This window comes from Aythya marila, assembly GCF_965140915.1.
Source record: "Aythya marila genome assembly, chromosome: 2".
NCBI classification, from domain to species: domain Eukaryota; kingdom Metazoa; phylum Chordata; class Aves; order Anseriformes; family Anatidae; genus Aythya; species Aythya marila.
Window position 1 is genome coordinate 67,749,537 of NC_139043.1, and position 72,089 is coordinate 67,821,625.

The 72,089-nt window shown below is 40.4% G+C and overlaps 1 protein-coding gene across 2 annotated transcripts; it reads right to left on the reverse strand.

Moving 5' to 3' along the window:
• Positions 1–20,471: 20,471 nt before the first annotated feature.
• LOC309874216 (programmed cell death 6-interacting protein-like) lies at positions 20,472–53,343 on the reverse strand. Of its 2 annotated transcripts, none has more exons than XM_082752209.1 (18): positions 53,043–53,343; positions 43,459–43,513; positions 41,631–41,700; positions 40,017–40,144; positions 39,319–39,472; positions 36,476–36,576; positions 33,916–34,047; positions 31,765–31,987; positions 30,881–31,004; positions 30,005–30,182; positions 29,424–29,535; positions 28,488–28,657; positions 27,399–27,647; positions 25,989–26,123; positions 24,997–25,091; positions 22,483–22,615; positions 21,894–22,105; positions 20,472–21,120 (listed from the first exon to the last, which is right to left on the reverse strand). In XM_082752209.1, the coding sequence occupies exons 1-18, from the start codon at positions 53,246–53,248 to the stop codon at positions 20,952–20,954; spliced, it is 2,646 nt and encodes an 881-aa protein (XP_082608335.1). In that variant the 5' UTR covers positions 53,249–53,343; the 3' UTR covers positions 20,472–20,951. The 2 variants fall into 2 exon arrangements, with proteins under 2 accessions (XP_082608335.1, XP_082608336.1); XM_082752210.1 differs by having other exon boundaries at positions 33,916–34,032; positions 53,043–53,342.
• Positions 53,344–72,089: the final 18,746 nt, after the last annotated feature.

Sequence of the window (72,089 nt, forward strand, 5' to 3'; positions counted from 1 at the left end):
CAAGGCTGCACACCACAGGCTGGCATCCATTGTGGTCTTTGTCCTGTGGAGACACAAGCGTACCCTCGTCCCCAAGTTACTAGCTGGCATGGTCCTTCCCACCCCCCGCTATCCAAGTTTCGCATCATAACCATCACCTTTCCTGTTTTAACTGATGTTAGTTCTGATTCCATTGTTTTGAAATGCTTGATAAGGGGTGGTACATCTTCATGTTGAAAAGGTAGCGTTAAATGATTAATAACATAGATTACTTTAGCTAACTTATTCTGTGGTGTCTCTCGAGTCTCCCTGTTTTTGTTTTGCTAGCAGGTCCTTTATTGTGTGGTGGATTCGTTCTACTATGGCTTGTCCTGTGGGTGACCGTGGGATGCCTGTCTTGTGCATGATACCCCAAGTGTCCAAACGCTGTTGCAGAGTGGCAGGTCCATTATCTGTTTTTATTTCTTTTGGGATGCCAAGGGCAGCAAAGGCTGCATGAAAATGTGCTTGGACATGACACCTAGTCTCGCCTGCCATTGTCGTGGCCCAGACTGCGTGTGAAAAGGTGTCTATGGATATGTGAACATATTTTAACCTTCTGAATTCAGGAATGTAACATCAGTTTGCCAAATCTGGAGGGAGGAGAGGCCCCTAGGTTTGATGGTAATCAGTGGACCTGTCTGCTGTTGACAACCTGGGCAGGTTTGGACTATGAGTTTTGCCTCTCCTATAGGGATGGCAAATTGTCTGGACAATACTTTCACTGCCTGGTGAAATAATCGGTGTGACAAACGAGCCTGAGATAGTGCATTTGGTACTAGGACTTGCAATGCTACGTTAGCTAGCTGGTCGGCTCAGGCATTCCCCTTACACCCGGTAAAATGGTGTGACTCCAAATATGAATTATGCAGCATGGATGGGTACATTGCTCAACAAGGAATAGCATTTCCTTGAATGCTGCAAATAATCTTTCATTCTGAATGTTCCTAATTTGAGATTAATTCATTTTAACACTCCCACCACATGTTGTGAATCTGACACAATATTCACTGGGAGCCGATGCCATTGTTTAAATGCCAATATTAGTGCATGTAATTCTACTATTTGTGGGGAGCCTTGAATGTTTTCCATTATGTGATTCCACTGGTTCCCTTGTTCCCATGTACCTACAGCTTTTCTATTCACCCCAACCCATCAGTGAATACAGTTTTTCCATGGACAGAGTGCCATCTATATAGGGGTTTAACCTCAAGTTGTGCATTGTTATAAAAGGTGAACATTTTATGAGATGGGAGGTGTATATCTAATTGGCCATCAAAGCCCGAAAGGGCTGCTTGCAGCTCAATGCTATTCTGGAGGCACCAGTCAAGGTAGTTCTTTAGCTATCAGAATAACAATGCTTTTTGGTTCCTCTCCAGCTACCTCTATGATACGTTCTCTGCCCTTCTTAATTAAGGCTGCAAACATTTCAATGCGAGTTGCAAAGGTCTTAGTAGGTTGATGAGGTAAGAACAGCCATTCTAGTAACAATAGCTTCAAATTTCTAGTAACAATAGGATTCGATGTGGCGGAATCCCATTGCGCGATGATAGCTAAAGGTTGCGGATTCTGGTTGCATATGCAGAACTGAATGGGTAAATTTTCCATGTGTCGTTGGCATTGTTGGGCTGAAATTTTTTCCTCAACGTTGCTTAAAGCTACTCTGGCCGCATTAATCATCTTTTGGGGTGCATTAATGTCCATGTGCCCCTTCAAAAGTTCAAACAATGGTGCTAAGATTTTATTATCAATGCCACAGAGTGTTCATATCCAATTTATATTTCCTCTAAGCTTCTGGACATCATTTGGCATGTGGATTTCTGCTGTGATGGCTACATTTTGGGGTTGAATACTCTCCTGTAATTATCTTCCAGCCTAAGTATTTCCAAGGTGCCTCCATCTGAATTTTTTCTGGCACAATTTGTAACCCTCTTTTTTGCAACTTCTGCTGTAGAACAGGCAGCACTTCTCGCGCTAAGCTCTTGGATGAGCTGGAGAACAATATATCATCCATATAGTGATAAATGTACACATGAGGGAATTGCCTTCACACAGGGTGCAAAGCATATAGTTGGGGAATTTTTCATCCGTTGGGGTAGGACAGTCCAATGACATCTGTCCATGGGTTCACTCCTTTTGATTTTCGGGACTGAAAAGGCAAATCAGGGAGCGTCTTCAGAGTGAAGTGGTATAGTGAAAAAACAATCCTTCAAGTCAGTAATTAGTATATTCCAATTTTGAGGGAGCATAGTAGGTGAAGGCAATCTGGGCTGGAGAGCTCCCATGTTTTCCATGACGTTGTTTATCTGGTGCAGGTCATGGAATAGTCGCCATTTCCCACTTTTCTTTTTGATCACAAATATTGGTGAGTTCCAAGGACTAGTTGTGTGGGTGATATGTCCTAATTCCAATTGCTCTCTAATAGGTTCTTGGAGTGCAGTGACCTCTTCTGCTGAAAGCGGCCATTGATCCACCCACACTGGCTTCTCAGTTTTCCAGGTGAGTTTCATGAGTGGTCACTCGTCAACGGCCACTATCGAAAATTTTCCAGAAAGCTCAGGGTGAAATTGACCTGCCCCCTCACATCTCTTACCAGGAGGCTGACAGGTATTGGGGCAGCATATGGCCAAACGTGGTATGCTGAGCCTTTGTGAGTCTTAATGGTAAGCATATATTTTCGCTTGCTTGTTGTTTAATACTTGTAAATGATGGTTCAACTTTTCCTACTTCCAGTAATTTCAACATTGCCTGGAGAGCCAGAGACGCAGACTGCCGCAAAATGGCATCACTGAGCCTAGCCTGCAATCTCAGGTCCAGCAACGGCTCAATCCCCATTAGTTGCGGGATCCTGGCTCCCATAAAAGGGTCACCAGGCTGTCTTTCCAAATTTTGTAAGGTGGCTGTTTCTCAGCCTTCTCTCCACTTTTGTTCCCACAGCAACTTTTGTGTTGGGGTTAAAATCATTGCAGCAATCTGGCAACAGTCATAGGGCACTAACAATTGACCAGTAAGGACGTTCTCTAACAGTGTCTGAGTAAATGGTGCATGCAACCTGTATGTACTTACCATCTTTCAGAATTCTTTAATTAAATCCCATTGAAAAGCGTGATACTCATTCCGACCATTGGCACACACTTGTACCAGGAAAGCTATTCCTACTGGGTCCCCGTTCTTGAATGCTTCCTGGCATACCTGCTCCCATTGCTCCTGTGGATCAAAAACTTGAGCTCCCAGGGACGCGTTGTTAAGGGGGGGACAATGTGGGAGCCAAGGGGGCTCGCAGAGTAGGGCTTAGCAGTGTGGGTCCATGACCCTCCTCTTGATTGTCCCCCAAATCTATTACATTGTCCTGCTCTGGTGGCTTATCAGACTCCGATCCCAGAGTTGTCACGATTGCCCGGGCGGCGGCGCTCTGTACCTTCTTCTCTGCCTGCCACGCTTTTAAAATCTCCACTACTAGGCACCACGTGGTCAAAACTTCAGCAGCGGTCATATCACCACTTGATGCTGCCTCCCACACTTTCTCCCCTGCTTGTTCCTAAGTCTTTACATCGAATACAGCTGAGGCCATCAAGGAGACCCTTTGATTTTGCAAAAACGTCAATAGTAGCTTTATCTTAAATGGGTTATATTTTACACCCCTTTTTATTAATAGATGCATTAATTTTAGTATAGCCTCTTCTTCTACTGAAAGATTTGCTCCCATTGTGAATACCCAGCCGCTCACCTGTCCTTCAGGCAATGTCCCAAGGTTGAAGCTGCAGTCTGACTGCGTGCTTGATTCATTCGGCTGGGTTCCCTCCGAACACTCGTGCAGCGTTGCTCTACCCCTTATCACATCAGGGTCACCATTTGAAGAGAATGAGGACACGGACTACAGGATAGTCAAGACCTAGAGACCCTTTATTGTTCCAATCCAGATATTATATAGCTTCTGACCCAGCTACACGTGCTGCACATGGCTAGCACGCATGGTTACGGACTTCTGATTGGTGCATTCCTTTTGGTCAGGCATAGCCCTCTATAGGCCCATCCGAGCCTAGCAACTTCTTATTGGTTCCCACTCCCTCTAATTCCGCTGGTTAGGACTCTATGCCCTTCTTCTTAACCCTTAGTGCACCGCCGTATCAATCAGCTCCAGTTTATTACTGAACAGGTCATCCATAGGTGGGCTTTTGGCATAGCTCCTTTGAGCACAGAGAAGATTAGGCAGCTGTCTACCATGCCTGGCCTTTCAGAAGACCCTTCTGTTGTAGGATTGCTGAAGGCTGAAGAACAACAGGTACCAGTTGCTACCAGAACGGTGCACCAATGGCAATATCGCACCAACCAAGACTCCCTGTTCCCCATCCATGAATTGGTTCATTGGCTGGAGAGTCAAGGAGTGAATGCAAGAGTCGCTCACCCTTTAATAGTCCTATATGGCCAGTGTGAAAGTCTAATGGAGAGTGGAGGCTAACAGTGGACTATTGCAGCCTGAACGAAGTCACGCCACCACTGAGTGCTGCAGTGCTGGACATCTAGAACTTCAGTACAAACTAGAGTCAAAGGCAGCCAAGTGGTACACCACAATTGATATTGCTAATGCATTTTTCTCCATTCCTTTGGCAGCAGCATGCGGGCCGCAGTTTGCTTTCACTTGGAGAGGCATCCAATACACCTGGAATCGACTGCCCCAGGGGTGGAAACAGCCCTACCATTTGCCATGGGCTGATCCAGTCTGCACTGGAACAAGGGGGAGCTCCTGAACACCTGCAATACATTGATGACATCCTCGTGTGGGGCAACACAGTAGAAGTTTTTGAGAAAGGGAAGAAAGTAATCCAAATTCTCCTGAAAGCTGGTTTTGCCATTAAACAGAGTAAGGTCAAAGGACCTGCACAGGAAATCCAGTTCTTGGGGGTAAAATGGCAGGATGGACATCGCCATATTCTGATGGATGTGATCAATAAAACAATGTCAATGTCTCTGCCAACCAGCAAAAAAGAAACACAAGCTTTCCTAGGAAAAGGAAAGGAAAGGAATTTTCCTAGGGAAAATTCCCACTACACACCGTGTGACTGACACTACGTGCAGTAAGTGGATAGCATTAATTACACAGTGGGCTCGAATGGGAAAACCTAATCTCCCAGGAGTCCTGGAAGAGATCATGAACTGGCTGGAAGGCAGAGATTTTGGAGTGCCGACGGAAGAGGTAACCCATGCTGAAGAGGCACCACCATATAATGAGTAGCCAGAAGACAGAAAGAAGTATGTGTTGTTCACTTTAATTAAATTATCCTTATCTCAACCCGTGAGTTGTTCTTTACTTTACTTCTTCCCCCCCTCATCTAAGGAGGGGGAGTGAGACAGCAGTTGTGGTGTTTAGCTGCCTAGCACAGTCAAACCACCACAATCATTGTAGGCGACTCACTTCTCAGAGGAACAGTGGGCCGTGTTTTTCAGCCTGACCATACCTGTAGGGAAGTCTGCTGCCTCCCTGGGGTCAGGGACATTGCCAGAAACCTTCCTGACCTGGTTCACCCCTTTGATTACTATCCTCTATTGATAGTCAAGGCTCGCAGTGATGAAATTGCCGAGAGAAGCCTGAAGGCTATCAAAAAGGACTTTAGGAGACTGGGATGATGGACGAGAAAGTCCAGGTGGTGTTTTCCTCCATCCCTACAGTGTCAGGGAGGGGTGCAGAGAGGACACAGAAAGCCCACCTGATATACACGTGGCTCAGATGTTCGTGCCAACCCAGAAATTTTGCTTTTTTTGACCACGGGGCGCTTTACTTGGCACCCGGATTGATAACTGCAGATGGGTCCCACCTATCTTTAAGGGGAAAATGGATACTAGCCCAGGAGCTGGCAGGGCTTATTGAGAGGGCTCTAAACTAGGTAAGAAGGGGGACAGGGATGAAATAAGGCTCATTAGAGCTGTGCCAGGGATAACAGTGTCAGGGCTGGGGAAGAAGGCAATGGCCCAACTGAAGTGCATCTACACTAATGCACACAGCATGAGCAACAAACAGGAGGAGCTGGAAGCCATCGTGCAGCAGGCAGGCTACGACTTGGTTGCCATCACGGAGACGTGATGGGACCAGTCTCATGACTGGAGTGCTGTAATGACTGGCTATAAGCTCTTCAGAAGGGACAGGCAGCATGGAAGGGGTGGTGGTGTGGCTCTCTATATCAGAGAGAGTTTTGATGTCATGGAACTTGAGGCTGGGAATGATAAGGTTGAGTCCCTGTGGGTTAGGATCAGCAGGAAGGCCAACAAGGCAAGCATCCTGGTGGGGATCTGTTATAGACCGCCGAACCAGGATGAGGAGACTAATGAGGAGTTCTACAGGCAGCTGACAAAAGTTGCGAAATTGTCAGCGCTTGTTCTCACGGGGGACTTCAACTTCCCAGATATATCCTGGAAGCACAACACAGCCCAGAGAAAGCAGTCTAGGAGGTTTCTAGAGAGCGTGGAAGATAGCTTCCTGACTCAGCTGGTTAGTGAGCCTACCAGGGGAGGTGCCCCGCTAGACCTCCTCTTCACAAACAGGGAAGGACTGGTGGGAGATGTGGTGGTTGGGAGCTGTCTTGGGCAGAGTGACCATGAAATGGTAGAGTTCTCCATTCTTGGAGAAGCCAGGAAGGGGATCAGTAAAACCTCTGTCTAGGACTTCCGGAGGGCCGACTTTGAGCTGCTCAGGACACTGGTTGGTAGAGTCCCTTAGGAGGCAGTTCTGAATGGCAGAGAAGTCCAAGAAGGATGGGCGCTCCTCAAGAAGGAAATCTTAAAAGCTCAGGAGCGGTCTGTCCCCACATGCCCAAAGACAAGCAGGCACGGAAGAAGACTGGCCTGGGTGAAGAGGGAGCTGTGGCTAGAGCTTAGGAAAAAAAAAAAGAGGGTTTATGACCTTTCGAAAAGAGGGCGGGCACTCAGGAAGACTATAAAGATGTTGTATAATGTTGTTTTTTGATGTATAAGGATGTGGTAAGGCTGTGCAGGGACAAAATTAGAAAGGCCTAAGCTCATCTGAAGCTCAATCTGGCTACTGCTGTTAAAGACAACAAAAAATGTTTTTATAAATACACTAACATGGAAAGGAGGACTAAGGAGAATCTCCATCCTTTACTGGATGCGGGGGGAAACTTAGTTACAAGAGATGAGGAAAAGGCGGAGGTGCTCAATGCCTTCTTTGCCTCAGTCTTTAGCGGCAATACCAGTTGTTCTCTGGATACTCAGTACCCTGAGCTGGTGGAAGGGGATGGGGAGCAGAACGTGGCCCTCACTATCCACGAGGAAATGGTTGGTGACCTGCTACAGCACTTGGATGTGCACAAGTCGATGGGGCCAGATGGGTTCCACCCGAGGGTACTGAGAGAACTGGCAGAAGAACTGGCCAAGCCTCTTGCCATCATTTATCAGCAGTCCTGGCTATCGGGGGAGGTCCCAGTTGACTGGCGGCTAGCAAACATGACACCCATCTTCAAGAAAGGCTGAAAGGCAGACCCGAGGAACTAAAGGCCTGTCAATTTGACCTCAGTGCCAGGGAAGCTCATGGAGCAGATTATCTTGAGTATCATCACACGGCACTTATAGGGCAACCAGGTGATCAGGCCCAGTCAGCAGGGGTTTATGAAAGGCAGGTCCTGCTTGATAAACCTGATCTCCTTCTATAATAAAGTGACACGCTTGGTGGATGAGGGAAAGGCTGTGGATGTGGTCTACCTTGACTTCAGCAAGGCTTTTGACACCGTTTCCCACAGCAATCTCCTCAAGAAACTGGCTGCCCTTGGCTTGGACTGGTGTACACTTCGTTGGGTTAAAAACCGGCTGGATAGCCGGGCCCAAAGAGTCGTGGTGAATGGAGTCAAATCCAGTTGGAGGCCGGTCACTAGTGGCATCCCCCAGGGCTCAGTAGTAGGGCCAGTTCTCTTTAATATCTTTATTGATGATCTGGATGAGGGGATCGAGTGCACCCTCAGTAAGTTCGCAGATGACACCAAGTTAGGTGCGTGTGTCGATCTGCTCAAGGGTAGGAAGGCTCTGCAGGAGGATCTGGATAGGCTGGACCGATGGGCTGAGGCCAACTGCATGAAGTTCAACAAGGCCAAGTGCCGGGTCCTGCACCTGGGGTGCAATAACCCCAAGCAGAGCTACAGGCTGGGAGAGGAGTGGTTGTAAAGCTGCCAGGCAGAGAAGGACCTGGGAGTATTGGTTGATAGTCGGCTGAATATGAGCCAGCAGTGTGCTCAGGTGGCCAAGAAGGCCAACAGCATCCTGGCTTGTATAAGAAACAGTGTGGCCAGCAGGGCTAGGGAAGTGATTGTCCCCCTATACTCAGCTCTGGTGAAGCCACACCTTAAGTATTGTGTTCAGTTTTGGGCCCCTCGATACATGAAGGACATCAACGTCCTCGAGCAAGTCCAGAGATAGGCAACGAAGCTGGTGAGGGGTCTGGAGAACAAGTCCTACGAGGAGCGGCTGAGGGAGCTGGGGTTGTTCAGCCTGGAGAAGAGGATGCTCAGGGGTGACCTTATTGTGCTCTAGGGGTACCTTAGAGGAGGCTGTAGAGAGGTGGGGGTTGTTTTATTCTCCACCGTGCCCAGTGACAGGATGAGGGGGAATGGGCTAAAGTGGTGCCAGGGGCGTTTTAGGTTGGGTATTAGGAAGAACTTCTTTACCAAAAGGGTTGTTAGGCATTGGAATGGGCTGCCCAAGGAAGTGGTTGAGCCACCATCCCTGGAGGTCTTTAAAAGACGTTTAGATGTAGAGCTTATGGATATGGTTTAGTGGAGGACTTGTTAGTGTTAGGTCAGAGGTTGGACTAGGTGATCTTGGACGTCTCTTCCAACCTGGATGGTTCTGTGATTCTGAAACTCAGGTGGCTATACTGAGGATTTTACTGATTTTTGCATGACTTTGTCCTACTGGAATTAGGGCTTTAGTTACATTTGGAAGGAAGTGAAGAGATTGTTCTGTTTCTATGTTTCACGTAGAAGAGCCTGAAGCATACCCAGTGACAGCACATTTTACTTACTTTTAAACTCTGATTCTACCTTTGGGGACCATAAAGTTCATGCTGAGAAACAAAAACAGCAGAAGAAAAGCTTCTGAGCCAACATCAAAATATTTGAAACACCCGATGGTGAATTAGAGAGCACAGGAGCTTGCAGTGCAGTCCTCTTGTCAGGAGTCTTTCAGAGAGGGCTGGATCTAGGAAATTAACGTTACTGGGATGATAAAATTTATATCACACTGGGAAGGAAAGGGAAATAACCCAGCAGCAAAAACAGAGATGGTAAAAGATGTTAACAGTTCCTCACTGCAGTACAAGAAGCAAAGTAATGTTTTCCCCACATCTCTATGCACTTGTGTCTTTTGATCTGCGTGTCCTCCTTTGTGCCAGTTCCCAGAGGGCTGCCAGGAGACACATAGAGCTGAGCAAACCAGCTGGCTTGTATCGAGACTGGGAGGAGATGGGGATTTGGACTCCAAGGACTACTGCAATAAGAGAAAAAGTTCCCTTGTCCTTTTTCTATTGGCACCTCAATGCTGTCCACAGCACAAAAACTTTGAACCAAAGTGTTTCTACCTGCATTTCAACAATGCCCATGCTGTTGATTTGGCCTGCTTGGAAAGGGCCAAGTAGGCTGACTGGATATTTGTGCCGGTTACTGGAAGACACGCTTGCCAAATGGTAACACAGAACCTAAAATCGGTGAAACTTGAGAAAAGAGAGAGCAGCAACAACTTACCAACACTAAAAGGCCATCTGGAGTGAGGAAGGGGTGCAGTCGTGATGTTTACACTCAGTGACTACACCATGCTCAAAAACCTCTTTTCTTTTCCCTTTTCATTTCACTTTATCTATAATGGTAACAAACCTATTAAATTAAGTATTCAGCACAGCCTAACTTCACCTGTCAAGGAGCTCTGTTGCTTGTGCACTTTAACCACCAAAGTTCTCTTGAACCTGAACTCCTACCTGACAACTTGCTGGCTAAGTATTTAATAGAAGCTAGCCCAGATGGCAGCTATCATCATGTATTTGGGAAGGATGAGGAAAGCCAGAAATTAAGGTTCTTGTTCATTTCTCCCCTGATCCAGGGTGGTAGAGAGCCTCAGTTAAGGAAAGACCTTAGAAATTAAGGAGCTGATGGAAAAATTGCGTTCTCCCCTCACCTGGTGCAGACGAGGGGCTGTGCAGCAAGCACCACAGCAACTCACAGCCTGCCCAAGCCTGCTCTTCTGAGGAGTGAGCTACAGCTGCTTCTCCATGCATCAACTCTGCCTTCAGAGTTCTGCCCAACGGTGCCCTAAATGCTGCTAAAGCTGATATAACAAAGCAAAGGGGAAACTTCACATTATTCATCAGCCCCAGGTTCTCCACAACGGGAGAAGGAAGGAGGGCTGAGTTGCTACTGTTCTCCCAGAGGAGAAAGGCTGCTGCTGCATTCACCACCCCCTCCCCCCCCCCCCCCCCCCCCCCCCCCCGCAGCCCAGCCCTGCAAGCCTCATCCCTTACCTCCATGCTGGAGAAGGAAGAAAAACCTTTTCCAAAATGAACTTTTTAAAAAAATGTTTTTAGGAATAAACTAGCAGCTTCTACCAAGGCATACTGAACTTCTTTGATAGTCAGTAAGAAAAACATTTGAAATTTCATTGCAGCTTCGAGCATTTAACACCCTGAGGGTTAGCTCAGTGCATTCCTCTGAAGGCTTCCTGGCACAGAATTAACCGGAACATACATCATCCCTTTTACAGGCAGCATCATTTCTGATATCTTCAAAGATAACCACATGGATCAGGGGGATTATTGTGGCATTAACTGCTCTGATTACATTCCCTACAGTTTAATAATGAGCACTGAGACTGTAGGTGTATCAACAGAGTTTTAGATTTGCGAGCAAGGAAAGTTGGGGATTATTATCAGAATGTGAGAAAAGAAAAGGTCACGCACTAAAATGTGCCTCTCAGGATGCAGATGACATTCAGTGGGGCAAGAAAAGTGATTTCTCAATATAGCGTCATGAGTTTTCTGATGAGAAGCAATAGGGATTTTGTTAGGAAAGCTGTATATCCATCTTGTCACATCCGGACTGCTTTGACTGTGAACTTAACCCATTAAGAAGTAAGAAAACCACATTTTGCAGCATCTAACATTAGCCTTTAAAAAATATTAGCTATGCTCTGTGCATGGTTTATTATGTTCCTGTTTATCTGTCAGGGTCTGCAGTGAAAGCTGCACCACCTCCTGAATTTTATTTTATTTTTTAATCAGTAAAAAGAAAATTAACTTCATGGAAACAAAAAGCCAGAAAATGGGGTCTCTGCAAAATGGTGGCTGCTAGCTGCACTATTGTTCCTCCTACCTGATGTTTTCCCCAAGGAGATATGCTGCTCTCTCCATTGGAAGTTTTTGGTTGGTACTTTATTGAGTAAAGCACAGAGGTAGCTGAAGAACCTTACAGCTAAAATTACAAGCTACCAACGAGATTAAACATTTTTCTCAGGCACATTTACTGAAGATAATGCAGAATACGTTTACAATTCTATTGTTCTATCTCTCTCTGCTTGTTAAATTGCAGAAGACAATCTGTAGTTGCTTATTTTGTATCTAAGCAACTGTCAGACTCCATATCTACTAATAAGAAAGGGTACAATTATATGCTGCTACTTTAATTAGCTGCAGATGCCTATGTTTATGAAATAAAATGTAAGATTTTCTGTGCAGAGTCTTGCTTTTATGCAAATAGCAAGAACACTTTTGTAGGTTTTTCAAGGTTTTGTTTGGCCCATGCAGCTCGCTTCGGGCAGGGCACAGGGCACATACAGACAGTTGCCAGCATGTGTTAGACCACGGGCTCGGAGCCCAGCTGCCCCAAATGCCCAACTGAGAGAGCTGATGGGCATGGATGGGGCAGTGCCTGATAGGCCTTTCCAACACCCCCAGTGCTGGAGAAAAGCAGGTGCTTACCCCTGATCCAAAGACCAATAGCTATCAGCATGCAGCCTGCTTTGGGCCACTTCTTGCAGTACCCCAGGGATGTGGCTTCAAAGTGACTAAGTTGGGGAAGAATGTTTAATGTGAATTTCTGATCTCATCAAGGTGCTTCCACAGCACATAGTGATGCAATGCAGCATTTTTCTTCAGAAGAAGTCAGAGCAGGGCTAGTGCTGAGGTTCTTTCTCTGTGTGTAAGAGCAGAAGGGAGTGCCAATAAAACAAAATTAAAATCCAGTCTCTTTCAGAAACCCACAAAAACACAGGCATCATAGTATATAGATGAGGATAACCTTGTTCAGGATAGAAAATACTTGTTAGATACTTGTCTCTAATTTCCAGTATTCAGTAGTTTTAGCCTTGTTTCCATGGAAACAGTGCTTTTGTGATGATGCTGTCCTGTAAGGCAGCAAGTAGATTCACACATGTATATGTTCATACACGTATCCTTCTCCTGGCCTCCTTCAATTTTGAACAAATTCACCAGCAAAGTTGAGGTTCCAAGGAGAATGAGATGCATGTGAGAGCATCTACATAAGGGAGAAGTGATCTTGCGGTTTCCCAGGCAAAGAGGTCTAAATAGATGGTAGAGAGCCTGCCTGAGAGGAGAAGGAGAGCCAGACCACCTCTTAACTGTTGCATCTGCAAGAGCTTCAGTGGCAAAGGTCATCCTTGCTTGGACATCAGCCACTCTGTGTCACACAGCATAGGTCCATGGGAAATTGGTTCTTGTATTTGGAAATCAAGGTTCCTGTTCAGAAACTTGTAAAATGCAAGAGTTCAGCTTGAAGGCTTAGGATGCCAACAAAATAACCAAAGTCAGTCTTCCCTGTTTATCCGTATTTTGGGGGTATATTGCCCTGCCACATGAACACTTCAGAGAAAGAAGATGAACCAGTCAACCAACTTCATCTCATTTTGAAGAAATGAGTTACCACACTGCCTCTCATGGTAATGCATGCAAGAAAAAGGACAGGTCGGATTATCAGTCTAAATTAGGAAGAAACACTGAGCATCTGTCACCATGTTTCTCATTTCAGAATGATACAAAATCCTTTAGCATATCTTTATATTTAGAGATTTTATGCCCCTCTGTTACTGTTGTTATCCAACTGCAAAGTTATACAAGACTGCACCCTAGTAGGCTGCAAGGGCTTGCAAGCATATAGCCCCTGCCTTTGTCCTCTTTTACTGCACTTCCCAATCTCTAATCAGCTCTCTGCAAGGACTGGCAGCCATTTCTTTGCTTGCTGCAGCACAAACTGTCAGCAGAAATGCACACCAGATGCTTTTCCACAGAGCCCAATTTTTCTCTTGCTCTTATTGCACAGTTCTCAGTCTGAATTCAAGGTCATCCTCACAGAAAATTCTCTGTATTTGGTCTCTCTCATGCATGATGTTAAAGTACAGGATGCCAAGCAGTGCTCCCATACCAGCTACTGCTGAGTATATACAGAGGCAGAGGAACCTGGCTGAATGAGACACCTGCTGGCTGGAGCACTGGCATTTATTCAAAAGCTTCAGTGGCTAGCTTATCACATAGGATATCTGTCACAAAACCCCATCAGCCTTACCTCAAAGAGGATTGAAAAAAAATAATAATAAAAAATCTGTGCCTAAGGTTAGCCACATAAAACCACTACAACTGTATTAACTGATGTGCTACAGGTTGAAAAAAAAATAAACTTTATTTGCTCCCATGGTGATTTTAGCAGAAATTCAGGATTATCCCCTTTGCAATAGCAGGTTTGTGCCTTATGATAGGTTTCACAACCTGTGCATAAATAACATTCAGTATCAGGTAAAGTCTACTGCCAGCCCATTTTTGCCACACTGATGCATGGTATGGTAGGAATATTGCCCTCTCCTGATACCAAAACACAGCAAGTACAACTCAAGGAAATAGTATGCAAAGGCACAGGTTTCAACTTCTGTTACCCTGAACTTCCAGCTCATCTCGTCATGCTCCTCTCCACAGGGTTTGATAGACCACACGAAGTGAAGCCACAGGAGGTAAAAAGCCCAGAGTGGTACAGTCTAAGTTCACCCTGACCACATGCTCTTCCTTTGCTGTAACTGTGATGTTGAAGCTTCTCCTGGCAGCTCTGCATCACTGCACAAACCAGTACATGGCCAGTAGTATGGGCACTTGCAGCACACTTTGTTTCAGGTACTTTCCAGCATAAGTAGTTATCCAAGTGGTGGCCCTTGTCTAGAGGGGGAAAGGAGAAGATACACGTGTCCTTTATCACTTCCTCCTTAGAGATTTTGGGATTTTTTTTATATTACCCTATGCATCAAGGTTATTAACTGACAATGGAGGCCATTGCCATCAGTACATCAAACACCTTACTGCCCTTCTACCCCTTAATTGAGAATAAGGGGCATGACGTGTCCTTTCAGGGAAAACTGGGTGCCTCCATTGTTATCACCCCTGGCAACTTGAGGGTCAAATACCACGTGCTTAGCATAGCCAAAAATGAGAAGAAAAAAAAAAAAAAAGGAAAAAAACTCTAAATTCGGTAAACTGTCTTCTTACAGGTGCTGTTTAGCTTTCTCTGATATCTTCACAACAATCTTTTTATAGCATAACAAAACTTTTTCTTCCATAAGTCTGTATCATTTCATCTTGAGCCTTAACAATGCTGTTCAAAATTTTCCACACAAAACTGATGATTCCATCGAGAGACAAAGATTTAACAGCAGTGCAGCATGAATTGGATCATCTGATGCCTTTCCATATATTGCCACCTAGTGGTAATTATATTTGGGGATTGGAATTGCACTGCAAAATTTTGTTGACAAGAAAAAAAAATATTTCAGCATGGCTATATAATGACATTGGAAAATAGCTGTGTCTTTCGACATTGGAAGATGCAGTGTCTTTGCTGGATTTACATCTGTGTTGGTGCTAAGTTACATGTTCCTTTTCTGCTTCTGGAAATCACCTTCATACCTTTCCTTGTCACTACTTCTCTCCCTGCTGAAGGAGGATCAGAAAAATTTGTTTCTTTCACGTTTAAAACCCTCACTGGAACCTCTCCCTCCCTGCACAGCTACAGCACCACCCCTTTCATTCTTCCCTGTACCACAATTGCTATGCATTTTCTTCTGTTTCAATTAATTCTGAAATCCTTTCAACCTTAACTGTTTTCCTCGCACCACCCCAAATGATGAGATTTACAACATCTTTCTGCCAAAATGCCAGGCCTTCACCTGGCTCTTGTCTGACCACCTTGACACCTTTCCTCTCCACGTTTTTTTCTCCCCCCTCCCTGATGCAACATCTGCTGTTCCTGTTGTAACCACCCTGCAGTGCCAGAGCTGCTGATGCACCTTTCTCCTGCCATAACACACACTCGTTTTTTTCTGCTCCCAGTCTCAGATGGGTCATGGTAAAACTCTTCAGCTACTTCACTCCAACATTCTTCCTTGCAGCAGTGATATAAGCCTTACCAGATAACACAGCACTGCATCAGGTAGGGAACACACACACCATCTTTTACGCCAGGGAGATTAAAAAAGACACTGTCCAGGTACACAGACTAAAGGTATGAAATAGAAAAAAAGAAAAAAAAAAAAAGAAAAAAATAATAATAAAAAAAAAGCCATGTATCTCTTGCAAAGCAATAAGGAAGGTAAGGGTGACCATGTGATCTTGGCTATCTTTTTGCCTTCCCGGCAGTGGACCCTAAATTCAGCTTAGTGGGGTCAGGGTTCTGGACATGGGCAGTCAACATAGTTGTCTCTGCACTATGCTGGCTCTACAATTCAGGCTCTAGGTCATCAATCAAGGCTTTTTCTTGGTATCTGCATTCACTTAAAATTGGCAGTACTTCATTAAAAGCAACTCGCCTATTCTTCTACCAAAGCAAGCTTAGGAATCTCCTCTTGCCTACAGCCACACCAAGAGGAGCTGTTGGCAACATGGAGGACTTGTGTGGTAAGTGAGGGCTGGCTGCCCTCTGCTGCAGGCCTAGCACACAGCACCAAGCCCACAAACCCACCATTGTGATGTTTTCTGAGATTGCTGACACCGTGGCCTGGCCCTTCCTTACCTGAATGTTTGACCCAGGGAAGGTTTACGATGACAAACATTAAGAGGTCCAACAAGGTGTGACGAGTAGTATGTAAATCCTCAATAGGAAATACAAAACAGAGCAACAAGGGAGACTGAGCCACCTGCAGACATCTTCATGCAGATAATGCTCTTGGTAGTTCTCCAGAGAAAAAGGACCTGACATTTACATAACAGCTTCTGCTGCCAGTGTGCTATACACATCATCACATGCTGAAAAGCAGGCAGGCTGTCAGTAGATCACAATTAAGCACAATAAGCCATAAACACTGTGCTGGCCAAGATACCAGCTTCCAGTGAGCCTGCCATATATAGTCGAGGCCCATAAAACATAGCTCACATGAACAAATGGCCGTCCTCCTTTCCTCCTCCTCTGCCACTTGTTTTAGCTCCACAGGGGAGCTTGCAGCCAAAGTTGAGACCAGGGGATGCGCTCATTGCTAGAAGTGTCTGCGGTGGGACAAGGGAAGTCCCCGTTTGGCCAGGCTCAGGCTGTAACTGCGCAATAACACAGTACAGGCATGCTACATGCTGTCACTCCAAGATGTACTGAGAGGAAAATGTGCGGATTTATGAGTGCAAATTCAGTCAGTACCACCACGATGATGGCGCCATGAGATAGTTGAACTGGTTTAAGGTGAGAGAGCTGAAAGAGCTGATAGCAGTTGTCTTGTGATAATCATGGCCTGGTACTGATTTCACAACAGTAAAGTCTCTTCCCTTTCACACTTGACTGCAGAAACTTTTCCTTACAACCTAGTTTATAAACTGATGGCCAGCTTTCCCCAAGATTTAGAAACACCATTTTATTTTTAAAAAGGTACAACTGAGATAACAGTTGTTACCATCAATGGTTATTACACCCAATATAGGAGAATTAGATGCAAGGCCAAAGCAATCATTAGGAATTAACAGCAAAAACTTGCTAATTAAGGTAATAGTTCCAAATTTGAGTCCAAAACAAAAATTTTGACCATTTTTCATTATTTGTCAGAGAATAAAAGTATAAGATTAAGTATTTTGGTGAAAATAATATTCAAATAAATTCTGTGATCTAGCAGTATTTAAACTATAGTTACAAACAATGAAAACATGGTAAAAATAAAAACCCTGACCACTTTAAATAGAACTTTCAATGGTCATTACTAAATCTAAAAAGCTAGCAGGTGTCTAATGCTATCCAGAAGTGACAATAAAAAAAATATCCCAAATCCTCCCATGCTCCCCCGAATGAATACACAAGTAAGAACTTCTCAGTGTTGCTCTGCCATAACTCATTTTTCAAAAGCTAGAATTTTCAAAAAAATGTAAACAGTAAAGTTCTGAAAATTCAAATAACTTCATTTAAGAGTAATGGAACTAAAACTTAAAATTCAATTTGATGTGTTCCATCACTATTTCAGCGTTCTATTAGGATAAATACATGCCAGAGGAACAAGTGGCGAGTTGCAAGTCACTTCGGAACTATGTACATTTTAATATCCAACAAGTATATGACTCAGCTAATAGAAAAACATTTGCTTCCCAAAGAGGTATTTTTGGTTTTCTCTCCGACTTTCAGCTACCTCACAATTTGTAATGTTATTTCAGAATATCCAGGCCCAAATACCGGCCTCAGGGTACCCTGAAGTAGCAATGGACTACTTTCAATATAATTCAGGCTAAATCCCACGGATCAGCCCTGAAAGCAGTCAGAGTAATTCCTATATCCTATTCAAGACTGTAGCGAAAGAACCAGCACAAGGTGGCAACGTAGAAATCGGAGGTCAGGAATTATTTCATATGTCCTGAAAGCACATTAAAAAAAAAAAAAAAGAGGAAAGACCTACTAAACCTCCAATAATTTGGTATTTCACTGATGATCCATTATTAGTTTGCTTTGTAAGACTTGCTTTTCAGATGAATTGCTTTGAAAGCTTTTATACAAAACAAAATAAATGTTCAATTTCAAAATCTCTGAAGAGCACAAAGTAAACTTCTGTCTCCATACAGCAACTACAATATAGATATTATATAGTCTCTTAACAAATAAAAATGTTCTTGGAGCATTCATTTGCCCGCCCATCTGCCGGAGTAAGTTAAAGGCTTGTAAGAGTGAAGTTAACACCTTTGCCCAGTAAAAACATGCTGCTATGAATCATATCAAACCCAGCCTAATGCAAGACAATGATAACATACTTTAACCTGAAGGCAGAAGGGCATTACGATTTCCTCCTCATATAACCAAAGGGAAATATTTTCAATCAGCCTTGAAAAGTAGTATCACTACAATGATTTAAGTACAGCTGTTATTACAAAACAGCTGCTGTACTGTAAAGCACCTGCTTTACAGGTGCTGGACACAGGACACTGTTTCACACAGTAGCTGATACGCTAAGTGCATTCACCACAGCAGAAACTCACTTGGGAACCCATAATTTATTTCCATCCTTTGCAAAGTAAAGACTTGTCTGAAGCCATAGTACTCAAGAGAGAAGCCATGAAATCAGGTTTTCTAACTGATTTTTTTTTTAATAAACTATAGAAGAACAAGGTAACATTTCAACTGAAGTCATGACAGCTGCATGCTTAAAAGCAGATACATACATGTCTCTGGATTTTTCTGTTCTTTTTAGAAAAAAGAAAAATGGTCATATGAAAGCTGAAAGTACTGCACAGATTTCTATACATATTCAACTAATAGCAAACTAAAACAAACAGTAACAATTGGAAAAATGTTTTAACAGTGATTTTAAATCTAGGAAACCTTAAAATTTCAGTTCTAGGAACCCTTATGCTGAACAAGTTACTTTTTTATACAGCATTGAAATAAGTCCTATAAATTGAGGCACTAGAAACAAAACTTACCCAATAGCTCAAATGCATCTCATGTGCAAACAGAACAATCTACAGGCAATAGTGTACTAGAAATGTAGAACTAAAATAGCTGAGTTAAACTTGCACTTGCTCACATCAACACAGTGATATTAGTGGAAAACTGCTATTTTTTCCAATTAAGAGTAAAATCAGATTCTGATTGTTGATTCAAAACAGTTCCCTTCCTAGCCTTTTCTCATTGTCCTTGCTTGCCTCTTAAGTATTATTATTATGAAAAACATTGGAGATGTCCCTGTGCCACCCCATTCAGCCATGGTTATAAAGAAACGCAAAGCACCTCTCTTTGCACACCGTTGCATCTATGGTGTTCAATTCACCTATTCCATCCTTCTCCCCTACATGACTGAGCTTCTACAGATCTGGTAAATCTGTTTAGAACTAGATACTCATGTTCTGAGAGATGTTTACTTTTCACTTTATGATTTACGTTTTCTGTGGGGGACAGGGAGCATTAACGATGAGTAGCCTTCACGAAGTAATTCGAGTGATCACATAGCAAGAACTTGAGACAAAGAAAGAAGCTCACATGGATACGTATGTCGCTTTCTTTAAGCGGAAGAGTATTCAAGATCCAGTAAGGTTCACACCCAGATGCTACAGTAACTGGCACCCTCTAACCCCCCCTCCATTAAACTATACCTTGCTATTTTAATCAGGCACTTAAATAGAAAAACAAAAGTAGTAACATTTAACATAGGTATTGTGATAACTATTCTGTATGGCCAGAACATCTTGTATGAAGCACTCAAGAAATTAACTGTCCTACAGAACTAAGGGCTACAGGAGGAGTGACTCCCTGACTACACATTATGTTTAAAAAATATGAAAGAAGTTTAGCAAATATTTGGTAGAAGCCATTGGCCATAAGCTTATATTCTTCACTATCTTAATGCAAAACATAATGCAAGGTAGTCCCTTAAGAAAATGGATCCAAAAGTAAATATTCAGTGTGCTTTAATTTACAAGATAATTTTTTCTACCATAAAAAAACTCTCCACAGATAATAAGTTCCCTGAGGGAATGCATAAAGTTTGAGCTCTTTACTGGGGAAAAAATATCATATAAAAACAATTTGAAAATCTCCAACAATCAACAGTTGCCCTTTGTTAATCAATTACACATTTTTGATTAACTTCTGTGAAAAACATGGGTTAAACCAACCAACCATTGGTCCTCTAAAAGGGATCTTGATCTCTCTTCTTTCAAAACATTTTCTTGAGATGACAATAACTGTTCTTTTAAAGTGATAATGAAAATTGTTTAGTCCAAAACACTTCAAAAGGTACAGGATTCTATTCACAAGACTTCAACTACCAGTATCAAAATGGTTAGTTATAGACTTACAAAAAAAATAGAGGTTCAAGGAGAAGAGGTGTAAATTCAGTTGTAAGGCTAAGCATTTGAGATGTTATTTTGGCATTACAGCCAAGTGTAAGTCAAGGGACAAATGAAAGAACCTAAAACCACACAAAATATAATTTAATGGTAATGAAAATGCCAAGTGTTTAAACCATTCTTACGTAATTTATTTTTTTACTGATGATTTACAAGGCCTTGATTATTAGACAAAATAGCTTATTTTAATTAAACTCAAAAAATACAAACCATTAAGAGTATAGAAGGAAATGCTATGTAGTTCCATAGAATATATAACACCCAGTGCAAGCACTGCTCCATTTTTCTCATCTAATCCATTTTTAATAGGATTTTTGCAAAGAAACATTTTGGTCTAGCCAACATGTAGTGTACAATTTCAGACCACTGAATTAGGTTCTAGTTCTGGTTTTACTCTACAGTCTGTACTGCTGCCACAGATCTTTGAGTGTTTCATGTAATCAAAAACTGATCTAGACACTTTTGAGCAGTTAACAATGAACAAGAGTTATAGACTGCCTACAGTTCAGTATGGTACATTAACTGAAGCTGAAGTTTTAGTATCCTTATTGCAATTTTCTCCCAAATTTTTAACAAGCAGAGCTTCTGTGCAGATCTATTGCTGAGGGTAATAAGGCTGTTGAGGAAAAGGGTATCCAGGTTGTTGAGATGCTGGATATGGTGGTTGTCCTGGGTTCTGAAAGACAGGTGATGGCACATATGGCAGATTATACTGGCCATACATGTATGGATTATAGCCTACTGGCATTGGCATCTGACAATACCTGTGTGAAGAAAAAAAAGCATGTTTTAGTTGCAAAACATTGACAACACTAGTTTGCAAGTAATTTAACTCATTGATAGACACAAAAAAAATGCAATCACAGTAAAAGCTTTCTTTTCATACTACTCTGTGCAACAGAAAGTGTGGCAACTTTTAAGGACCAAACAAAGTATAATGCATGGAACATAACTGGAGAGCGAAAGTAGAGCAAAGTAACTTGCTAAAACTAGAAGAACTGATGCAAACTGATTCTCTTATGCTTAACATCATTGTACATATATTAACATTTTCAGAGCCTGCTACTGAAAAAGATGGCAGCTGTTTCCAACTCCTTGTCCTGACTCCAAAAGAAATGAAAAAGCATCAGAATAAAGTACACTACTCAAATGCAATTTGTTCTGCGTACTTCAGCATCTTTAGCAAGATACCAGGATTTAAAAAATGATATGCCAACACTTAGGAGATAAAAACCAACTAATTATGCAAGGGATGGCAACAGTCCACAAACCATGGTTAAGGAACTGCAGTCCTATCTCCTCCTTTTAAAAAGGGGAAATGGAAAAAAAAGGAGAAACCCTGCAACCAAAATGAACCCCCCCATAAATACTGTCAGCAAATGATTCCAACAGGAATTACACAATTAAAACTGAAAAATCACCACATCTCAAGAACACTAAACATATGTTCAGTGATAAAAAAACAATTTAAATATGTCACAAATAAGTGCTTTTAGATTATGGGTTACACAACAGCGTAAGTATTCCAATAGCATACCCTGGGAAACCTGGATAAGTTGGGTAAGGAGGTCCCTGTGCTTGTGATGGTGCAGTGCTGGATGCACCGACTCCCGGAGCAGGAGCAACAGGAGGAGCTGCAGCAGGAGCCGCAGGAGCTGCAGCTGGTCCAGTTGGTGCAGATGAAGTAGAACTGCTTGCTGCGGAAATCACTGGTGGTGGTGGCCGTGCTGGTGGCTGTGGTTTAGCACCCTAACAAAAGAGGGTGAATTAAGTTGGAGCTTCTTTCAGAAAGTCATGGAATTAAAAGCTTTGGTTATGATTTACTTTTTTTTTTTTTAAAAAAAAAAAAAAAAAAAAAAAAAGAAGAAGAAGGAGAGACATTCTATATTCCCTTTATACAGATAATAATGCATTGCATCTGGAAAACAGTGAACTTTCCATTTCAGATATACAATTATGAAAACCACTAACTCTCCATGAAGTTTTGAGACTTCTCCCTCTATTTCACTCCTACCCTTCTCTAAATACACCAATACATTAAGGAGTTATATAAACAAGATATAGATCAGACTTCCAGAGTATGAACCTTCTATTTCCAACCCACCAATTCTGGAGCATTTACTTACCACCATGGTTCTGGGTGCTGGAGTGGGAGTCGATGATGCAGCAGGCTTACCTCCTCCGGCTGGTGTGGTCTGATATGTAGGCAGAGGAATAGAGGGTGCACTAGGCTCCCTAGCAATGCTTTGCTGCAAATCTCTATTAAAAACAGACAAGCAAACATACAGCTTTATTTACAAATTGTTATACACTTCAGCAAACTATATTAAGAAAAAGTGACAAAATAAATTTAATATTTAAAGCCTAATCAGTGAGCTAGCTCAAACAATTTAGAGTGCAAATCACTTTCATTACAGAAAATCCTCCAGCCAATCTTTGATTAAATGTTACATTTATTATTCTAATAACATCTTTATGTTCCAGCTCAATACTAGGTATAGATCACTACTCTTGGATATGACTTTGGTAAGATACAAGGAGGTTTTGGTGTCATGTTTTAGCTTCCATTAAACAGTGAGCAGATTTTACAGTCAGCTTGTCATGAAAATTCTGAGGAAGCAGTTACATATTCAGATGGATAGAGTATATTATTCAATGCAAAAGATTTAATACTTGAGATTCGACAGATTCCTCCAAAACACTTCAGGAAGCAGTTAAAGTTTCAAAAAACTTCACATAAAAATATAGTATACAAGATACATAGCAACATATAACAGCTAGAACTTCATACCTGGTATTCTGAAACAGAAGACAAGGGAGACTGACAAAGGCATACAGTCTAGTTAGCAACAAACTACAGGCTTCTATTATATAGCATGCAAAGGTGAGCTCCAGAGAACAAAACTAGCAACTTTACTGGTTGAAAAAAAAAAAAAAAAAAAAGAGACAAACAAGAGCTCCAAAAAAAATGCCTTTGCAAGAAAACTATCCCTGCTGTATCACTAGGAAAAAAGAATGGTGATAAAGAGCTGGAAATACTGTCTTCGTGCACCATTACATACACTGTTACATACACGTATGTCAAACTACTTGCTGCAGACAGTGGAGTAATAATTCAATGCTGTTATTATCCTGAAACTATCAAAACCAGTATCTACCATCTTAGAAAAATAACTAAGGGAAGGAGTTAGCAATTTTCTCTTAAAACTAAGCTGTAAAGATTGGTGGCTTTCAGAATGAAGTCTATTTTGGCCAACCAGCAACCAAGCACATCAAACGTAGAGCTTAAAACACTATTAAAACTGGTCATCCAGCGGGCAATCATGAAACAAGGTCGCCAGCGCTACATGAGATACCAGTTCCCCAAATTCATTTTTGCTATATCAAGACAGAACCCACAGCCAGTATTTTGATTTTAATGGGGCGGAAGGGCAGGTAGGACACAGTGCACAACACAGACCATTTCAGCCAAAAAACATAGGCTGAGCATACTAAGAAATACATTTGGTAGACATACTACAAATATCCCAAATCCAATCATTTCTGCAAACCTTGAGAGTTTCATGTCAGTGAACAGTTAACACATGAGGAAGTAAAAGAGAGTATCATTGCAAGATTCAGCTGAATGTTATATCAACACTACACCTACCTCTTTAACACTGAATTCTAACATATTAGAGACATGAAATATTCAGACCTAAGCCTTGGTTCAGTAGCTTACAGCTTCCAAACTTCACGTATGAAGGAAGGGAGGGGAAAAAAAAGAGGTGGAAGGGGTTGTATATGGTTGCCAAGTATTTTAAAACACAATAACCAAGTGGTAAAAAGCAATTCCAAAAAGGATGAGGTTAGACAAGGTAAAATTTGAGAGCTAAGCATTCACAACAAGGTACATGCACAGAACAGCTGCAGTTTCACCACTTATAGTTTTACTAAAAACTAGCCCTTTTTATTAAAGGCAATGCGCTTTGCTGAAGAAAGCTGAAAACTGGAAAAGGCGAGCCTTTTCAATTATCCTTTCTTCTTACACCAAGTGCACAAAAATTACATTTGAAGCATACTACACTAACTTGATCACACGCTAGGGACAAAAACAACACAACTGTTCCCTTCACAGGAAGGATAAAAACTACTTCCCTTTCTTCAGTAGCACAGGCAACCCACATAATCTAAATAATAACATAACAGACCAGATCAGACTACAGAGCAGAGACCAGTGTTTTTCCCTCCACCACACTGGGGGACACAGAAGTCAATTATATGCTGAAGCACTTAGATAACTTCTCAAACCAAGTTGACAGCAAGGGCAAGATGCAGAAATCAAAAGCTCCTCAAAAAAAAGAATAAAATACCACCAGACGCACACCAAAAAACGCAGTAGAGTAAAATCATGGTAAGATGACACATGTTCACACTATATGGGAACAGGAAAACAGACTTCTAAGTAGCATTCACTATTTATGTCTATTATTTTTGTAGATTTTCAAGGGAAGGAGAGTAGGGTTAACACACGAGGCAAAGAGGATATAGTCAACACATTCATCCTTTCTTGTGTCATCAAGTACCATAATAAACTTGTCCAAAGATTACCTTCTGATAAATACTTAATTTCTACAATGCTTAAAGTATTTAAATCTTACTTGAGCAGTTCATCTCTTTCAGTCTTGCGAGCAAAGACAATGTCACTGCATTTGTTTTGGAATTTCAGAAGGATTTCCGTCAGCTCATTGTAAAACTAGTAAAGAAAAAATTAACATGCTCAATCAATACTTTCAGACTCTATGCTAGTGTATTTCTACATACTGACCCAGTTATAGGCATTACATTACTACTTTGCCCAGAACCTGCTGTTCCAGTAAAATTTGCTAGTGCATTTGTATTCTTTTCCAAAGCAGACACTAGCCAGCTCTTGTCCTTACCTCTAATATTGTACAATTGTACATACTTATAAGATTAAAAACTACATACATAGTTCAAGACTGGAAAGACTATTTAAAAACAGAACAAAACTTGGTCACTTAGTGAGGAACTATACGGATTTTTTTTTATTTTTTTTTGTAATTATTTTACTGCCTTCAGTCAGTTCCATGCATTCAATTTTCATTGACATTTCAAAGCTTTGTTTTCTTTTTTTTTTTTTTTGCTCTAGCAGACTACCAATTCAATAAATCAGTAAAAGCATTTAGTACTGAAGCAATAAGAGACACATTCCAGAAGCCCAGATCAAAAAAGCAAGTTAAATAAAGCCCTCCTCATCTTTCCTCATGTATGCACCAGCAGTATATAAAACATGGATTTGATAAACTGATTAATTATTATGGGAGAACAAATGAAAATTCTTCATATAAAATGGCTTTTCTGGGTCCTTCAGCATTAGTTACTCAGCTGTAATCAATACCTGTTCCTATTTCAATATAAATCAACACTCAAAAAAGCTTGCTTTTCAGAGAGGAACAAAGCGTTTCACAGCTGTCAAAACAAAATTCAAGCAACTCACTGTCCTCACTTCAGCAGTACAATTTTCAAAAACGTACCTCCTATCTAGCATTGACTATGACGTTTATTATGACTTTAGATTCACATCTCACTGTGTAAATAAAACATTCTTCCTGTTCTTTAAGAATTACTTTACCTTTGTGCCTTCTTTTAAATTGGCTACAAGTTCCACAAATTTGTCATTTGCCACAGCTAAGTTCTTCAAAACTTCTTCTCTTAAATTAGATTCATTGTTTGATTGTTTCATCTTTGAAAAATCTTGATGTGCATTCTTAAAAGGAAGAAGGGAAAAAAATGAGCAATGATAATAATGCAGCCTGGTTCCATGTAAGATTCTGCATCTCCTGTTCCTAATTTTACTCATGGCTTCTACCCCCTTTTCCCAATGCCTACCTTCATCACCTTCCAGCCACACAATGTACTTCTGATACTTGATAACTGCCAAGTGCAGTGGCTATTTCAGAATTAAACGTGTATTAATTGACAGGCAGGAGGTATCAACTAATCATCTGTTCTCTTTGGTTGACCTCCAGGTAATTCTTTAGTTCCTACTATAGAGATTCCTTCAGATAATATACTAATTAGGCTCTCTGCTGTGCTATACTCCACTGATATTTATAAAATCATCTCAAAAGTTACAATTTTTTTTAGAAGCTCTACCTCAAATCTACCTCAAATCAAAACATTGGCAAGCTATTAAAAGGCCAGAGAAGAAGAAAACTGACAAGAGGCTCAGTTGCATCTCATTTTTTTAGGAAAAAAACTTAAAAGACTACTTCAGCTGCCAGAAGCAGCAATCAAACTTGTATTCCAGGACACTCAAATATCAAAGTAATATCCATCAAGATTTTAGAAGTATCTATGTTAAGAAATGTATGAATATAAGATCCCTGATAAAAGCAGTGCCCATATTGTCATCTAGAAGCAATAACTCTTCAGAAAGGGAAAAAATAAGTGCAAGTTGTAGTCAGAAGTCACAAGTAATCTTGCACACAAATAGGCCCCATCATCACTCAAACAATTGTTCTTATTTGTCTAAGCACTAGGACCGACTCTTTTGCCAGATGTTTCAGGTACCTGTCCCTAGTGTTACTGACAAATTAAGACTGAGGTAAGTCACAGTATAAGAAATTTTCAATAATTTTTACTTACAGGTCGCTTGTTATCCCACAAATAACTATCCAGATGGGATGACAGGAGGAGGAAAAAAAGATTAAACCAAACCAAAACTTCTTACGCACAGTTAAGTTTCTTCAAGGGCAAAACCATCTGCAGAATTGGGCCAAGAGAACTGACACTGGAGCTCTGGCAGAGTCTGCTAGAAATCTACATTTCTTTCCAGTGAATACTAAACCAAAACCCTGTATTTTTCCGTGATCAGAGGGATAAAGGAGTATCAATTGTTCTATGACAGTCATAAGCAAAATGGAGTAGAAAGCATATCTACAGAAAAAAAAAAAGCTGTAGATTTCTACTGTACTGGAAATGTTGAGGAATTGCTGCTATAGTTTGAGAGCAAAGACAACATACAGACAGGTGGTGGTACCTGAATGTTTTTGAGAAGTTCTTCCTGCTTTTTCAAGGACTCCTGCACTTTCTGTGTGTAACTTCCATAAATTCTGTCCAACTCAGTCACAGAGATAGCCTCCTCATTTATAGCACCATCTTGTGCAAGTGCAGCCAGGAATTTGCTCGTCATGTCAAAATTTACAGCTTTCATGTCATTTTCCAGTTGTTCTCTCTCCTTTTTAACTTCATCCAAACCAGCCAGCAAAGTTCTTAAGACATTAACGACCTACGTAATAAAATTGTCAAGTTAATGAGTTCTGAAGAATTACTGCAAAAATAAAAAATCTATTATTAGTTTCTATCTTGCACTCCTCACAGGTACCAGCAATAATGCTGCATGCACTTCTGTTTACAAATGTATTTAAGATGACGTTTTAAGGATTCATGACTAAAAACTAAATGCAACGTAACAAAGACCTTCAAGCATTCCTCAAGCTATATTCTCCTCTACAGTATCTGCTTCCACTAATAACATTGAATTACTACAAATACAATGTTTTTTTTGTTTTGTTTTCGAAAAAAGATCAGGCATCTCACAATATTGTAAACATAGGAATTGGTTTGAAGTAAATGTATTTGATTTTCATGAGAAAAGTTACAACATGAGCCAGGACTTCCTCAGAAAGCAAATTGGTGTAATTGCCTTTAAAATACTGGATTTAAAATATACTTTAAAACTTAAAAACATACTTTAAAACACAGGAAAACATTTATTTATTTATTTATTTATTTATTTTAAATCTAATTGCCCAAGAGCCTGAGCATTACTTTCTATCACCCTATACAAAGTATTCATCAAATACTGCTCCTTTTACAGTTGTTTGTCACCCAGTCTTGCTGTACTTAGCAACTGAACTTCCTTACATTAAGCATAACAAAATATACTCTAGCAAACTTTAAACAGAACAAGCAAGCAAGTTTTTTGGAAGTACAAGTTACCACCCTGCATAAATTGGGATAGAAACAATAGCAATTAAGAATCAGCCTCCACATAGGTCAACTTGAGTCTATTCTGTTAGATGAGTAGCCCTTCTATCCAAAACAGAGAATAATTTCCATGCTTTACCTCACTTCCTTGTAATGTTTTTGCTGGGTTAGCAGAAGGAATAGCTGCATTGAGCTCTGCCTCTGGCTTACACAGAAGTGCAATTGTATCCCGGTGAGACTGATAGCATTCTCTAACTTGCCCATCTGCTTGCACAGCTTTATTCAAGATACTATGGAAATTGGCTCCCTCTGGTGGTGGACAGAGAAAACAGGCGTTAACATTTCAAAACCTGTCTCACACCAGACTGGTTTTCAATGTTCTTCAGCAAGTCTTCATACATTTTTATGGACCAGCACATTAAATGTTTGTTTTAAGTCTTAACATCATAAGTTTCCTATACAAGTACGGCTTAAGCAAAGCATCTCTATTATTCAAAGAGGCATATGACAGCGTATTAATACACACTAGTTTGAGCCACTCAGATTTTAAGGCCTGTGCTAAGGCACTTCACTAAGGCACTGGTACTAGCTATCTTCAAAACAATACATACTAAGTATACAGAAAGCCTGATATGGTGATGATTGTAAGTAATTTAACTAACCATTGCAAAAAAAGAAAAATCAATGACAAACGAACACCTTAGGAAATAACAAAAAAAAAAAAAAAAAAAAAGGTACTAACACACAAAGACACACTAAACTAAAAGACCCATGTAAGTGGTAATTGAAACCAAGTTCTTAGGAGGGCAGTTATCTTTTGTTATGTACCATCTCTGAAACTTCAGCATTCACATGCGCGCCATGGTTGCAAAAGCAACAAACTCTCCTCTACAATAACCCTCAACTCTGAGTAATAGCACAGATAACAACAAAGATATTTTACCACACCCTCTCCTAAACTGATTTGTATCTTTAAAGACAGTGTCACAATACTGAACACTACTTATATTTACACAATGAAAATGAACATTTTTAGAACATTCCTAAGATCCAAGCCAAGAAATATTAACTTTACCTGCCCTTAAAGGCTTATAGAGTTCAATGGATGGCGTTCGCTGCCAGCGTTCTTTAAATTTTGTTCGGAGTTCATTGTCTGTAGTTTCTTCTTCATCTAACAACCGTAGGGACTGCAAGAGTTAAAAGTGTTACATGCATTATAACCCCTTGTAAACATGCAATAGCTATAGTATATACCTAGTGTAGAAAACACCACCAACACAAATATCTTGTATAAATTTAATTTGGTAAATAAAAGATACAGAAGACAAATTATTAAAATCTGTACAGAATGTTTCCCTGCCTCCCCCAGCTTAATCTTAAAAAAGAAAATACTCATAAGTGAACATTCATACGTGACAGCCTGGTTTTGGCATGTGTGGACTAAACACTTAAACAGCATGTTTTTTAAGTACTATTACAAGCAGTATTTTTAGTGCTATTACAAGCACTGTGGTTTTAAAATGCTATTAAAGTTGCAAGCATTTTGTATAACCATGCACTTTTTCTATTGTCATTTAAAGAAAACAAGTTGAGCGGTAGGTAGTGTGTTGTTTTTTCCCCAAGAATGTCTTGAGTGTTAGCAGTTGATGAGCTTACTTCATCTAAGATTTCTTTGTTCCTTTGTAGCAGCTCAGGCAAATCTTTGATCAGCTGATCAACAGTCTGAATTCCTCCCTGTTCAATCACAGACTTGGACTTGTTCAAAATGGACTGAGGAACAGTATCACCAGACACATCTTCAATTGCAGCCGGAAGATTGAGGGAAGCCAACACACTGAAAAAGTCAACATGTTATACAGCAACTTGTGTGATGTGTTGGATACCTGTAATATACCCTGTTAATAATATTGCTATCCAAATAAATGATCACACAGTCCATTATCAGAATGGATGCATTGTACAACATATGTTTGGACAGAAAGATCAAACTGAATACTTGAAATTTATTCCTAGACTACACCTCTCTAAAAGCGAGTTTCAAAGCTCTTAAAAGCTAAACAAATCCTAGTCTTCTAGCTCCTACAAAAGTGACAAACATTTTCAGTAACAACTATCTGGTAAATAAATAACCAACTGCCTTGAGTTACATTCCTATCTTTCAGGTTGATAAGATTTATTATTATTAAAGAACAAAATCTTGGGGGAAAAATACCATATAGTGGATCACTGGTTCAATCAAGCTGACCACTGAAACATGAAAATCCCTGTAGATTAATGGTAGTGGAACTCTTTCTGAGCAAGTGTCAGATTCCTAAAGACTGATGAAAGGCTGAAGAAAATGAATGCATCTAAAGAACAAACTGTATTTCAAGTAGTTCCACTTAGACCACTATAGACCTCAAATTTGCCAGCCTACTACACAGGAATAAAAAACTTTACCATAATCTGCATGTTGACAGGCTGCAAGGGAACTAGTATTGAGAGGCTGTTCCATAACTCATCTTGATAAAGTTAACAAGAAGCCATACTTACCCATTTGCCAAATTTGTGGCTTCTCTCATCTGGGCTATTAGCCTGTTTACTAGATCTGCCTTTCTCTGGTTATAGACACTCACAGATTGCTGAACTTGCAATGGAACCATCTTCTCAAACAGGTCTACAAGGGAAGGAGCATAAATTACTGCAATTGCACTGTGAAAGTAAAAGGATACAAACATCTTCATGGCTCTTTAGTACAGGTTGTAATACAGAAGACCGATCTACGCAGTGTAAGATAGTTCTTCTCTGCTCCCCAGGCTGTGTTAAAAATAAATCTATTTCTACAATTCTCTAGCTTAATATAGTGGATATTTCAATAGCTGTAAATATTTAGATTTCCATCTAAGGCAGAAATTGAGTTGAAGTAATTTAAAAGCGTTACATTGAGAACATCTGTATGACTACAAGTCATATCTTCCTTAAGGCTCTTTTTAAAAGGAAGGAAAGGAGAAAGACAAGAGCAGATCATTTTTCAGAACTTCCCTGTTCAGACAACAAACTGATATTTTGGAGCTTTACGAAGGCCAGCAACTAGATTAGTGAAGATTATATGATTTGATACTTATCCCCAATATTAGTGTTCTTTCTGAAGTTAAAAAGATTGGTTTAATATCGAAGAACAGCAGCTGAGAAAAATCTGAGAATATCTTAAAGATAACATTGCAGATAATGACTTTCAACCTGTCATTTAATCTCCTAGTATGTTGCTCATCAAGCAGTAAAACAACAACTTAGAAAAAAATGATACTTTCAAAAACTGTGGTAAACTTCATAGATTCAGAAGTAAACATTTACATTTTCATGGCACAGAGGAGCATTAGTGACCATGTGCGTTTCACAAGATAGTAATTATGACAAGCTTCGCCCACTTTGCTTACCCGTGAATTTCTGACTGAGGGGAACAACAACAGGAGTAGACTTCACAAGGCTGGCTTTTCCAATGGGCTCCAAGTCTTTCAGGTCAGGAACACGGTCATGATAAATGAAGTCATTATCTTTTTTGGCAGCTGTAAGTGCACGGTTGATTTTGTCAACCAAATCTTTAACATTTATGTATTCATCATAACGAGACGCCACTGTTTTAACCAAGTCTGCTGCATGCTAGAAAATAAAAAACACAGTTAAAATTAAAATGTTCTCTCTCTCCCTCCATTATATTTGTTTAGGAAAACAGATGAGTGTCCCAGTTAGCCAAGTGACTATACTTCCAAAGCATATGGTTGATATTCTTCTTTTCTGTAAATGATGGGGCGGATATTTTTTTGGGTATCAAAATTGAAAAAATAATTTACCAATTAGAATAGTTTAGTGGAAAAAAAAAAAAACAGTGGGCAAGTTAATATCCCACAGTAGTTTCACTATGAGTCCCCAAAACCAAAAAGAAGCAAATATGGGTTAGAGGCAGTAACACCACAAAAACCCGTTCTCAAAAAAAGTCACCATGTCATTTTCATGTTCATTTGTGAAATCAAAAGCTCATTTTTGCAGATAAGGTTCAAATCTTGCTCACATGCACAGAAGAGGCTAGAACAGAGTCCTGGTTTTCACACCTGCTACCAACACCTAATCTCAAACTCAGAAGCTGCAGAAAAATATTGCTGAAATCCTACTGCACGTTAAAATAAAATACAAGGTCCAATGTTTCTTCACTTCCATTTGCTGCATCTACATACAACCCTGATATATCTGGCTTTCCTACACCCAATTTATTTTCAGAGTGATAGAGGACAACACCATCCTTTGATTGTATCTGTTTCATCATGTACACATTTGTGTTCCAAATACATAAAAACATGTAAGAAGCAATTTTAGTCAAGATTTATGTAAACTCACACCAGTTCAAGAACTCAAGGTTCTGAGGATTGAGAAGTGGAACCTAAGAGATATTAAAAATATATTTAAAGTTTGCTGACATTTTTTCTATTTTCCATTGTGCCAAAAAGCACTCAATAGCAGTTCTGTTCTTTTCTGTCTCCTTCCCCCCCAATACTATACGTTTAATTAGCATTTGCAAGAAACAGGGTGACAGGAGAAGATACAGGAGTGTGTCATGTATACTTTAATTTGGAAGTCTACAACAACTGTTCTTACGCTACTCCCTGCCTAATCCATCTTTGATCTAGTTTGATCTACCAAAACAAAAAAAAAGTATTACTTTATTTCACCTGAATTTCTCAAAGCAGCTCATCAGGAAGGATACTAGATCTCTCATATATGTTAATTATGGAAGCAGCATTGTAGTAACTATGGAGGACAGGATTTAAGTTTTACTTTACTAAACATATTCAAATAAAAAGAGAGGACTAACTTCTGACTACATCTCGTTCATGACAGTGTTAAAATAGGTAATGTCATATTTCTCTTCAGACTTCACTAAAAAAATCTTAACTACTCAGCATGAAGGGATACTTCGTATAACAGAGCATTATGTGGGCTGAACATAAGAAGGCATTAATAGTCCATTACAGTGATATCCTAGAGAAAGAGCTTTGCTAGACAGATTTCAAAATCAAGAGTGAACAACAGGTATATATCTTCATCCATCACCCAGTAACAGTCATAGTATTTGCTATTAGAAGTTCATAATAGGCACTTAATTGTTATACAAACATGCAAAAAAAGTGAAGCTCCATCCAGAAGCAAGCTATAAATGCGTAACAGTAACTTTTAAAATGTCAACGTGATAATCCTACATCTGAAAACTTCCCTTGTGCTTTTCAAAAATAATTAAGGTTTAAATTGGGGATGCAGGAAAGGATTTAAGTACAGAATAAGAAAATTTTCATTTATTTTAATAAAATTACTTAGGAACATTTAGTTAACATAACAGATGTGCTAATATTCTGAGATAAGCGTATGTAAATACAAAAACACAGACTTAATATGTCAAGCAGTATCAAACTGTCCAAAAATCATTAAAGTCCAGAGATATTTATCTTGGCAGCTGCTAGTAATTTGATTCATTTGATAAACATGATTTAACTTTTTCTTCTGAAAAATGTGAGAAAACAAGTATACATTTTACACACCTGTAACCTCCCAATCTCTTCACCAAATTTCTTCTGCTGTTTCGCCAGGATAGATTGATGATATTCTGCATTGGCCTGCATAATGCAGTGCTTTGCAGCCAGAACAGGAAACACCTCCTGGAAATAAAAATACTGACCAGGGGAAAGTCCAACCACATAAACCACCACAGACAACATGGGATGCAGGAAGAAAAAGGAAGAAGAGGAAATTAGAATCACCCAATTAATGGTTTAGATAGGTTAAAATATTAGAGGTAAATGTCAGAGAACATGCAACTTAGCATGGATTGAATCCAGATTTTTTTTTTTAAAAATAACAACACGTTGCTGCAAAATTCTTAATGGCTATTATATTAGATGAACTACAATTTAAATTCAAGCCATGAAGTCGCAACATTTACTCCAAAGATTAGAAGTGCATGCACATATTAGAAAGGATAGTTACAAGAACATACCCAAACACCCCCAAGACAAAGCCAAGACAGTATTCTTAAAAGAAGGGAGAAAGGGGAGGGATGAAAACAGGTATTTTTTATGTAATGAAGCAATTACACTTATAACAGCAGAAGGCTATCAAGAAAGTAACTCCAGAATCATGAAAACAAAGAACAAATAAAAGGACCACAAATATTGAGATATAAGCCATTAAAAAGTCATTTTTAGACTTCTATATAAATGCACTTATCTTCACAGGAGTACCAACCAAGACATGAAGAAAACATTATACTGCACCCCACAGCATTAGGCATGGTCTTTGATCAAGGATTTGGCCTTACTGTTTTATTTCTTAAATCAAGGAGCACTGGAAAAGCAGAGTGATGTTTTAAAGACCTCAGTACATAAAAACTGCTTCTTCACATTTGTGCAACCTCACTGCCCCCACCAGAAATGAAAAAAAGAGGACTAATTTTAAAGAAAATCAGCCAGGGAGGCTGGTTGCAACTGGAGCCTGACACATCAAATCACCTTCTATTTCACACTCCTAACTAAACATGTAACAGCTCTCAGAGCCAATGTTAACTCATAGAACCAGCAAACCTTATTATGTTATTTCAAATAATCAATTGACAAATTACTGTACAACTGGAACAGGCAGCAAATCTATTGCTTAGAGAGATTCACAAGCACAAAAGACAAAGCAGTAATTTCACTTAATCTCATCACCCCTCCGAATTCAATTACAACCACAGTACCTAAGCAAGAAATTGGCCCAATCTGTAAAATGCCAGTGAACGTACAAGAGGAAATACATGCACACACAAAAGAACCCAAAGTTGCAGCTAGGTAAAATATCTATTTAAAGTTAAATTAGGCTTTATTTTTTCCAAAAATATATGTTAAAAATATCACTAACTAGCCTACAGCAAAGGCATTTCTGTGAGATTTATTGCTTAAAAATAAAAATGCATACTGCTTTTACTTTAGTACAGTAGCACTTACAGTTTGTATAGCTATCAAGATTCTATTCTACAGTACAAGAAAAGAATAAAATGACCTGATTTTTTTCCAGAGAAAATAATTGCCGAAGTATTAAAGAGACTTATCTGGCTAAGAACATATATCAACTTGAAGGACCAGACCTTGACCTTTTTCATTTATCAATGGTCAAAATATTTCCACCAAGTTTTCTAATAGGGAAGGCATTATTTTTTTTGCTTCGTTTTAGTAAATCTAGCATATTTCACTTTTGTAACAAGACCAACCACTGCAAGCTGGAATGGTTATTTTAGGGTTCTGAAACTATCAATGAACAAGAAATAACTGAAAATCAGCAGTGTGGGATGCTTTCCACAGATATTCAACCAAAAAGCACTATGTAAACCGATCTCCTACTTTGCTTGATATAACTGTCAGGAGTCAATACCAAAAAATAAAGTACCTTTTATCCAAGTTTAAAGTAACTCACACTGCACAAAAGAATTTCTACTGTCTTATGATTTGAATATCATGGGTAAAGCCTTCTTCACTTGCTCATTCTTAAAATACCGGTTATTTAGTATATATTCAAAGAATGGAAAAAAATCTTCCTGTATATGCCAAAATCAAAGCCACTCACACAGTCAAGCCTAAACAGAGATAACTTACAAATACCAAAATTGTTTTGGGGTAGAAGAAGAGGAGATGGCAGGGAAGCAGACAGGGGACACACTTTCAGCCATATTTTACATTAACAGATAGGTGATCAACGATACTATATTCATCCTGTCACCAAGACAACAAATTTCAAATGAAAACTTGAACACTAGAAGCCAATTAAACCCCATTAAGAAGTGTTAGTTTGAAAAATAGGTTTAGTGTGTTAAGGCATCCCTAATTGTATCAAATATCCCAGGATCCCTTTAAACAAATGTCACAAGTAAACACTTTTTTTTTTAATTGCTTAAGAAACAGTATATTTTTCTTCCTAGATTCTTCACTGTTTTTTAAGTTACAGGTTCAAATACAACATAAATGTAGCAATCACAGTCAACTTTTCTTGAGGATAACATTTTACGTGTTCTTCATCAAGCATGTTATGAACAACAGCAGATCCCATGTTATTTCTATGAGGGTTACTAACCTTGGGCAGAGTATCTTTATATTGACATTGTTTGTAAGCATCACCGTAATAATCTGCAGCTTGATTAGCTAGTTTAGCTATGATACCGTCTTTCATTTTATCTGGGGTTGGAGAAGAAAAAACAAAGAACAATTATGATTATCATCAATTTTTGAAGATGACATAATTTACCTGTTTATTTTTAAGCAGCAACTGTATTGCAAGGGTATAATTTTACAAGGGTGGAATCCCATTCTGCTTTCGATATCCAGCTGCAGCTTCCAGATTTTTTCACTTCAGTCATGAAACTGCAAGTTCAGTCAGTCCTAAGACAAAGCTTTCAGTAGCCACTAGCATTTATGCAGGATTAAGAGTGATGCCTCACCTCGTACCAAGGGCAAGCTGCCAGTAACAAGCAGAGTTCCACTCTAGCTTTGGCAGCTCCTTCTCAGACCTTTCCTTGTGCCAGCACATGCATTTGTGCAGTCACTCACAAAGAATTTAGGCAAAATATAGTCAGAAAAAATATATTCAATTTTCAGCAGGATCTGTTCCCTAATCAAACTGAATGTCAAGACTCAAAAACTTGAAGTGCAGCAGAAGAGAAGGGACTGGTCCTTTCCATAGAGGCCCACATTGAAGTCAACTTATAGGAGGCATTCTTTAACATCAGTAACTCGAGTTCCTCCAACTGGCATCCACTACTTCACAGCAGAGCCACATCCTCAGCAGCATTCCCCGCCTCTTTTTCTCACCCTGTTCCTAAAGCTAGAACTGTTAAAATGGGAACACACTATCAATTTTCATCTCCTTTCATAATGGCCTCTGGCGTACACTAGCAATTCAGCCTGCACAGACAAGGCAGGCAAACAATGCAAGTGTCAGCCATCTAAATAGCTGCTCTTACAAACAAGCATTTCCTGATTCAGGTGATTTTTGTATACTGCCAGACTGATAAGCATTAGTGGGATGTATGGGAGGTAAGAAGCCTTCAGGGCATACTTACTCACTAAAATCAAATCCCAAGTGAGCTGCTCATTCCAGCCCACACACACATCTACAACACTGCAGACATGAGCTATGATGTATCTATGTTCTATGAAATAAATGTATTTAAGATATGCCAAACAGATCTTTTCACCATGGAAAAGGGTACAGACATATGGAGAGAAAGGAGTTGGCAACTAACTTTTTTGTTAGTGTTTCTTTCCAGTACACTAAATGTTTAATAAAAACAAAACACCTAAATAGAACATCCTTGTAACCCCATCTGGTGTTTGTGTGTGTGTGTGTGTGTGTGTGTGTGTGTGTGTGCTAGTTACATATTCTTTCACAGAGCCTCAGCTTAAACAGAGAAAAAAATATTAGTACTTTAGCCACATTAACAACAGAAACATTAGACATTCATTTGTCCATGTAAACAGTTCGGAACGGATCCGTCACCATTAGAGGCTTTTGTTTTCATTCATGTATCCTTAAAATATCAAAGCTACTATGCAAGCCTAGAGATGGACAAGCAAACATTCAGACTTTGAGACATTTAAAACGTTAAGTTCTTCAGAAACTCTGGAACTAATCTGTAGTTCTGCAATGGAGTTTGACTTTGCAGACCAATTTGTTTTTTGTCAAATAACTTTGCTTTCAATTTGTGGATAAACTCAGTTCCATCAGAACCAACAAGCTCAGCTGGGTAAGGCTGCTAAACAGACCATCTCGTGCTAGACGAAAAACAGAAAAATTGCATGTAATGCTAATCGTCAGTGCACCAAGAAGCTGCATTTGAGTTATGAGACCAAGTCATGGACTTATATAAAAGCAATGTTCAAATATACAGAGACCAAAATACTGCTAAACAGCCTAATAAAGAACATAATCATGGTTTATCATTTAGCTGAAGGACATTAGTTTCTGGTTAAGATTCTTTTAAGATTAGGGCAGTAAGGCTATGAGGCTTTTGAGAAATCTTCCCTGTGAAGCAGCATACAAATAAGATAAACTTCGCCTTCCTCCACTGTACTGCAAACAATACGGTGGAGAGCAGGGATAGGGGGGTGTGAACATCACATCTGACCTTTAGGTCCTTAGTTTTACTTTTGGGTACCTTTAAGTTCTAGATGTACAGTTTGTTCCAAGAGAGAGGAGCAGAAAAGCAAAACAGTCTAGTACTGAAGATGGTAGTGTTCCACAGGTAAGATCCTAGAAGCATATGTTCTTCAATAACTGCATGAAAATATGCTGCTGCTGAATGATTATTTCATAATCAGCCTTTAACAGTTATGGACCCAATTTTTGTTCTACCTGCAGAATTTCACTTTCAGAGATAAACTGGGCATTCTCAAAGTTAGACAAGGTTAGACAGTTCCATTCTTAAAAATGAAGGGCAATGGAACAATTTAATTCCACTAAACTCCTAGGAAATGTCCTTTGTTTCCCTGTACAGTCATTTTTCTAAATTCTCATGAGATCATCCCCCATGTATAGGAGGGAAGTAGTGGTAAAGCTCCTGTGCACTATTTCTAGTACTCTTGGTTCTTTTAGATGACGATTTTAGTTTTCAAGAAGGAAAAATATGTAAACCAACAAAATCCTTTGTAAACCAAAGTTAATTGTTTTGAACACAAGAAGGAAAAACAAATGGAACAAATGCACTGTCAAATGAACCTTAGACAAATTCTAAAATGACATCTGTAGTTTGTGTTTAATGACCCGCATTTGCATGTGGGCATGGTGTGGAAATCCGTAATGGGAAAAATAAAAACATTTGAAAGGCCATTTACCAGCTCTTAGTAATGTAATATGCTTTTAAATTTTTATGGAAGTTGCAATGAGCACTTAAATATTTAACCTAAGCATAAGAAGTATACCTCTTGTTGCTTTCAAAAAAAACACTTCTTGGGCTTGAGCCAACATAATAAGACTGAGAGTTCCAACTGTGTCGGGAGAGATGTCCACCGTGGGTTCTCGATTCAATGCTGACAGAACAGTGTCTTTAATGTGTTGGAAAGCACCACTTGCAAACTAAACAAAACAAAACAATATATTATCCTTCACATTCTCAAACAGATTTTTACTTTTACAAATATAATACATAAAATAATTTCAAAAAATAGAACTTGTTCAGTATCCCATTTACTGTTTAGCTACCAAAAAAAATTCCTTGCAACTTCTTGTTCTTAAAGTTAACTTGCACTGAGACATTTATGAAGACTGACTACAAGTAAAAGCATATTGGCTATGGCTAATCACGTAAGAATGCGAAAATGTATTGCATTTTACCACGAAGAATACAAGAGACTATCGCTATAGAACTTGTCAAGAATATTAGCCAAAGTCACTAAATCTTAAGCTGAAGGTTGTTACTTAACAACACTCTTGGGAGGTAGGGGAAGAGGGGAACTGTTATGCAATGAAATCCTTCAAAACTAGCAAATATGCACAAGAAAACACTAGGTAATTAGTCAACCTACCTTTGTAATTAAGGGAAAGAAACACATGCAGCTATAAAACTGATGTTCTAAGATCAATAACAGAATTCAAAAGCATAAGCAGGGAGTCTCTGTACCTGATAGTGTTTAGCTGCAGCTTTCAGTCCCTCATCATTATCTAGATTCTGTTCTGCTGCAATCTGGCTTGCCAGTGCTCCACAGTTGAACAAAACACAGGTCTTCTCATACCCCAAACTCGCCAGGGCTGCAATCAAGAGAGACAGTTACCCACACTTAAGAAAATAATCCTCAGTACTTTAGCATCCTGCAGAGGAAATCACAGTTTCAAATCAAAAAATAAAGCAAATCATAATGAAGTTTTAAAGTTGAAGTCCTCTTTAGTCCGAAGGCTGAACAGAGCCTTGTTTAATACTTCCACTAAATGTTTCTAAGTGAGGAACTATAAAGACCATAGTATAGAGGTCTACACAATACATTAAATAATTTGGAAATCTCTTTTGAAGTGTATTTTCAAACATCTTGTAGAGGTTACACATCATTCAAAAGACTAAAGCACAAGAAGATACGATTTCAAAGTTTCTGAAGTGCAAAAATACTTTATATCTAGAATTATTTTACACTTTGGACTACTTTTCAACTGTGATTTACTACAGTGAGAACAGCTGTTTAGCAATATTACTTTTCCTTAGACTCATCTGTTTATAGTTCTACCTATTAACTTAAACCAACATATTTCAGATTACATGGTTCAGATTCCAACCCAAACCATGGGTTTCTATGATTATCCAGAAGAACTTTCTAGAAGAGTTAAAATTAGAGCGAGGAAATTTGTGCAGCATTTGCTTATACATAGTGATGTGGTATATTGTTCTGCTTATAGTTCACCCAAGCATATCTCTAGCACCTGTATTCAGAACATGGAAGTTGCATAGATTTTCAGTAGTTGCTAACAGAAAACTATATGCAAGATGGATTTTTATTTTATTATTTTTTTTAAAAAAAAGAATTAATGCAACAGATTTTCCAGGCTTTGTCTACAGCTTCAAAATTGCAATGGTCATCCTTCAGCATTAACCATGATGAACACTCAGGTATAAACAGAAACAGAGAATGACAACAACTGGACAGCTTTACACTTAATTCAAAAGCATTTAGTCTTCGTTTCTGCATTGGCAAGTGTTCCAAATCCATTTTATGACCCAGAAATTGCAGGGCAGAATTGTCCCCATGCAAGTACAATGAAACAGACTCAAACTCCTTACATTTGCAGAAAACAAATTTAATTTATTTTTTGAAGTGTTCAAATCTGTTTGAACACATTTTATAAAGTAACAGAAAAATCACTTCAGTGCATTGGCAGGCAGGTCCTTCTAGTAGTCTCTTGAAGAGCATGTGATGTCTAACTATGTTAATGAAGCCAGATAAACACTCTTCTTCCGTAGGGGACTTGTTTCACTTAGACATTTCACTTTTCAAAAGGATCTGACTTATAAAAAGCAATTAAGAGATGGCTTACCAAAAGCCTACCTTTGAAACTTGTCATCTTGAACCGTTTTCACTAAAGTCAGCTGGGGGTGTCCAAGGAACAGAAGTGATTTATCTCTTAGTAATGTAGCAGGACTTGTGTAAAGTTATACTGATAGTACTAGAAACACTATTAACCTTTCAGCTATAAAAAAATATTCTCACATTTTATCATTAACACTTGCATTCTTGGTGTGATTACATACCCAGTTTGACAGAGCCTCCAAAAAGTGATCCTTTATCAAAAGCATCTTTCCAAGTAAATGTTACACAGACCTGAAAGTTGTGAAAAACATCTTTATTTCTAAAATAAACAATGAAGTCTTCAGAAAATATCCCAAATTTACATACTTATCCTTTTTTAATTCTAACAATATAAAACATTTAATTCACCAGTGACATTACAAACACTCTGGAAGCGTCAGAAAAACATCAAGAGTTACTTTAAAAAATTACTATATTTTTTTTTCTTCCTGTTAGTTTTTTCAAATCTTTTTTTAAAGCAAACAAGATAAATTCTCAAAATAGACCTTCAGCTCCACTCCTCCTCTAAGTGACAGAAAAAATTACTTCCAAACTAAGATATTCCTCTCACATGAAGTCTGACAGACAGGTATGGTGTTCACAATTAAATGAAACTACCCAACCAGGCAGTTTCCATTGTTCCAAACTACTAGCATATTTGGCACTGCTTTTTGATACAATATTTATAACATGATATTAAGAGTGAATTCAATAGCACCACCGCCAGGAAATGCACTCAGGGAAGAGAAAGCAGGTAAAAAGCGTTTTATATTACACTTCTAGCATACATTCCATAGACAATGCAAATACTTCACAGAACCTGCTTTGAAGTTCCACAATTTGATTCAGCTGATAAAACTGGTTGTAGGCCATGTATGAACCCAGGAAAGATAACAAAATCCCTCATTTTAAAATGTCCTCGGAGAATAACCTGAGAGCACACAGTACTGTGCAGTAACATTTTTCTCTAGCAGAAATGCCAGTTCAGGAATTTCTGGTCCCAACTGTTCATTCCTGCTTCCACTGACTACTTCAATTTGATAGAACAGTTTACTGATCTGCAAATCTTGTTCCTAAAGTTTCCCGGTTCTCCACATATCAGAGTTAGCAGAGCACCACATCATAACTTTTACACATTAAAACCAAAGTGTAGGTTGGCTTTACTTCACAAACAAGTGAAGGCAGCTACACTGAAAACTAAAATCAGTTTGAATTGCATCAAAACCACTCCCTTGCAATCCCCTAAGTCTGAAAGAAATGTTTAAATTATAACCTTACCATACAAATATCATCTGCTAAAGAAACTGAATTTCTGTCCTACGTGTAAATGCCTCCAAAGAAAATCTACATCTTTCCCTCCCAAAATATAGGAGCCCAGAGATCTACTTCAGTCTCCACTTGAGGAAAGACATTTTCTTAAGCTGAATTCATCCTCAAAACCATAAAATTCTAAAGAAATGTGTTAGGGGAAGAAAAAAAATTAAAACATCTATAGAGAAACTACGTAATTTATTGATGCAGAGGCAGAAAAATAGTAAACCAGTGGGTTTACTCTGTTATAGCTATGAATGAAACATCTGTTCTACCTCAAAAAAACAAGCATCATATTCCAATCATTACTAACTAAAGCTTTTCCCATATAAATTATGTTATTTAAAAAGCATTTATAACGTAGTCTGAAATAGACTTCTTGGGAAAAGGAAAGGAGTAGAAGAGGAATATTTTGGCAAAGCACACTCTTTCTAATTTAGAGCACGATAACCACCAGCCAACAGCAGAAGTTTTCTGAATCTTTAATATGAAGGTAATCCTGGCCACTACAGGTGAAATTTCAGTATAGACTATTCGTGAGTACAGACTGAAAATAAACAGACGTTGGGAAAATAAGGCTCATAGTTTAAATGTCTTGCCTGAGAGAAGTATTGTTTAGTGGATTAGGTACAGGCTTGGCAGTCATATCCTAGTCGCCACGATCACAATTCAGTTTAATGGTTTGACACATCTTCTTACCTGATTTTCAGAGAACGGAAACTTTGGTTCAATTGAACACAGCTGATCATAATATCTACAAAAAAAAAGGAAGAGATCCATGAGCTAAATCAAATTAAGAGTTTTGTTTCTTACACTGACAAGTAAAGAAGAGAGTACAACAACCTCCCCACCATCACCCAATAAATTATGGGGTTCACTCATAGCTATAAAGGATCTGGAGGACAGACAGAAATCCTGTCTAGGGGGATCTTTTCACTTGATGAAAAAGTTAAGATGGAATGATAATGTTGGAACCCTGTCACAATCCGAAGTAGAAGAAGAGCATAACAGAATAAGCTGTCACCTGTCACCTTCTGATGAACAATAGATGAGAAAAGTGTTATGGCAAGGAGTCCCTGCATACCTAAACATAAAGGAGCACATCATCTTTGGAGCATGACTTAATGTCTAAAGTACATTTAACAATTAACAGGCTACTCTATGGTCCCTTGATCTGAATATTATAACTTAGTCTCCTACAAATTGACACCTGTTTAAATTTTAATGTGTTTGAAATAGATGACATTTGCCTCGCAACATATCAATTGAAGAGCTTAATCCTTGATAAATTTTTTCCAGTTCCAATTTTAGTTTTCATTACAGCATATTATAGCAGTCACTGAATTAAAACGAGAAGTTTCCCTGTGCCGGTATTTTGTCTCCTGGGTGGAAGATGTTTAGGAATGAGTGTCAGCAAGATGGCAAGTACATCACAGTCCCCCACACAATCTATCCAAGCAATAATTAGCAGTTCAAAGTTCTCCCACGTTATGCACTAGACCTGCACCACTTATTAAACATGATAGGCTACATGCAGAACAGACACCCACTAAACTGCCAAATGAAAACATTTAACATATGAAGCCTGTTTCGTATATGCCTCCTGCAATTACTGCCATACATAATGTCGGCTATATGCCCATTGGTCAAGTTCTGTTTCCTTAAAAAACACTCTGTATTCCCAATATCCAAAACACCTAGTAGCAGCAAGTTTCACAACCTGTGAAACAGTTAACCTTGTTCCTGTTTCCTCAGATTACTTTATTCGCCACTGTTGATAAACATGAAGCAGATGTACAAGGTCTATGTCCCACATGCAAGGAATGTTTGTTTAAAAATTCAGGAAGCATTTTTAATATACAATTGTGTTAGCACTTTCTTCAGTAAATTACATCTGCTGATGTACAGGTTTATGGCTTCAGAAGAAGCACTGCAACTTAAGGCTTTTTAAAGACACTTAGCATGGATTTTAAAGCTTGTGGCAATTTTTCTATTGTCTACACGAATCTATAAAACTGTATTCTACCTTATCACACTGCAGCAATGAGATTGCTACTACAAGGGCAGCCATTATGAAGTAAGAATTCAAATGTGCCTCACTGAGACACCTACTACTCTATAAATCAAAGGTGTTTTCCCAAAAGAACTAAAATTTATGCTATGTGATCAGGATAAAGGTAAGAACTAAGACATCACAGGCGCTGTCCCCCCCTACCGGCCCCACATTCCCAGGTGCCCTTACAGAACAGGTTGGAGGCCCTGGAGCTTGAGAGACCAGTAGCTGAGGAAGAGGTAGAAAGTCTACCCAGGAGGATGCCTAGGGCAAGGAAGTCGACTCCACACCTCAGAACTGCCTCCACCAAGACAGAAAGAAGGGTGATTGTTGTGGGCGACTCCCTTCTCAAGGTAACTGAGGGCCCTATTTGTCACCTTGACCCTACCCATAGGGAAGTCTGCTGCCTCCCTGGGGCCAGGGTCAGGGACATTGTCAGAAAGCTTCCCAACCTGGTTCGCCCCCCTGACTATTATCCTCTTTTAATAGTCCAGGCGGGCAGTGATGACACTGAAGAGAGAAGCCTCAAGGCTATCAAACGGGACTTTAGGGGACTGGGACAGTTAGTGGATGGAGCGGGAGTGCAGGTGGTGTTTTCGTCCATCCCTACGGTGGCAGGGAGGGGTACAGAGAGGACACGGAAAGCCCACCTGATAAACACGTGGCTCAGGGGCTGGTGCCAACACAGAAATCTTGAGTTTTTCGACCGTGGGGCACCTTACTCGGCACCTGGCCTGATGGCCGCAGACGGGTCCCTATCTTTTAGGGGAAAACGGATCCTGGGCCAGGAGCTGGCAGGGCTCATTGAGAGGGCTTTAGACTAGGTAAGAAGGGGGACAGGGATGAAATAAGGCTCATTAGAGCTGTGCCAGGGATAACAGTGTCAGGGCCGGGGAAGAAGGCAATGGCCCAACTGAAGTGCATCTACACTAATGCACACAGCATGGGCAACAAACAGGAGGAGCTGGAAGCCATCGTGCGGCAGGCAGGCTACGACTTGGTTGCCATCATGGAGACGTGGTGGGACCAGTCTCATGACTGGAGTGCTGTAATGACTAGCTATAAGCTCTTCAGAAGGGACAGGCAGCATGGAAGGGGTGGTGGTGTGGCTCTCTATATCAGAGAGAGTTTTGATGTCATGGAACTCGAGGCTGGGAATGATAAGGTTGAGTCCCTGTGGGTTAGGATCAGCAGGAAGGCCAACAAGGCAAGCATCCTGGTGGGGGTCTGTTATAGACCGCCAAACCAGGATGAGGAGACAGATGAGGAGTTCTACAGGCAGCTGACAAAAGTTGCGAAATTGTCAGCGCTTGTTCTCATGGGGGACTTCAACTTCCCAGATATATCCTGGAAGCACAACACAGCCCAGAGAAAGCAGTCTAGGAGGTTTCTAGAGAGCGTGGAAGATAGCTTCCTGACTCAGCTGGTTAGTGAGCCTACCAGGGGAGGTGCCCCGCTAGACCTCCTCTTCACAAACAGGGAAGGACTGGTGGGAGATGTGGTGGTTGGAAGCTGTCTTGGGCAGAGTGACCATGAAATGGTGGAGTTCACTATTCTTGGAGAAGCCAGGAAGGGGATCAGTAAAACCTCTGTCTAGGACTTCTGGAGGGCCGACTTTGAGCTGCTCAGGACACTGGTTGGTAGAGTCCCTTAGGAGGCAGTTCTGAAGGGCAGAGGAGACCAGGAAGGATGGCGCTCTTCAAGAGGGAAATCTTAAAGGCTCAGGAGCGGTCTGTCCCCACATGCCCAAAGATGAGCCGGTGTGGAAGAACACTGGCCTGGCTGAGCAGAGAATTGCAGCTTGAGCTTAGGAGAAAAAAGAGGGTTTATGGCCTTTGGAAAAGAGGGTGGGCCACTCAGGAGGACTATAAGGATGTTGCAAGGCTGTGCAGGGACAAAATTAGAAAGGCCAAAGCTCATCTGGAGCTCAATCTGGCTACTGCCATTAAAGACAACAAAAAATGTTTTTATAAATACATTAACACGAAAAGGAGGACGAAAGAGAATCTCCAGCCTTTACTGGATGCGGGGGGGAATTTAGTTACAAGAGATGAGAAAAAGACGGAGGTGCTCAATGCCTTCTTTGCCTCAGTCTTTAGCGGCAATACCAGTTGTTCTCTGGATACTCAGTACCCTGAGCTGGTGGAAGGGGATGGGGAGCAGGATGTGGCCCTCACTATCCATGAAGAACTGGTTGGTGACCTGCTATGGCACTTGGATGTGCACAAGTCGATGGGGCCGGATGGGATCCACCCAAGGGTACTGAGAGAACTGGCAGAGGAGCTGGCCAAGCCACTTACCATCATTTATCAGCAGTCCTGGCTATCGGGGGAGGTCCCAGTTGACTGGCGGCTAGCAAATGTGACACCCATCTACAAAAAGGGCTGGAGGGCAGACCCAGGAAACTACAGGCCTGTCAGTTTGACCTCAGTGCCAGGGAAGCTCATGGAGCAGATCCTCCTGAGAGTCATCATGCAGCACTTGCAGGGCAAGCAGGCGATCAGGCCCAGTCAGCATGGCTTTATGAAAGGCAGGTCATGCCTGACGAACCTGATCTCCTTCTATGACAAAGTGACACGCTGGGTGGATGAGGGAAAGGCTGTGGATGTGGTCTACCTTGACTTCAGCAAGGCTTTTGACACCGCTTCCCACAGCATTCTCCTCAAGAAACTGGCTGCTCTTGACTTGGACTGGCATATGCTTCATTGGGTTAAAAACTGGCTGGATAGCCGGGCCCAAAGAGTTGTGGTGAATGGAGTCAAATCCAGCTGGAGGTCGGTCACTAGTGGCGTTCCCCAGGGCTCAGTACTGGGGCCAGTCCTCTTTAATATCTTCATCGATGATCTGGATGAGGGCATTGAGTGCATCCTCAGTAAGTTCGCAGATGAAACCAAGCTAGGTGCGTGTTTCGATCTGCTCGAGGGAAGGAAGGCTCTGCAGGAGGATCTGGATAGGCTGCACCGATGGGCTGAGGCCAACTGCATGAAGTTCAACAAGGCCAAGTGCCGGGTCCTGCACCTGGGATGCAATAACCCCAAGCAGAGCTACAGGCTGGGAGAGGAGTGGTTGGAAAGCTGCCAGGCAGAGGAGTATTGGTGGATAGTCAGCTGAATAGGAGCCAGCAGTGTGCTCAGGTAGCCAAGAAGGCCAACAGCATCCTGGCTTGCATAAGAAACAATGTGACCAGCAGGGCTAGGGAGGTGATTGTCCCCCTGTACTAGGCTCTGGTGAGGCCGCACCTCGAGTACTGTGTTCAATTTTGGGCCCCTCGCCACAAGAAGGACATCGAGGTGCTCAAGAGAGTCCAGAGAATGGCGACCAAGCTGGTGAGGGGTCTGGAGAACAAGTTTTATGAGGAGCGACTGAGGGAGCTGGGATTGTTCAGCCTGGAGAAAAAGAGGCTCAGTGGTGACCTAATTGCTCTTTATAAGTACCTTAAAGGAGGCTGTAGAGAGGTGGGGGTTGGTCTGTTCTCTACATGCCTGGTGACAGGATGTGGGGGAATGGCCTAAAGTGGTGCCAGGGGTGTTTTAGGTTGGATATTAGGAAGAACTTCTTTACCGAGAGGGTTGTGAGGCATTGGAACAGGCTGCCCAGGGAAGTGGTTGAGTCACCATCCCTTGAGGTCTATAAAAGACGTTTAGATGTTGAACTTAGCGATAGGGCTTAGTGGAGGACTTGTTAGTGTGAGGTCAGAGGTTGGACTCGATCTTGATGTCTCTTCCAACCTAGACAATTCTGTGATTCTGTAATTATTTATGAAGTTAGCACATGAAAGGTACTGTTTTCAAAAACATCTGCTTATTTTCATAAAAATATTTTTATTGTTGTCTGTTTTCTTCATCTTTCATTAGATGGTCATACTTTGAAAGCACATTTAACTACTGCTTCATTTTAAATACTAACAAGTACAATTTTCTTTAAGTGACCTTACACCCCAGGCCTGATATACAAAAGTCATACAAAACAGCCTCCCTTTTGTAGGTCAAGTTCAATTTTGCATTGTTACGCTCTCCAGTTTAAGTTTGGTCTGATTTGTCACACACTCCACACACACGTAGTTCCTAATAAACTTTACTGATACAAACTAACACAAACAGTACAAACAATCACTTCAATAAATAAGAGCACAGAATACCACTTCAACTGATGTATTTGAACACCTTCATTGTCTGCTGTCTAGTCAGTCTTTTCCATTTAGTATTACACAGAAAATGGGACTTCCTATTTTATCTCCTCCTGTTACCCAACTTAATTTGCCAACCAGACGACACCAACAAAGCCAAGCTGTCCTTCCACATTCCACAATTACCCAGTCACCAACTGCCATCAGGGCAACATCAAGATGCAAAGCTTGCTAAATGGCCTTGGGAAGTCAGTGTCTTGCCAACAGACTATGCTTTGTATGGCGGCAGGACCCTGAAGAAAATAAACAGGTCTATGTTCCTACCAATGCACACTGTCCCATTTACTACCTATGAATGCGAACAACACGGAGATTTTTATTTAAAAAGAACACAGAAATTCCTAGATAACAATTTTCTTTATTATTTCAAGTATACAATGTTGTTTCTTTATACTAAAGAACCTGAAATTCTATTCAAGACTAAGATTTCTTTAAAACTCTTTAGACCAAAAAAAAAATCAATTGAAGTCCTTTACTGTGCTTTAGCAGTAAGTATACATTAATATAATGGTAAACTCAGACATTAACTGTAAAAACAAAGCCAGCAAAGACAAAAATATTAAAGGCCACATCTGCTGCATGAGCCAGTAACAAAGGTGTTACTTAAAATTTACAGTAATTTCAAAGTATCAAGACACAAAGAACAGAAGTTGCTGCACAATACAACAAGCATTGTGTTAGACTCTGCTGATGTGGTGAACTAAAGAAAGTCACACAAACATATCAACTGCCTGAGTTCCAACTACAGCAACAAGAGAGAACAGATGACAGCAACACAGACCTGGTTCTTTAAATACAGGACTCTTTCACTAAAACAGGCATTACATGCTCCCAAATGCTGACAAAAATGAGTTACAGCAGCCAAATGAGTTGGAAGTCAAGGTCTAAACTAGAATTTATATGCTCCATGCATTAAGAGCCTGAAATCCTCTTCCTCCTTCAAAGAATCACAATGAAAAAAAAATCATTCAAAAGAAGATAAAAGAGACCAAGATCTGTCTTCACTCTCCTAGATAAGAACTGAAATCCTGAACTTGTAGCTGGAAACCAGAGCTGCGAATTTCAGCCCCGAGAATTTGACCACTCAAAATAAAGCCACACACTTCTTATTAGGCCAATTAAACTCATACCAGCGCAGCACCACTCCAGAAAAGGGAAATGGGTGTCCTGGTTATTATCATTATTAGGGGAGGAAGCAAGAAATCCCTTGAAGCTATAATTAGGCTAAGAGGAAGAAAAAAAAAAAGAGCACTGAATCAAATTTAGTATGACAGAATTTAAGAAGAAATGCGTACCAAGCTTACTTAGTCACCTTCAGAGCAGCTAAATTCTCACAAAACAAAGAAAGCTTGGAAGCAAGCAGGTTGTTTTTTTTTTCCCGAATTTCATTTTCCCCCTTCTGTCAGGGTATCTCAAGTACTTCTCCAAGAAGCATTTGCACTGATCAGCCAAACAACAGCCTGTCTCACACATTCAAAGTTTTACTGCTCAATGTTTGCCTAGATAATGGAAGTGCAACTGAGTAAATTTCTTCCCTAAAAGTTCTGCAGTAATTACTCATCAAAGCAAGACTTCTAAAAGACTGCAAAAACGGTGGGCATCCCTAGACTAATTAGCAGAAGATTAAGCCCTCATTTCTTAACAGTTAAGTAGTCTACTGTGCTCCACGAGGTATTATGGTCTATAAAAAGTCAAAGTAGTAAATGTACGCAGAGGGCACCCACATTTTAAATGAACTCTTCCAACCTTACTGCACTAACAAACCAGATTTAAATACAGCAAGTGTAAAAATCCAACTTAAACACAAATCTTGCTAAAGTTGTTAGTGAAACACAAGACTTAGTACAACCCAAATAGCAACAGGAAAATACTGAAAGTTGGAAAGGGAAATTAATTTTCAGAGGAACCACAAGGCAGTCTGAAGCTTGTGCTACTGCACTCACAAGCTCAGCTGGATACTTCTATTCAAACTTGTCAGCAGGTGCCCGCACCTTCCAGAACATGAGCAAAAAACTTAGAGTATTTTTACAGAATAAGAATCTATTTTCCAACAACTGTAATTAATATAGACAGTCAGACAGGGACAAACCACAACTTTCATTAGAGAGAAATTAAAATCTGATAGTTTCCTCCCTCATTTCAGTACATTTTATACCTATTCTATTGTTCCCATGAATAATACTGAAGAAAAAAAAGATTTTTAACTGTAAAATAAGAATTAATGACTAAGTTCAGACCACTGTATCTCACTTCCACTGTAGAGGGAACAATCTCAAACTACATCATTTTAAATGCACGTGTTTTATGCCTTCTGTGTGAAGCAGCAGCCATGGCCTTTCCCACCTGTGGCACCCGTGAGAGGCCCCATTCAACCTCTGACTACTGACAACAGCACCTGCGCAAGTTAAAGCCACCTGCAGAGAGAACAGGTCTCTGCATATGGAACTGACTTGAAAAGTGATTACTTACACCATTGCAATCAGTTTCCCTTCATTATTTAGAGAGAAAACCTATGGTGAAGTTGCATACTATAACCTGAATTAATTTAATGACCTACTGACACCAGAAGAGGGACATCCCGCGCAGCCCTGTGACTTTCAATCACACACTGTCGACCCTCTTTTGCTCCTGCTCTAATGTTGATCTGACCTCACACTGAACTCACTGATGTTAGAAAGCCACATACATCTTTTGGTTTTCAGAAATGGACTATGATGACCAGAACTGAAGAGATACTGCAGGGCTTTTTCCTTTCAGCTGTATGAAGTTGTTATTGTGAGATCATATGAATTAGGTGGGCCAAACAAGGATTTCTGCTAGTAACTAATCACAAACCTGACTGTCATCAACAGGAAAGGGAGCTCAATTCCAGCATTCAAGAGAATTTAAAATTAAGCCTTCCAACTTGGCTGGCTAAATCAATCTTTCAGCTCACAGATTCTTGTTATTTCCCTGACCTTGAAAAGGCATACACAGTAATACCTTCCAAAGCACGCACAGTAATAAGCAGGAATAGAACAGGAAACTACAGAGATACTGTAAAACATGATCAGCACAGTCATAGCTTTTATAGTCCAAACACCCAGCGAGGGCTTGATAAGCCCTCAAAAAAAACAAAAAGGAGTAATGTGTAATACAAGTCTTTTCTTCAGTATCAACTGATTTCTTTTCTATTCTTCCTAACTTTAAAATAACTATTAATCAAATTCTAGTGGCAAACATTAAACGTGTTTGTACTTGTTCATGATAATGTTACAGAAGCGTGTCAAGTTTATGGTTGGCATTTCACTCCACCCTAAGAAACCCATCTACTTTTATTTTTCTGGAAAACAAACAAACAAACAAACACAACTTAATGCCACCATGTAAAAACTCTTATTTTGGTACTACAAATCTTTGATTCCAACTTTGCAAAGTGAAGTCTGTACTGGGGATTCATTCACTAGATTAATCACAGTGATTTCAGTGATTTGAGCTATGATGGGCTTGCAATGTTTCCTGCACAAAGAATGGGATTAACACAGTAAATCGAGGATACAAACCGTTAATGTTCCAAAGATGGGATGGATAGGATGTTTTTATAGATGACGGGGCAGTTAGTCCCACAGCAGCAGCCTTGACACACTTCAACAAGGCTCAGCCTCACCTTCTGCTCACCTAACCTCTGGCAGTCCCTGCAAGAGGGAGGCACCACCCAGCCTCCCTTCACCACACTACATCTAGCGGAAAATACCGACGTGACCATGCAAAAACATCACACTGCCGGTGCATGCTGAAGGAAGGCGCGATGGCAGGGGCGGCTGAAAGAAAAGCGGCCGGCCCCTTGACTTCTACAGAGAACCAAGGGTCACCGCTGCGCTGGAGGCACTCAAAAGGGGAAGTCGGTGTGGCGGCCTCTTCTTCTTCCTCCTCCTCCTCTTCCACCTCCTCCTCTGCTTCCTCCTCCCTCCCCACCCCCCCAGCCCTCCCTCTCTCTCGGCCCTGCCCCGAGGCCGGCGGGCGGCCCCCCCGACGCGGGCCGTGCCGTGCCGTGCCGTGCCGTACCTGAGGAGGGTGTCGAGGCAGGCATCGTGCTTGTCGAGCGGGCGGCCCAGCGCGCTCTTGCGGAGCTTACTGAGCTCCTCGGCGGCGCGGCAGTGCTCGGCCTGGGCGTCGCCGCCCGGGTAGCTCTGCTGGATGAACTTGCACAGCGGCTTGGCCAAGTCCACCTCCGAGGCCTTCTTCAGCTGCACCGAGATGAAGTTCGTCATGGCCGGGCGGCTCGGGGGGGCGGGGGGGAGCCGAGAGGAGCGGAGGGGAGCGGAGCGCGGCCCAAGGCGGCTCCAAAGCTGCTGCGCCAACCCGCACTTCCGGGATCGCCGCGCGCGCTCCCGACGCAGCGTGGGCACGCACGCACGCACGCACGCACGCAGCCCTCTCCCTGCCCCCCTCCCCCCGCGTATGTTCCCCGCCCCCGCGGCACGAACCGCCGCCGGGATGAGGGGAGGGATAGGGTCCTGTGTACAACTCGCGGTGAAAACTGTCTTTTTAAATAAATTCATACATTAGTTCTCTGTAGGGAGTGCTGGAGGCGCTCCAAAAGGGTCGTGGCATCACTCACTAAAAAAAAAAAAAAATCATCAAAGGGCGCTGGAAGCATTTGTCGAAAGGGTGGTGGAGGTGGGAAAGGGACGGGAGCACCTCTGCAGTCAGGGAGACAGAGTCAGGGAGCTGCTCTGCTTGGGTGAAAGGAGGCTCAGGGGGATATAAATACCTCCGGGGGATCTCACCAATAAATAGTTGAAAGGAGGGTGCAAAGAGGATGGAGCCAGGCTCTTGTCAGTGGTGCCCAGTGCCAGGACAAGAGGCAGTGGGCACAAACGAACAAAGAAGGCTCCTCTGAACATCAGGAAACACTTTTTCACTGTGCAGGTGACAGAGCTTTGTCACAGGCTGCCCAGAGAGATTGTGGAGCCTCCCTGAAGACCTTCAAAAGCTGCCTGGACATGGTCCTGGGCAAGCAGCTGCAGGTGTCCCTGTTTGAACAGGGAGCTTGGACATGGTGACCTCCAGAGGCCCCTTCCCACCTCAAACCATCAGCAGTTCCGTGAAATCTCTCTCCTGGTGCTAAAGGGCATTTTCACGTGTCTCTATGGCTGGGGATATGTCATGCACGTTGTGCTCACTTTCTGCTGAATCAGACCTGTATGACTCAAATACACAAGGCAGGCAGACCGTGAGGCTTGCTCGAATGACGGCTGAAAAGGAATGTTTGATCTTTTTTCTTCCTCATTTCTTGTTTCAGACAGCTAAAGTTGTGAGCCTGCTATTTTTGTACTGCTTAAGCCATGAGTGATGATACCATAAAAGGGAGTGGTAAAAGTATTTTTAAAATGGGGTTAATGGTTTTGCTCTGCATCTCACATGTTGCTACAAACTGATCACGAGTTCTGCTATAAAGTCAGTGATTGTTTCCTATTTGGAGATGAGCTAGGAAAAGGAAGGCAACCTCCTTTGTTATCTGATGAATGTCAGAGGAAGAGGGTAGAGCCTGGGAAGTCTGCCCTAGCTGCTGCTGTTGCCACTGCAATGGGTAGCTCCTCCAGCATTAGCAGCTGCTGTACACAATCCAGAGCTGCAGGTCACTGGCACAGGGAAGGAGGAGATGGAGTTATCTTCCTGCTTCTGCTTGCATGGGCCCAAGTGGTGAGCCAGGTATTTACAACCTTGCCACCTTGCTTCTGCTGCAAACCTTTACTGCATTAAATAAATAAATAAATAAATAAATAAAATCAATATATATGTTAACATATGTTATATCTGGTGTATTTTTATATATTTGTGTTGGTGCCCCACACAGAGTAAACGCCTCAATCAGTTTCTCATAGCTGAATCCAAAACACACCTGAATCCAAAACACATAGTAGTTGACTTGATTTTACATTAAAAAAAAAATAAAATTATCATACAATGAATACAGAAAGTAAGCTGTCCCACCTTAGTCGTATCTTGGTATGTGACTTCCTCACTGCTTTTTTCCCCCAGGTTTTATTGCCCCACATGCACTTGTAAGCATTCAATCTCTGAGCCTGTGTCAGACTTGCCCTGGTGGCATTTTCCACTCCCAGAGAGTACCTCTACCCTCACAAGCTCAGATCCTGATCAGCCTCAAGACAGAGTCAGACGGTCTGTTGCCTCCCTCTGTTTCCAGCATCAACACCTTATTAGGTATAGTTAGCCTACACACCATTACATGATGCACAGCTGCCTATACATGGGAGACAGAGGCCATTAACACTTCCCAGTATAAACAGTCAGAAACACGGGAAGGGTGTGAACAGGGAAGGGCAAAAATTGCAGCCATGAGATCATAGTTTTACTTTGGAGGCCCTGTGACCTTTACATGATGTTGCTTAACACATTCAACCACTGATATTTTGCATTCCTAAACCATCTACCAACACAACACAGAAATTTCACTTTGTTTCTAAGTTACCGGAATTCCAAACATACAGGTAATTTGCTTCTTTCCCATGGATTTCTTGTCAGTAGTCCCCCAATGCTCTTGTTCTGATTATTACAATCACTATAAGTTTTAATGACTTGTCTCCGTGTTACCTCTGACCAGTTAAGTACTATTTCCCCATTTAGTGTCAAGAAGCCACATTGTCGGTAGTTAGCAGTGCAGGGTGCATAACCTACGTCTTCTGAGTCCTGTGCTTTAAACAACAGACCATACTTCCTTTTTCAACAGATTTATGCTAGTGTCTAAAGGAACCAGTTTAAAATGTGTTTCCCCTAAAATGCTTGAAATAATGCAGCATAAACAAGTTAGCCGTATTTAAGCACTACTAAGGTCACTGATATATTTAATGTTGGTGTAGACAGATTATTAGGTGTCACCAGTTTTCCTCTTTTTTTATTTTTTTATTTTTTTTCCTAAACAACCACTGTGTATATGTAGGCACTACAGTTTTGCAAAAAGTATTTCTAAAAGCCAAATTTGCTTTCAGTACATAACTGGCTTTCCTGCATGCTTCATATATTTTGTCTAGGATTTTTGGACAGAAAAGTTTTCACTGAATTCTGGTATCCTATTATGAGGGGAAGGAATTCGCAAGTAGCCTTGTGTTGTTTGACATGTCCCTGAACTAGAAATAATAAGGAAGTAAGTGGTGGAAACAAGAACTTGAGCAAGGTTGAGATAAATAACTTGGCTGCAGTGTTAAAGCTGAGCTTTGTGCAGTGGCCAATTGCTGACTGTCTTGAGGCGCCGTGCCTAAGGCTCTCTGACCAATTGTGTAACAGATACGGGCACATGAACAGCATATAGGGCTGTGGGGAAAGTGTATGTAGTGGAGAAAAGTTGCAATAAAGGTCTCCTGTTCAAGAGCCATCGAGAGTCCGTGTCGTTAATCCCTTCACTATTACATGCTTGCTTTCTGTTAACAAATTCTGTGTAAAGATATTTCACTGAGGCAAGATTTTATTCTGTAGTTTCTGATCATGCCACTTTATCATTCAGGTGCCTCCCCATTTTGATACTCATAATCTTCTGGTGACAAAAGGTAATCCTGAAAATTTTATCATCATTATCTTTTGACTATGAGTTTCAAGAGTGATGATCTTGCTAAAATGGGGGAATGCAGAAAATATATTGTATGAAAGAAGTTCAGAAGAAGCAAAGAAGTTGCAGAAAAGGCTCTGACTGGATCCAAATAACCCATCTAGTCCTGCTGCCTGTTTAAAAGCAAATGTAAAATTCTGACAGAGTGTATCAGGACCCCAAGCACGTAACAACACAAGTGTGATGTAAGAGAGGTCAGGCACCAGCTTTATTAACCATGACTGCAGGGAGAGTCGCCTGGGCAGCATCACCCTCTGCCCCTGCTCTCTGCCTGGCAGCTGCAGAGACCAGACTTACACACTGCTTGGAAGATGGGGAAGAAGTGAGGAAAACCAGGATGGTGTTAACAAAGCCAGTTGTGTGTTCTGGGGAAGAATGAGCTCCAGACAATAATTCATATGTTAACAAAGCACAACTAACCATGTACCCTCTCCTGGGAGGCATGGGCTCCTTGAGAGCCTCACTAACTGCCACAGTGATCACAGTTAGTGATCATTTTATCTTACACATTCCAAAGGTAATGAATCAGAACAAGGTTTCTGTTACATAATGTAACAAAAGCCAGCACAGACAGCTCTTTTGCAAAGTTTCGTTCAGCCAAAAAAATCGGGACGAAGAAATGGCAACAGGATTTGCCAACAACACTGCCAGAGTATTCTTCCTAAAAATGCTTGCTTTGCAATGTTCAAAGGAGAAAGGAAATCCAAGCTCAGACTGGCACAGACTTCAAAAAGTAAGATGCAAAAAATGTGGTTTAATCTATTTGATTGTTTTACTGGCTGTACATGGACATTTGTGGTGCAGGCAGGCAGCAAAATGCAGCATTAGCAGAGTGCTTGAATTGCATGGAAAAAGTGAAGGAGAGGATGGTTTAATCAAGGGCATTCTTATAGTACATGTCCTTTTCTAAATCGTTTTTTTTTTTTTTTTTTTTTTTCCCATAAAAGGAGATAAATGTGACTAGAGTTGCTTTTAATCATTGTAGGACAACCGCAGGACATCACGGAGTCTGACTCAGATATTAAAGGAGAGAGTTTGAGATACTGGATGAGCCAGCTTGTGCTAGGGGACTGCATTTCAGCCAACAACGCCTTTGCAGAAGTTATATACATTAGGGCAGATTCTAGTCCACTAGTTGTCACATATCTGATTCATCCTGGCATAATGTATCTGGACATACCTTGATTAATACCAGCAGGTAAAATGTTACTGCAAGGAATTCATCATGCAAATTATGCTCTGCAAAACTCAGGAGATTATCCCTAGTGCTCACCTCTTGAATTCCCAGGTTTGTCTGCCTTGCATTCTCTCTGATGTTCCTGGAAGTTCTTAATGACATGTGGGCAAACAGAAACGTGTGTAATGAGTCGCTTTTAGAGGAAAAAAAAATCAATTTTCTTAACTGTAATATTTTTCTCTGTGAAATCAGATAGATATTCATCAGAATTGTGTATGCAACATTTCTTTCATTCATGCTGATTGGTATGAACTGTGACGTAGCATTCCTTTCAAACCAGCAAGCCTGGCAGCTTAACACTGTTTCCTCTACTTCCAGATACAGAGATGTGGACGTGCACAAATAAGATATTTCAAGAAATACAAGGTATTATATTCTTGCTTCAAATAGTATGTCTAAATGAGTGTTTAATTACTAGCCATTCTTCATGCAGGCATGACAGGTTTATCAGCAGCCACTTTTGCAATCAGCCAGCGTTACCTACAAGCTACTTAGCTAGGTGTTTGACAATGACTAGGCATAACTGGCATAAAATTGTCCTTGGAGTCACTCTGGGACAGCAAGTGAATTTCACAGTGTCTTAAGTAAGTATGTGCAGACTAACAGATTATTTACTGGCAGAATCCTTCACGTTTCTGTAACTATGGGTAACACCAGATATGCATGCATTTGTCTAATTTCAGGCTTGTGTTTTTGTATATTCTGTCTCCACCTCTATGTCTACATTTATTTCTAGCATCTGTGTCTTCCACTTTTAATAGAGTTCAAAGACTACACTCAGATTGGTTAGCTGAATGTGAGTCATCATAGCAGATCAGTTCATTTTCCCATGGCATGTTTTGCTTTATCTCATGACTGTCATTTTTTCCAGTTCAGTCTCACCAGTATTACCTGTTTGGCATGGTAATTTATCAGTCATTAATGAGGTACCTATTTTCAGGGATGAAACAGCTGAATATTTTTTTTCTTTACTATGTAGATGATTCAATATGATTTTCATAAAACACACTTAGTGCTTATATGCTAATTATTTAAATGTTCTCTTTTATTGCCCAGAAATTTGTGCAGTGACTGAACGGTAACCATGCCTGTTTGTACAGAACTCGCATAAGGTCTAAATACACACCCATTGTGTCCAAAAAACGGCTCAGTGAGAGAGTGAAAATTTTACTTGTGATGTACTGTTTAAGAGGAAAAAAAAAAAAAAAAAAAAAAAACAGAAGTGGAAGCCTTCAGGCTTCTTTTCAAAAGTGCTGCAGTTGTACCCAGCAATTTACACTCTGGAGCTAGGGCAGCACGCCAACACTGTATCTCGTCACCAGCAAATACAAAGTTTGGTCCAACTTGCTTCCCCTCTTATTTCCTCATGTACTCACACATAATAATAAATCATGTCTGAGAATAGCACATTAGCCAGATTACATGCAGAGAAACAGAGGAATTGTGAATGTTGTCACTTTAGGAAATGGCAAAGGGAATGCTGCAAAGAATAGAGGACTGTTGGGCAGTCATTGCAGGCTGAGGTAATGACTCAGAATACTTGTTGTGAAAAAGCATCACATTCAAGGTGTCCCAGTTAAGTCAACTTCAATTTTTCTCCAGCTTCTACTTGCTCAGTGAGGGACATTGAGGGTGTGGTTGTATTTCTGTAATACCTGTTATATTACTATAGGTACTTGCAGGGGTCTCTGCAAAGATTTAGGAACACTTCATAAATGCTAGTTAAACTAGGTAATAATTGAAGCAATTACACACTAATAGACCTGTCTTAAATATAGGACAGAAGCAATTTGCTGGAAGAACTCTCATTCCAGGCCCAGGAGAAGAACCAGGGACTTCTGTTTGAGTAGATTTCATTAATATATTATGGCTGTCACTGTCTATCCCCTTTTACTTTTCTTCACGTTCCTGAAAACACATAAACCACAAGAGGTTTTCCTAACTAATGAAATGACGAGGCTGGCAGTATTTACTAAGGACCTTTCAGTGAGTAAGCCAGCATGAAAGCAGTCTGAGGTGTGGCAAAGATGTTCTTCAGTACTTCTCATGCATAGTGCTGAAAAGGCCTATGGGAAACAGCAATTATGGTACAAGTTAGGGCAACTCTTAAGGTAGCTGGAACATTTCCGGGGACCAAACAGGCCTGTGGCAACTTCAGAATGGAGATAACTACATATTTCTTGTATCTGAGAGGATCTAACCTGCCTGACATTGTCTAAGTTTTCCTGTGTTTCTCTTACTGTGCTGCAGAGAAGACTCAGACATGGGACACAAGACTGCTGCTTGAAGTACTGTACATGCAAATTAAAAACAAAACAAAACAAAACAAAACAAAACTGTCTGAAACAACACACAGTGGCAAAGAGCCAGCAGATGAAGATAGGCAAAAAGGTCCAAGGTTACTTATCTAACACACCATGCAGATTCCTGACGTAGCCCCAAACTACTAGTTCCCAAACTAGAAACCTGTAGAAGCACAGCCCCAAGCCAATTCATTTTGTATCTCAGCATAGTCTATGGAGGGTTACAGCACAGAGGTAGCTTTAATGCCACATTGTGCAATCCACAATTCTGTTACTGTCTGTGAACAAAATGCACTTTTCCCCTTCTATCTTAAAAAATCATTTATAGGAGGGAATGAAAATGTTTTTAAAGACCATTATCATGTAAATGTTGTTTCCACCCTCACCTTCAGCACTGCCTAAATAGATAGGGCATACTAATAAAAGTGACAGGAAGCTCATTTTTTTCTAGCCACAAGGTAAAGATAAAAGTAATAATATTCATGCCAGGCTTTTGATTTATTTCCTGAGAGTGGTAGTGTGTACTATGAATCTACTACCAACTGCAAATGCCATAGTGACAAAATTCACCTCAGAGTAAAGAAATTACACTGTATAAAGCTATGGTGTATTAATTTAATATTTGATTTTCTCTTTGTTGCAGGATCAACTCTGTATTTATGACTGCTGATGTGAAATAAAATGCAGTGACCAGAAGTCATTTGAAATTAAGCCAGATTTTATTGTATAATGGACTTTTATCAGTGTGGGATAAAAGTCAGTGTGGGAGAAAAACAGGACTCTTAAAAACAACTGCTAGTTAGTGGTTATGGAAAGAAAGTCAATCTGCAACTAAACTACAATGGTGGTACATTAAATAAGACTGAGTAATGGCAGTTAAACTTAATTAATTCAAGCTAGAAGATACTTAAACTATCTATAACAGTTTTATGCTGAAACCATATGTTGAGTTTTGATTTGATTACTCTCAGAAGGCCCATGGTTGTACAACTTTTCAGGCAAGACACCTACTGATATCCATACGCTGGTAAAGAGAGATTACAGACATGTTTTGAAGTCAATAAAGACAGTCTGGATTCAAGCGAGGATTACATAGCCACTGCATAGTTCTGTATGATACTGTCTGCAATATCTTTTGGTGGGGGGTGCCTCTTAATGAAAAATATTATTTGTTTACATGGAGTTCTGGAAAAAATTACATCTCCGGAAAACTTTCTGCAATAATTCTGTTCTTGGATTTTCATGCAATGAACATGTCTTGGCAGGGAAGGTGTGGAGTCTACCTGCAACTATATTTTGTGGTACAGGTTCTGTGGTCTGAGCTGCATCATGTAATCACACTGTTCACTACCAGAAGCCCTGACTCCCCACTGTTCACTGTTTCTGTACAGTCCAAGGCATTGAGAGAGAGTAACCCAGTGAAGCCAGCACAGCATCCTTCTGGCAGCGCCCACCAGTATGCACAGCCAGGAGATCTAGGCCAATCTGGTCTCAAGAGCACTGCTGCTGGGACAATGTATGGCAACAGGACCATGCCACAGCCTGCACCACCAACACATACCTTCACCCGTGATGTGCTTCTTCACATTTTCTGCCACACAGATGGGGTGTTCCCCCTCATTTGCTGTGCTGACCACACTGTCCATGAGACACAAGAGAGGACTTCATTCCACATGCCAGCTAAAGAAGGTCTAAGTGCTTGGTGACCAGTGGGTGCAGAGTCTGCCTTATGCCTATGATAACAAGCAAAAAGTCACGCTGGTGGCAGACAAGCACAACCACAGCAGCTATACCTATGCTCACACTTTGGCTTTCACCCATAGCTGCAGACCTTCCTCCAGCAATGCCAGCTGACTGACTACCAAACCCTGGGATGCCAAGCACTGCTTAGCAAGATGCTGCCGCAGAGCCTGCAGCAGTAGCACAGTGTGCCTGGGTGCTTTGTTTAATACACACATGGGTGGCCAGCTGGCTGATAGGTGCCAGATTTCTAAGTATCTGCAAGATACTCTAAAACCGGACAGTGGGAGGCATAGTTTAGGTTTTGGGTAGTTTCTGAAGAAGAACAGGGGACCAAATCAACGCAGCATTGTTCTCTAGAGCTGACTGTGATAGCCTCTGTTTGGGTATAGCTTATGTTAGTAAGGACAGCAAAAGTATTTTTTTCTTGAAAAATATTTGCTCTTGGGCCTGACCAGGAACACGGTCACAAAACCACACAAATACCATGTTTCCAGAAATGGTGGCTTGGAGGCAGCTTCTGTTTTGCATGCTCTCTCATCTTTAAATGCATGAGGTTGCATAAATACTCCAAAAATGCTTTCAAAACCCAAAGATGTGTCATCTTTTTTTGACATACCTGTAGTGTATCCACATGTGTGGACATCCCTGTAATAGTCTGGAAGCACTCTGCAGCGTGAACATGGATAGAATAACCTCAAACACAGTGTAGGTATAGCCAACATAAATGTTTCATTCTCTAGGCTCAAGTTAACGTTTCTCAAAGCAGCATCAAGATATCAATTACATTGTACCAAAGAGGGAAAATATCGCCCTTGTAGTCTGACCCACTGAAATCCAGAGAGCATGGTCCTTGTGAAACTCCTAGGATCCCAGAGAAAAAAAGGGAGTGCTGCAAAATGCCAGGAATGTTGCAGCTTCAGTAAAAGCCTTCTCAAATAGAAAGATCTCATTGGCTGAAGCATTTGCTTGAAGAAATAAAATGGATAATCCAGAAGTGGTTTCCTTTCATCATACATACTTCAGGCAAATTGGACTGGGAGAGTAACACATTCTTATCCTCTGTTGAAGAATGTCTTGATTTTTTTTCCAAAAATACATATAACTGGATGCTAATTCTGAAAATGTCATCATGCCCTAGGATTGCTTGAATAAATAAGGGGAACTGTAGCTATAGCCTAAATGTCCTTCATTCCTATTTTTGGGCATACTTCTGAAATTCATTCTTAAGGAACACTCACTGCAATCAAGGGAAGTTGTGCTTAGGTAAGGACTGAGACTAAGCCTCATCACAGCAGGATTTGCTGGATTTCTGAATTTCAGTCCAAGTCTACAGCTCAAGTCATGAAGCTGCTCCTTACACTTAAAATGGTCCACAGCAAAAACAGAGAGATGAACAAAAGTGAACTGTGGGTGTAAAACTCTATGTTGAAATTTTAGATGTTGTCATTCAGGTCCATCTCAAAATTAAATGAATAGTTCGTGAGGACTGGTTCTACTGCTCTTACTCTTCCTCTACCACACAGCTCTGGGACTGAAGTGGGATACAAGTGCTTATACTTGTATCAACACCAGGAATGTAAAGCATTTAAGACAAAGCAACACTGCCATTCTTGTACACATGAAGAAGCATGTATTTTTACACTCAAGAAGAAAAAAAAAAAAAAAAAAAAAAAAAAAAAAGAGAGAGAGAGAGAGAAAGTATATGTTGGGGAAATAAAATTAGCTTATTTTAATTATGGCTAAAGAACCAAAGACTCCAAATTTGCCACTAAATCCACAGGGGTCTGACTGCTGGTGCTGGAGGCCGGCACTGATGGGATGTAGCTTTGTCACCTTGGGTTAGACAGCTGCGAGGAGCCATGCTAAGGGCTTCTTCTCCTCTTCTCTTGGAAGAGGCCTTTCAGCTCCAGCTCTCACCCCCAGCTGTGCTTGCGCCTGTCGTGGTTTAACCCGGCCAGCAGCTAAACACCACATAGCCGTTCGCTCTCCCTCCCCCCTCCCTCTCTGGGATGGGGCAGAGAAATGGGAAAGTGAAGCCCGTGAGTTGAGATAAAGACAGTTTAATAAGACAGGAAAATAATAATAACAATAATAATAATAATAACCATTAATAATAACAATGATGATAATAGTACTACTAATAATATGTACAAACAAGCGATGCACAATGCAATTGCTTACCACCTGCTGACCGATGCCCAGCCTAACCCCGAGCAGTCCGGCCCCCTCCCCCGGCTAGCCACCCCTATATATCGTTTAGCATGACGTCAGATGGTATGGAATACCCCTTTGGCTAGTTCGGGTCACCTGTCCTGGGTCTGTCCCCTCCCAGCTCTTACTGCACCCCCAGCCTGCCTGTTGGCAGGACAGAGCAAAAGGCTGAGATGTCCTTGGCTTGGTGTAAGCACTGCTCTGCAACAATTAAAACATCGGGGTGTTATCAGCACTCTTCTCATCCTAAGCCAAAACATAGCATTCTACCACCTACTAGGAAGAAAATTAACTCTGTTCTAACTGAAACCAGGACAGCACCCCAGTTGTGTATTTGTGCCAGCCAACTGGCTTGACCTCAGCACTGCTTTGTGACTACAGACTTGTCTGGCTGTGGATGTATCTGGGTGTTGCCACGGGACCTGCTTTGCTTATACTGCTCCATCACATGGGCCTGCGTAGCTTTGCCATTGGTCAACCTAGAGGAGCATCTGCTTGGTATGAGGATGCTTGGTATGTTATTGAGACCTAAAAAAGGAGAAATAAAATTAATTAAAATCAAAATGGAGAATTAAAAGATGGTTTATTACACAAACTGGCCCCTGTCTCCAAATTGCTATTATTTTAGCTTAGGCTCTGTAGTCTTTTCCTTCCTGAAAGATTGGGCTGTAGACTGCCATATAAACTAGTTTAAAATCAGCCGATGTGTTTAAAACAAGCAGGTATCTAAACTGGGTTAAGTTTAAGTCTGGTTGTAGATGATGGTTGGCTTGTTGCGAGGACATTTGTTGTTGACGGAAGGAAGACACAGACGCTCAATATGAGTGATCAGTGAACTTCGATTTATTGGATAGCTCAGTCGTCTTTTATCTAATTCAATATAATTAGCTCATACATATTGCAAAAGCTAAGCTCATGATTGGTTAGTACATTTCTCTATTTTATCAGCTAGTTTCTCACTCCCATCAACCGAAATAACACAGTTAGTACTTTCCCAGACCACCAACAGATATCATGTCCTTGTACCTGAAACCTCCCTGAAACCTCCCTGAAACCTCCCAGAACGTACATTCCTTCCCAGGCCGCATTTACGTACTTTCTCAGGCTCATATGAGCTGTGTTTGATACTTTGTTAGCTCGCGACCTCCTAGCTGCTCAACATTCACATGACCTACTTCACTTAACCATTCCTCCACAGTTGGCTAATCACTCCCATTTTCATACAGCCTCAATTCTTTTTGAGTGCTTGGTATGACATCAGTGAGAATGAATAGACTGGAAGGTTTAGGCATCTGCTGCATAGGTGCACTTGCAGTGTGCTGGAGATAGACAGTGCTGCGTATCTGTTGACATTCTGACAACTGATACACCCATGCTCACTTATGCACTGGGCATGTGTTCTGGAAAACCCAGAGCACACAGGATACATTGGCATGCAATAATTTTTATTTCCATAGGAATTTACTTCTAAATAGTCCAGTTATTATGTTTAAACACTGGTAGTGAATACAAGAATGTTTCTGCTATGAATCATAAACTCCTAAACAGAGAACAAAAGTTAATTTTTCATTGAGGCATCACAGACACTATGGTTACTCAATTAAAGCAGATTAAAAAGAGTCTACTTCTGCTGCCATGAATTTGTATGATATTACTTGGGATTTTACACAAAAAGTATTATCATATATTTTTCTTGATTTGTCTATAATGAAATAATTCCCCAGCCCTGGACTGACGACAAGTGACTTTTCTCATTGGAAAGATAGAGGCTTTAAAAGAGGAACAGAAATCTTATTCATAATTTGACTTTAAGAAATCTTGTTTGCTCAAAGTGCCTATGTATCAAATCTGTATCTTCATTTCTCTTATAAAGTATAGGAATGGTAAAATACCTAAACTTATTGTTAAAATACAGCTAAATTGGCATCTAAATGTTTTATGAATCTCAGAACTGCAACTTTATGCATTAAGGTAAATGAATATCAAATTCCTTATATGTGGGTGTCAAAAGGCACCTGCAAACATCAAATAAATTAGTGGCTGTAGATTTTACTGGAAAGCAAACTGAGGATCTACATAGATTTAGAAAATTTCAAAGAAAAGTCAGTTGTTGTTATTAACAGTTGTTTGAAACAGGTTGTTTTTAAGGTAATTTGCATGTATATAAAAAATATATCATTTACGTTCTGACAATTATATTACTCTTACTCATTTTTGTTATTTCATTTAATAAATATTTGCACATACTTTTATTAAAAGGTCACATAAGTACATACCACAGCATTACTTCAACCTCTTCTAAAAAAAGATCAGAAAATAACAAACCCAAATCTTGATATTGGTCAGCACCATAGGATCTGAATCCAGCCCTAGTTTTCAAAAATTGCCTGAATCTGAGTTGTTTGTATTCAAGTATTCTGTTACCTGTTTCTGATGATATATGACTAAATACTTTATTAGGACTAAATATTTTATTGATGAAGCAAGCTATCTGTTCATCTGATCATTGCAACTCTATGAGTCCAACTATATTTAAACAGTATTTCAGAATGCACAAGACACATACACAAAACCAATTTTACTATATTCCCCTGTAACCCACCTTACTTTTCTGACTATTTTACCTGATTCATGGCACTGTTATTTTATAGCTGCACTTTATGGCTATTACCTCATTTTAATTTTTATTCTAAAACAGTATGATTTACTTTAGCTTGGAAGATCTGGACAAGCCATCTTCAGCCTTTTAACTTCAACCACAGGAAATCAGTGCACTGGCTGTATGTTTAGAAGCAACCTCCACACTCCTTTGATGCAGAGGTACCAAAAAGTGTGACTCAGCCTCTCTCCTAGGAGACATACAGAGCTGGTTCCAGTGACTCCACCACGTTGCAAAAGAGGTTTGCAGGATTTGTTGCTGCTGCTTCAGTCCCTGATGCTGTAGATCTGCATTTTTTCACAGGTGAGGAACAAAATGTAGGGACTTGGGGGAAGGGAGGATGTTCTGAACTTATTTTTTCAAGCCATTTGTGCTCCTGTAGCGTGGGAGACAACCTGAGTTCTGAACTGTAAAGTGATTTAGTAAACACACACCCTTCTATTGCATAGATCCTTCATATCATGCATTTGGTCACAGCAAATGAACTTTTTTTTTTTCTAGAACTTCTAGTGCTTAAAATTTTTCTTATGCAGGCTCATTTACAGATATCCCCCCAAAATACCAATTTATATTTGCATCCATGCAAACCTAATAGGTTTCTATGTGAGAAGGGTGAACAGCCAATAAAAAAATATTTCTAGCAACTGCTATCGTGGCTTCTTCCCTTTTCTGCACATCATTATCAGTAACAGATAGGGTAGGTAAAGTTTCAACTGCGTGCCTCTGGACAGGAATGCTTGCTAAGAGCTACCTGGAAAATTCACCACTAGAGGGAGCTCTCCAGCAACCAGACAAGGTTCTTCAACCTACTAAAGAAAAAGCCTACTAAATTATGCGACTGCCAAAAAATTCATCTAGCTCACATTCGTTCCAAAATCTAAATGCATACAATCCATTATGGCAAACAAACAGGCAAACAAGCTATATGCTTGAAACTTTAGGTATTCATCAAACTATATGTATGTAAGGAAAACTTTCTCTTACTGAGGAAGAACGCTGCAGGCTACTTGTGTAACAAAAACTCTCTTGATCAATCCTTGTAACGTAGGAATTACTCAAGTAATAAGTGATTGCTGGACCTGGTTCTGTTTACAGCAGGGCTTGCATGATGGAAAAACAAATAATGGGGGGAGTAGGGTGAGAAGAAAGCGAAAGCAGATATTTTTTTTCCCCTTTCTCTTCTAATTCCCATGCAGTGAGAAGTGGTTGCTTTGTGTAAATGTGAGTACAGTCTGCAGCCGTGTTGGTGTCATCAGGATGAGTGTCAACACACTATTTTTTTCATATTGTTTAGCACATTTGCTGTCTTGCAAGTTTCATGTAGATAATAAAAATGCCACGACTTGTTTTGCAAGAATAGAGATTTTGCCAGTCCAAGGCCAAAATATACCCAGCTATATATGTCCCTTGATACTGCTGTGCAGTACACTGTGTGCTGGCTACTTTTTACTTTTCAGGTCAGATGAATCAAGTGCTTTGGATCCCTTTCCAGTTCTTTCGTACTGCTGTTGAAACAGTAATATTTCAGTATTAAGGTAATTGCATCTATTTGAAAAAGCTCTTGTAAGTATTTTAACTAAAAGTTTAATTAATTTCTTGTTGAAGGATTTTTTGAAACAGCAAAAATCCCATGGCTTGCTGTAGCTGAGCAAACCAAGCTACCAGGGCAACTATGAGAAGTTCCCATGACAGTGTTCCCACATCACCCAATTGAGGAATTCAGAAAAATATTGTTACCAGTAGCTGGCTTCAAGGACAAGGTCTATGTGACTGCTAATCACAAGGGGGTTCTTTTCTTGCAGGTGGGGTTGTTTTCTTGTAGTTGTTCGTCTGAGTGCTTTTGACCAATAATCTTGTGTGAAACACTGTCCGCCCCTGTTAAGTTCACTATAAAAGTTAGGCTATTCGGGCAATAAAATGGAGCATGATCTGACTCTACTGGTGTCTGTCGTGCTTTTGGCTGTGCTTCCTGCAACAATTTCTTTAGCTTAACAAGATAGAAAATTTTATATTGATGGACCACTGTGATGAGCTATTGCATCACCTTTTTTTTTTTTTTTTTTTTTTTTTTTTTTTTTTTTTCCAGCAACTACTATAGAGCAACATTACACAAATGTATTAGACACAGCAGAGGCATGTTGACAAACAACTCTTGACAAACAACAGCTAGGTATCCCTACCACTAGAGACAAATATCTCTGCCACTGTACAGAAAGGAAATACAGGACACTAAGTTATGTAGCAGTACTTTGGGTGATTACCGAAGATGTCACAGACTGACACGATAATAGAGAAATGGCCACTTACAGGTTAACTCTGACACTATTATCTTGATCTATGTTATTATTTTTTTCATTACCTGTGTCTTTTAATTTATTCTCCCTTCTCTGTATCACACATACCTAGAAAATTAGCAAATGAATCATAAAAGATTTATCAGGTTGAATTATATAATTGCAGCATCTATGTGTTAAAACATATTTAACAAAAAAGAACAAACTAATGTCTTCGAGTAATCCAGTAATCAGGCATCAGCCTGCATGCCCTCACCTCCTATTTCTGCAATCAAATTGACTTAGGATATATAAGAAAAATACCAGACTTCTAGTTGAAACTTCTGACTCTTTCATAAACAGGCAAATGAAAATGATCTATACTAAATGTGTAATTTCAAAAACATCTGTGGCACAGGCCAAAATGTAGCAAAAGTTAGAAGGCACTGAATACAGTTTTAGCACAGATACAACTGATTTCACCATTAAGGCCTTGTGACAAAAATGGGCTTTAATACTTTAACTAGCTTGCTACAGATATGGCATCACGAGAAGAACTTTCCATAGTGCATTGATTGAATGGTATTCAGAAGATATTTATTACTTTATTATTCTGATATTCTTCATCTTGGAGGGGGGAATTCAAATGATTCTTAGAAGTAATCAACAGTGATAAATTCACCTTTAAAAGTAACACATCATCATTTTAAAATTAATGTAAGAAAAGGTGTGAAATAAATACCTGTACAACATGGACAGCAAAAAATGACATATTTGAGATTCGAAGTGCACAATATGGCACCGTTTTACCTCCTGAGAGCACTAAGACAAACCTCGATGAAATGATCTCTGACCTATACACAGGTAAAAGCATGTGGTGGCTCCAGAATACATCCACTAAGAGAAGGGAGTTTACAATGAAAGGACTCCACTCAAGACCCAATCCCAACGTCGACCTCAAGCCCCCCGGGGCTGGAACATGGTGCAGAAGCTCTGTCACAGCTGCTGACGAATCTGCCGGGAATGTAAGGACAACTTTCTCATAGACATATTCAGTGCAAACTGAGACCACGTCAACTGTAATTTACAGGAACTTTTTCAATGACTCATATTTAAATTTACTCTATTTTTATAATTATGGCCTGCACTTCCTATTTTTGACAGAGAACTTTAAATCACAGGGATTTTCAAAGGATTTTTATGGTTCTTTCACTGATGGGATTACATCTTCTGTATAGGAATGGTTTTTCAGAAGATGTCAGTGCGTGGAAGTATCTTGACTGTCAGAATGACCAACAGGCACACAAAAGGAGTTCAACAACTGGCTTGCAAGAGGTCCCGGCCTGTTGAAGCTACTGCTAGGAAAAGAAAGGGCAGAGACAGACTATGAGACACACTTTCTTATCAGCCGTAGGAATGAAGAGCACAGCGCTCTTCCTCCTCAGCCTATTTCTCTTGATAATTCTTGCCCTTTTCAGAACAGTACATTACATGCAATAATTGTGCAGCATGCTTGTATGGGGTGGGGGCGTAGAAACAGGTTTGGTGTGCAGTTCAGGTTGGAAATGTGCCTCAGTGAATTAGTGTCATTTACCTCAGCTCCCAGTGTAATTGCTCTTGTTGCTAGCCAGTCATACTCAGAAGATTGAAATAAATTTCAATTCAGCATTCAGTTACGGGGCTTAATTGCTTTACAAAATATTATGCATTGTTACAAATACACCAGAATAGTGGAGTTACCCTCACATGCTTGTATATCAAAAAGAAGATTGCGTTCCAAAAGAAGCAATCCCCCTAACTGCAAATAAGAGGCTTTAAAAGATCTTTGGCTTGAATGAAAAAATGCCTTCTTCTTGGAGCCTAGCCCACATCCCTGTGTATAAAGTCCACTAGGACTTTGTGAGAATATCAAACAACAAAACCATGTTCTTTGTCCAACGTGGAGTTCTGCTCTAGATGCAGAGTTAGAGTGCTGCTCATGCCTTGCCAAAAAAGCAAATGTGTACCAGAAGCAAAACCAGAAGTTCTATTGAAAATACCGTTTGTTTGCAGAGAAAGAAATGAACCAACATTTTTTTGTTCCCCCCACCCACCAAAAAAAAAAATAATAAAAAAATCTATCCAATGTTTGGGTTTCAAAGGAAAATGTCACAATTGTACCAGAGTACCTCAGCAGTAAAAGGGCTACCATTTTTCTTGTGTTATATCAACATCTATCCAGTATCTAAAGGCATGGGTGCTGTTGATGAAATGCAGTAGTTTAATCTTCTGATTTTACAGCAAGGCTGTAAAATGGAGAAAAACAAAAGCCACATATCCCAGCATGGCTTTTTACCCTTAACATAGATGTGCGATGTTGTCTTTGGTCTGACACATTTCAAGCGTGTACCTGATTATACTTTACCCTCCCCCTCAGCTTCAGTGCCATTCACGGATTATTAGATTATCTAATCAATTTATTTGCTTTGAATCAAGAGAAGTTCAGAGAAGCTACTGCCATGAGCTTTCCACCACTTTTTTTGGTCAGGATTTTCTATCTTAAGAGACTGACATTAACTTGGACGACAAGAAAGGGTTTTTGTTTGTTTGTTTGTTTTTGGGGGGCATTTTGTTGTTTTCACTGTTTTTCTGCAAAGTTCATCTGGTGGACTGAAACTGTTTACAGCTCTTGATATTCTAAGAGGCCAGTACAATCTATTCAGTTATTTTCTGTTTAGTTAAGCTTATTAAATTGGCAGTTACTTTTGAAAATCACAGTGAGAAAGTTACTCTTTAAACTGACAATACCGCAGAATCAGATTTCTAATGCACTGAAAAAAAATGACAATACAGACATTTATTCTTTGCTGTTTGTTTTTATATTTCTATTTGTTTCACAGGTCACATTTTCAATAAAAGAAATTCATAAATATATGCAAACATTTTACAGCCCTTCTTAGAAAATGGCATTGCACACACAAGACAAGAACTATTCAGTTGCATCCAAAATTATAGTTCTTTATATGTGCATGGGGAAATCTAGCTGTGAAAGCAAACTGAGGGACTGATAATCTTTTGGT

Bases quoted from the DNA above. Each gene is read 5' to 3' on its own strand.
- LOC309874216 (XM_082752209.1), bottom strand. From the start codon at position 53,248: ATGACGAACTTCATCTCGGTGCAGCTGAAGAAGGCCTCGGAGGTGGAC. The intron at 34,048-36,475 runs GTTAGTAACCCT...TCCCCTGGTCAG, and splicing joins ATAAAGATACTCTGCCCAAG to TATTTTTATTTCCAGGAGGT. The intron at 31,005-31,764 runs GTAAGCAAAGTG...CTTCCCTTGTAG, and splicing joins CCTCAGTCAGAAATTCACGG to ACCTGTTTGAGAAGATGGTT.